General features: G+C 45.3%; 1 long non-coding RNA gene, 1 other non-coding gene and 1 pseudogene across 3 annotated transcripts; 2 read left to right on the plus strand and 1 right to left on the minus strand.

Moving 5' to 3' along the window:
- Window positions 1-17,201: 17,201 nt before the first annotated feature.
- On the plus strand, window positions 17,202-18,438 carry LOC132684640 (eukaryotic translation initiation factor 2A pseudogene; annotated as a pseudogene).
- A 9,059-nt stretch (window positions 18,439-27,497) lies between these two features.
- On the minus strand, window positions 27,498-33,060 carry LOC132685155 (uncharacterized). 2 transcript variants are annotated; one of them, XR_014135369.1, is made up of 4 exons: window positions 31,976-33,060; window positions 29,447-30,121; window positions 28,604-29,366; window positions 27,498-27,860 (listed from the first exon to the last, which is right to left on the minus strand). It is a non-coding gene; the product is annotated as an uncharacterized LOC132685155 (long non-coding RNA). The 2 variants fall into 2 exon arrangements; XR_014135370.1 differs by having other exon boundaries at window positions 29,447-30,170.
- A 31,740-nt stretch (window positions 33,061-64,800) lies between these two features.
- Window positions 64,801-64,910, plus strand: LOC132685668 (U6 spliceosomal RNA). Its single transcript, XR_009613257.1, has one exon. It is a non-coding gene; the product is annotated as a U6 spliceosomal RNA (small nuclear RNA).
- The last annotated feature ends 7,179 nt before the right edge of the window (window positions 64,911-72,089 follow it).

The raw sequence follows: 72,089 nt of genomic DNA on the forward strand, positions 1-72,089 counted from the left end.
TCTGGAAGCAACATATCAAGGCATATGCTAGTTCCTTCTCATCCTTCCTGTGCTCCTCAAAGCCTTGTCTCCAGAACTCAGGTATCAGTTTACCTACATTACCTGGTTAATATGCAAACCAGGTCAAAGCGTGGGTATTGGCCATGGTTGAAAGACCTTCAGGAGTCATCCTTTACATCCTTCCTGCATGTCCCCAGGGTTCCTACATGCCAACCAACCCATGCAGCTCTTAAGGCAATCTCTGGGCAGGGGGAACACTATTTGTGGTTTAACTCTGAGTTTTCTTGAAGGCAGAAAGTGACTTTTCCCACTGTCCCCTCTGAAGTCCCCCCCTGTGCAGTCCTCTTGCTTTTTTCTAGGCTCGATCTTTCCAGCCTCTTAATCATTTCTGGAACTATTCCCAATACTTTCTCTGGCTTCCCTAAATCTCTCCTAAAAGCTTTCCTTTTGTACTAAATGAAAGCACGCTGAAACATTACTTGGACCCAGAAGTCTCTAGCTTTGTACGGCCTGCAATTTTTCAAGAATGAAAAATAATAATAATAATAATAAGACCAAAACACTTCCTTGAGGAATGAGTCAGAGGCATTAAAGTAACTCCCCGTGCAGTGGATTGTCTCCATGGGCTTGATGCCTTGGCCCTCCTCTAGACATTTCACATACTGGGAAGAGGTCTGAAATGTTAGTGCCTTGGGACCCTGCCACAGTTTACAGAAAGCACCTTCGCCTTCAAAAGCTTCTGTGTTAATCAAAGGTGATTAAAACCAGGTCTCCGCCCAAGGCGTTCTTTCACAGTTCTGAACACGTAAGGAAAAGCAGAGATTATCTGGCCTGCTCAGCAGAGATTTGCTCCTTTCTATGAAAATACACATGCTGACAAAACAACAGCTGGAGATTTATGATTTGTCTGATTTGATCACCTTTCAGCACAGGGAAACCTGGCTTGTATACTCCCATTAGAAGACCTGTCATGGGAGGTGTCAGGGGAGATAAGGCCCAGCCAGCCTGGGACCCAGACTAGAGATCAAGCTCAGATGTTACCTTGAACATCACCTTCAAGATCCAGTTTGAACGCTCCAGCCCCCCAGGCAGACCTGGCCCCCATCCTCTGTGCTCCTGCAACTCTTTGGTTGGTTGTCTTACGGCACATTGTGAGGTCTGTTGTGATACATGCATCTGTCCACCCCACCCAAGAGACCGAGAGTTCCTTGTATCTCCAGTGAGGGTTCATTATGCCTTTCCTGAATCACTAAGAAGACCAAGAGAGCTTCTCGTTCTCTTAAAGAGATGTAAAATGGGAAGAATCGGCACCTTCATTTCCATCTAGACACAGAAGGGCTCTCCAGGCTACTGACAAGGCAGTTAACTGTAAAATCCAAAGAGGTGGAATTCAATCAAAGAAGTCCCAGTTCATGGAGATGGAAGGTGCTGGAAGCCAGAGAGGTGAAGAAATGCTCATGCCTGGTGCCTTCAACCATCGAGGAACACCCACCTGCTTTCCCAGAGAGATCTTAGGAAAGGGTGCTTTCAAGCCTGCAGAAATCAGAAATATGAAAATTAAAACAATGAGATGTTATTTTCTCCTTTTAAGTTTATTTATTTATTTTGAGAGAGAAAGAGAGTGAGAGTGTGAGCGGGGAGGGGCAAAGAGAGAGGGAGAGAGAATACCCAGCAGGCCTGTGCTGTCAGCAGGGAGCCCGATGAACCATGAGATCGTGACCTGAGCTGAAACCAAGAGTTGGACGCTTCAATGACTGAGCCACCCAGGCGCCCCCAGGTTTTTAGGTAAAAAACATTTTTCATAAGCAACAGTTCAGAGAAATTCTGACAGTTTTTCTCATACGCAGCTTTGAGTGTTTGTGGGTATTGAGTGCATGTGTGTGGGGGGGGTGTATATTGTCACACGTTTTTCAAAAATCAGAATATATTCAAGGACGGTAGCCAGAGATATAAACAAAAATATATGCCTTAATATATTCATTGAAGGTTTATTTTTTAAATAAGAAATTGAAAACAACATTCAACCGTGCAAGAAATGTGGTGATGTGCCAGTGTATGTTAATAGTATGCAGTAGTAACGAGGAAAGGTCGAAATTTCAGTGGCTTAACACAACAAAGGTTTGTTTCTCATTGAAACTCTAGTGTCCTTTGGGCATCTCCATGGCGTCTTTCCTCCAAGCAGTGACTCTCAGATCCAGGCTGTTTCCATCTGCCTTCTGCCATCCGCCACTACTGTTAAGTCCACTTCTGTCCACATCCCATTGTTCAAACCTCAGCCTGCTGGTCCAATCATACTGCAAAGGACATCTGGAAACACAGAGTGCTCAGCAGAGGAAATGGCACGGAGAACCCTTGGCCAAAGTGCCACAAATCGCTCAGTGCAACATCGCACGTTCAGGAGAGGGAGAATCATGCAGCCAATAAAAGCAAGCTCTCTCCGGGCGCCTGCATGGCTCTCAGTCAGTTGGGTGACTGACTCTCAATTTCAGCTCCGGTCATGATGTCACAGTCGTAAGATCGAGCCCAACGTCGGGCTCCTTGCTGGGCGTGAGCCTGCTTCAGCTTCTGTCTCCCTCTCCCTCTGCCCCTCCCCACCCCCCTCTCTAAAAAACAAATAAATAAGAGAAGCATTTTTAAAAACATATCCTCAAAGAGTGTTTAACGAGATGTCAACGTTTTCACAGCAGGATGGTAAACACAAGGGAAGTCATGACATAAGTATCGTCAGTGCATTATCCCAGTAGCATGCATACGTGCATACGTGTGCATGTAGATGTGTGAACGCACTTAATACCACTGTGTTAACCAGCTTGTTTCTATGTTGATGTAATTTTTTGTCTTCATTCTTTTTTGACTTTTTCCCTGATTTCTTTTTAGGAAGCGCACATCATTCTCAAAAGAAAAAATTAAGTAAAAGTTATTGATTCAAGTGTAATTAATACGAACGCTACATATAACACATGTAACAAATTATCATTGTAAAGTTGCTTTGAGGGAGGTGGGCCTGTAAATACAGTTATGCAAATGCTTAGGCCGGGATTGGGAGACTTTTCAAAGTATTCCTCCAGCCCCCGGAGAACCACTGCTGAAGTGAGTTGTTGCTGATGGGAATATGTATGTTAGCGAAGCAAAAATTTTACGGAATGAACTGATAATACGATATCCTGGCAAAAGAACCAGGTTTGGCGCTGGAAGACGTGGGCTATTTTTCACACTTTCACACATATTCTGGCTCCAGGGAAAAGAAACTTCACCTCTCGAAGACTAAGTGTTTTCTCCAGGATTGTCCTGAGTATACAAAACATTGTTTCCAAAATGTGTTCTTAAAATATTCGGTGATGAAAGCATTCCATAATTTAAGGACTAGCTGGATTAAGTCAGGATAAGCAGACATCTTTACTGCAGGGCTCACTGAGCTCTGAATACACTGATGCGCTTTCTAGGTCTCCAAGTAGCAGATATAATTACTTGGCCAAAGAGCACTTTTTCTAGGAATGTCTTATGGAACTAGATCTCTGATAAGCACTGTGGAAAAATGTTCATTCACTGAGACACTGAAGTTAAGAGTATGTAACTGTAATATATTAGCTCCTGTAAGGATTTGTTATTTTTCCATTGTTAATTTTCCATTGTTTCCATTTGTAGAACAAAAGGTCATAGAGCAGGGTCTCAGCTCGAGCCTGTGCTATGTTTGTTCCATGATTCAGCCTTGGCACATCTGGAGGACTACAGAGAAGGACTGTCAGGGACTGTCTACAAGAAGAACGAGGATGCACCTCATCCTAGGGAAAAAAGACCATGGAAATAGGCCTGGAATGGTTCGGAGCAGACACTTGCGATAAGGCTTTGTCCCAACTGAATGCACAAGGTGTGAAGAACACTGATTTCAGCCAGTCAACACGTTGGGACATATCACAGGCACCGGGAGAGATGTGCAGGCTCATGAGAGGCAGGAAAGAGCAGACACTACATGGTAGTCCAGGAAATGCGTGGGTCTCCCAGAACTGTGAGGAGGGAGATAAAGGGGACTAGAGATTCTTCAAAGTGGGAAGGGCAGAACCTTTACCCCTGCTGGGTGGTCCTAGAAAGACGAGTGAGAGCCAGGGTTCTCAATGGTAAGCAGGTGTATAAGTTCATGTGAAAGTGTCTAATACAGCAGCTGGGATACACAATCTACAAAATCAAATGATGATAGGGATCAGGCAGGCAATTTATAAAATATGACGAGTGAAGCAGATAGATATGACAATAAGGGGTGGTGGGGACTGTGGCAAATTGGAAGGCACTTGCCCCATTCATAAAGAGAACCTCAATCACCTCCAGCAAGTTGTTGCTATGCAAGAATTTGAACCCATTGATGTCGGTCCTCAAGCTGTTCTAGAAAAGCCAGAAATCCAGGTTTTTAAAATAACATGTACCCGTGGCCAGTTGTACCCCGAGTTTTACTACTTGCGAATGGGAATTTCCACTTGCTCAGCTAAGCCTCAGTCACTTTTTACTCCCCTCACCCTCCACATAATCCATCAGCATGACCTCACATTTCTATTTCCAGAAACTGCCACTTGTCCTGACCTCCACCTGGTCCATACACCACCACCTTTCCCTGGATTTCTACAGTAGCCTCCTAACTGGTATCCCTGCTTCTGCCCTTGGCCATCTACTCTACACTCCACACAGTAGCTACAGTGAGCTTGTTAAAAAACCCACATGGTCCTCCTCATTCAATGGCTCCTCATTAGACGCAGGATAAAGGTCGAAGTCCTTACGGTTTCTTGTAAAGCCAGCCCTTACCACTCAGTCCCAAGGCCCATCCCATCACCTCTTTCCTTTCTGTCCTGCTAATCTGCTCCTTTCTCACTTGGCCCCACTCACAACGGTCTCCTTGCTGACATCCTAAGAATGCTCCCAGCTCAAGGAGCCGGAACTTGCTGTTTGCCCTGTATAGTCTTCGCCCCGTTACCCATAAGACTTTCTCTCTCACTTCTTCTCTTTGCTCAAATGCCACCTTCTCAGTGGGCACCTTCGCCAGCTCTCTTTATCCCCTTTCCCTCGTTACTTTTCTCCCTAACACTCACTACCACCTGCCACTCATTACATTTTCCTCATTTATGTCTTCATATTATGTCTTCCAAAATCAGAATGTCAAGTCTTCAGGAGGAAAGGAGTTTGGCCTGTCTTGTTCAGTGCTGCGTTGCCAGCCCTCAAGAGCTTTAAAAAAATTGTGGAAGGAAGAGAGGGAGAAGGAAGAATGAGCAAACAGTCAACAGCAATGTGCTGAATCACTGAATGAGAATCTATAAAATGGCTGCAAGGATAAAGTTCTGGTCCTGGACAAAGAACAGTGTGAATGAGCTCAGAGGGGAAGGACCAGACACAGGAACATGGCATTTTTCTTGGTGTGAAACCGCCTCATTCACATCCCTCCAATGTGAGCATCTCCCATCAAAGCTCTGTAATCAGCCAGCTAGCATCAAAAGGCCAGTGATCTGGGTGTGGAGGAAAGCACCCTGGCCGGGGGCCGGGAGACTCTGGGCCAGTAACAGCCACACTGGACCTGAGATTTTCCTGCTGTGGAATAGGATGGCTGGCCTCTCTCACGTTTCTTAGAGTTCTGCTACCATAAGACATTAAGATTCTAAAACTCTTCAGGAACTTAATATTATGTGCGTACGTGAGATATTTCTATTTGAAATCAGGACTCTGGAGATGAAGATTCACTGCATTTAAGACACTTTGGTAGTACTCTCTTGTGTGTTAGCGTCCAACAATCAGCATGTCAGGCCAACAGGACAGATTCGTGGATCCCTTGTCGTGCATCCCCGGAATACGTTTTCATGTAATTTCTTAGTTAATCAGGGACTGCTGACAACCAGTCCTCCAGGGAGACATTGAGGCATAGAAAGGCGAAGCAAGTGTTCATTCGGATGGGGTACACACCCAGCTAATTCAGCCTCCTGCATCGGACCCAACTTCAGTGACTACTTGGACATGGGAGGCACAGACTTCTGAGAGGTGGTGCAACTTCAGAAAAAAAAAAAAAAAAAAAAAAAAAAAAAAACAGAATTAAAAATTGCCACAACTCCAAAATTTTTAAACTACTAATAAAGAACAAATACATGAACATAAAAATTGCCACAGCTCTTTTCTTTCTTCACCAACTATGGTCTAAATTATAAGGAGCCTTTGGAAGACGGCAGGAGTGACAGACAAGTACCAGGTGGAGACAATTAACGCAATGTCCTATCAGCCCAGGTGGCTCCAGGCCCAGGCGCTCCTTCTCCATCCACCAAACCATCATGATGGATAAGGAAGGCCTGTCCCCAAAAGACAGACACTTGAGATTCCTTGAGATTCTAGGTCATGCCCTCATGTCACCTTTTAAGAAGAACCAGCTTGAGGCCAAAAGGCCTTCTTTGCAATTATGTTCCCTACCCAAAGGGGACTCTCCAGGATCACTCTGGGCTGTGACCAGAGGGTTCACGTAATACGGAACAGAATTAGATGTCAATGGTGCGAGGTCTTAGTGCTGTCATTGTTTTAACTCACGGGGACTGACGTCATGCCCAGAGAAGACAGCTAGCTATATTCAGATGTCCCTACAGTTAACATGCTTCACCCCCTCTGCTTCCTGCCTCCATAACTGAGCTTTCTGATGGATATTCTTTCCGAGAGGCACAAGCATGTGGACCTCTTCCAAAACCCTGATCGGGGAGCCACGGCTTCTGTGTTCCTAGATGAAACAGCCCCAGGATCTCAGACAATTCACAGAGGAACAAAAGAACTCTTCACTTATTAGCTGCGAACCACTTAAGAAGTCATTGCCAGCACAATGGAGATGCATAACAGAACCTCCAATGTAGAGGGACTGGGGCACAGGAAAGAGAAATAAAATTGTGTTTGATTTAATCAAGAAAATAAAGACCAAAAATCGCTACAAAGTACAAAATAGTAAACAAAATGGAAGAAATTAATTGCCCTGTATCAGCGTTTGAAGTCACTTTGAAGAAGCTGAATTCCTTATCTAAATGTAAAGACATTCAGATGGGATAAAACTAAAATTGAGTAGTGAACTGCCTGGAAGAAATACATTAAAAACAAAATGGTAGAGAGCTTCTCTTTCCACTATGACAAAGTAGATATACATACTCCTCTTCCTTCTGCTGAGTGCCCCCTAAAATCCTGGACAGTATAAAACAAACATAAGAAGACTGAAAAGTAAAGAGAGAAAGGAAGGCTGGCCAGGGACCCTGGAACCCAAATTATGATCCGGTGGCGAAGTCCTGGGGTTTTCTTTTGGCCCCCAAATCCCAGACTGGGTCCTGGAGAAGGTAGCAACCTGGAAATGCCAACAGGTACAGACAAAAATTGTCTCCCCCAAGGAAAGCTTGTTTTCTCTAGCCAAGGGACCAGAACTGGGGAAGCCTCACCAGACGAGAAACGTTTGTGACAATAACCATTCTACTCCAGCCAAATACCACCAAGAAAGCTGCGGTCGCCACTCCATCCCCACCAGCAAGGCTGAATGGAGACCCAATACTTCCACTCTCACTGGGGTGTAATAAGATCCGCCCCCCCCCCAGACCTCTCCAGGATGGTGGCAAAGGAGAGAAACCTGGATTTCCATCTTCACTGAGTAGTAATTGGCTCCTCACCACCACCACCACCACACACACACACACACACACACACACTGCCAGTGTCAGTGGACCCATCAGGAGCCTGCACTTCAACGCCCACCCGGCAGTACGAGGCACCCTTCCCACTCATGGCTGGGATGGCATCAGATGAGACTTGCAAAAAACACAGCATTTAACAAATATCTCATAACATAATAACTAAAATTTTCAGGATTCAAATAGACCAAGATCCGAGAAGACCTCAACTTGAGTGAGAACGGGCAATAAACTCCAAAATGAAGATGACACAGAAGTTAGAATATTCTGGCAATGACTTCATACAGCTACCATTAAAAAAAGGCTTCAGGGGCTCCTGGGTGGCGCAGTCGGTTAAGCGTCCAACTTCAGCCAGGTCACGATCTCGCGGTCCATGAGTTCGAGCCCCGCGTCAGGCTCTGGGCTGATGGCTCGGAGCCTGGAGCCTGTTTCCGATTCTGTGTCTCCCTCTCTCTCTGCCCCTCCCCCGTTCATGCTCTGTCTCTCTCTGTCCCAAAAATAAAAAAAAAAAAAAAGGCTTCAACTAGCAATCACAAAGCAAGTTGAAACAAATAATTTTTTTTTAATTTTCAACAAAAAAACCCCAAGAGATATAAAGAACAAAAGGGAAATTTTTAACTAAAAAAAAATACAAGAACAAAAATAAAAATGTAATAGAGGGTTTCAGCAGAATGGAAAAAAGTAGAGGGGAAAAAATCAGTGAACATGAAAATAAAATAGAAATTATCCAATCTGAACAACAAAAAGAAAATACATTGAAAAAAATATATATGAAAAGGGACTCAGGAACATGTGGGATTATAACTAAAGGGCTAATATTTAGGGGAACCTGGGAGGTTCAGTTGGTTGAGCGACTAACTTTGGTTCAGGTTGTGATCTCGCCGTTTGTGAATTCAAGCCCCACATTGGGCTCGCTGCTATCAGCCTGTCAGCACAGAGCCGTCTTGGGATCCTCTGTCCCCCTCTCTCTGCCTCTCCCCCACTTGCATTCTCCAAAAATAAATAAATAGTTATTAAAAAGGAGCTAATATTTATGTTATTAGGGTACCAGAAGGAGAGGAGGAAGGGGGTGGGCCTGAAAAATTATTCTAAGAAAAATGGTAGATTCATTCCACTTGCATTGTCTCCTGGGATCTCATCTGCAGCCTAGAGTGTGGCTGGGAAATGTACTTGAGAAGATTGGCCTGAAGTAGCTCCATAATCATGTGTGATCCCATCCTGAGCTCATTGGAATTTGTGCTGCATGTAAGTCAATCTTTCCTATTGTAAATCTTCCTTTTCTTATGTACATATATTTTGAAAAATATGAATAAACATGAAATTTTAAAGCTGCTGAGAAAAAAAGAAAAGAAAAATGGTAGAAAATTTCCCAAATTTGGAAAAAAAAATATAAACTTCTATATTCAAGAAGCTGAGTAAATCTCAAATATAATAAAACCGAAGAAATCCACAAGATATATCATCATAGTCAAATTTTGGAAAACCAAAAGCGAAGGAAAAGTTTTAAGAGCACCCAGAGAAAAAGGATCAGTTAGCTGTAGAGGAAAAAGCAATTCAAATGAGTAGAGGGTTTTCATCAGAAACCATTAAGGCCAAAAGGAAGTGTCACATTTTCCAAGTGCTGGAAAGAAAGAACTGTCAACTCAGAATTCTATATCCAGTGAAAATATCCTTTAGGAAAAGGGGGAAATCAAGACATTCTCAGATAAAGGAAAACCAAAAGAATATGTCACCAGCAGACCTTCCATAAAAGAATGACTAATAAATAAATTTCACTAAACAGAAAGAAAATGATAGGAAAAGGAATATGGAAACAGCAGGAAGAAAAAACAGAAAGAGCAAATATATATGAGTAAATGAAATACACTTTCCTTCTCTTGAATTTCCTAAATTATGACTGGCAAAGCAAAATGTGTAATGCAACGCTCAATGTATGTAAGGTAAAAGGACATAAAGGGAGAAAACGTTTCTGTACTTCACTCAAACTATTGAAATGTCATCACCTGTAGACTGAAAAGTTATGTGAGTATAATACCCAAGCAATCACTTAAAAAACTATATATAAGAAAATACATAAAAAAAGCAGCACGGAAGGGGCACCTGGGTGGCTCAGTCGGTTAAGTGTCTGACTCTTGATTTCGGCTTAGGTCATGATCTCATAATCATGAGATCCAGCCTTGCATCAGGCTCCACACTGAGCATGGGACCTGCTTGGGATTCTCTCTCTTCCTCTCTCTCTGCACCTCCCCCACTAGCCTGTGTGCATGATCCCTCTCTAAAAATAAATTAATTAATTAAAAAAAAAGAGTCCTGGAAGTCAAACTGGAGTTTTTTTTAAGTATTTGAGTCATCTACAGAAAGTGAATAAAAAGGAAAACAAAAAGTAGAACTATTAGAGAACAAAATATAAAATGGCAGACCTAAGCCCTAATATAGCAATAATTATTATAAATGTGAACAGTCTAAACCCACCACAAATCAGTCAGTCAACTGTAGAATGAGTGAGTTCAGCAAAGTCAAAGATCAACGCACAAAAATCAACTATATTTTTATATACTAGCAATGAAGATGTGGAAACCAAAATCACAAATACAACACACTTTATAATAACTGCCCCCAAAAATGAGACACTTCAGTGTCAATCTAACAGAACGTGTACAGGACTTGTACTCTGAAAACTACAAATCACAAATGAAAGAAATAAAAACTGATCTAAATAAATGGAGAGACACACTGTTCGTGGATTGAAAAAAGATGTCGACTTTCCCCAAATTCTAAACAAGATTAATGAAATCCCTATCAAAATTCCAGCAAGAATTTCTGTAGCTACAGACAAATGTATTTAAAAAAAATGTGTAAGAGGGGCGCCGGGATGGCTCAGTCAGTTAAGCTTGGTTTCAGCTTAGGTCATGGTTTCAGCTTAGGTCATGATCCCATGGTTCAGGAGTTCGAGCCCCACATTGGGCTCTATGCTGTCAGTGTGGAGCCTGCTTGGGATTCTCTCTCTCTCTCTCTCTCTCTCTCTCTCTCTCTCTCAAAATAAACTTTTAAAAAATTTAAGAAAAGGGGAGCCTGTGTGGTTCAGTCGTTAAGCGGCCGACTTCAGCTCAGGTCATGATCTTGTGGTTCATGGGTTCAAGCCCTGTGACAGGTTCTGTGCTGACAGCTCAGACCCTGGAGCCTGCTTTGGATTCTGTGTCTCCCTCTATCTCTTCTCCCCCACTCATTTTCTCTCTCTCTCTCTCTCAAAAATAAACACTAAAAAATTCATTAAAAATTTAAGACAATATACAAGAAATGGAAAGGAGCTAGAATAACTAAAACAATTTTAAAAACGAATAAAGTGGGAGAATTTACAGATGATAGAGCTTTATTACTCAAGGATATATTGTATTTTCAGAGGGATAGACACAGAGATCAGTGGAACAGGATAAAAAGTCAAAACACAGGCTCCCAGAATAGAGCTAACACATTTCCGACAAAACTGAAAAGCGGTTCAGTGGAGGGAGGGTAGCCGACGACATCACTACAGGAGTGGTTGGACAGCGAGAGGCAAACAAACCAACCTCAACTCAAACTTCATCCCTTATACAAATTTCCCTCCAGATGCATCATGGATTTAAATGAGAAGCTAAAACTGTAAAACATTTAGAAAATAACATAGGAAAAAGATCAGTGTCCAGAGCGTGGTGAAGCCTTCTTAGACATGACGCCAAAAGCGTGATCCAAAACAGGAAAAAAAAAAAATCAATAAACTCGAACTCTGAAAACTCCACAGTAATAATGAATTTTAAAGTTCTGGTTAGAAAATGGGCAAGACAAGATTTTTTTTAAATTTATTTCTAGAGAGACAGAGATAGGGTGAGGTGTGAGGAGGGGCAGGGAGAAAGGGAAAGAGAGAATCCCAAGCAGGCTCCGCACTGTCAGCACAGCCCAATGTGGGACTCGAACCCACAAAACCATGAGATCATGACCTAAGCCGAAACCAAGAGTCGGCCACTTAACCCATTGAGCCAGGCAATTGGAAGTTAAGATATTTAAAAAACTAAACACACACTTACCATACGAAACATTCTATTACTCCCAGGCATTCATCCCAGAGAAATGAAAGTTTACGTCCATACAAAACCTATACGTGGTTGTTCATAGCAGCTTTGTCTGGAATAGTCAAAAACTGGCAACAACCCAAATGTCCTTCAACCAGTGAAGGGTCAAACTGTGGAACACCCATTCCATGGAATATTACTCAACAAATAAAAAGAATGAACTATTGCTACACAGACAATGCAGATGGATCGCAAAGACATTGTGAAACAAAATCAACCCCCAGCGTGCATTTGCTGTATGATTCCATTTATACAATATTCTCGAAATAACAAAATTATAAAAATGGAAAATAGTGGTTGTTGGGGGTTAGAAATGGTGGGGCAGAGGGGAGTAGATATGACAACAGAGGTTCAGCATGAGGTTGATGTGTGTGGTGATGAATCAGGCTGTATTTTGAGTGATCTGGTGGCTCCATGAATCATTTTGACACACGGGACAAAATGGCATAGAACGACAAACACATGTGGTACCAATGTCAGTCTCCTGACCTTGAGTAGGTAAGATGTAACCATTACGGGACACTGCATGAAGGGTTCAAAGAACCTAATTATATTATCAACTTCCAGTGAATTTATGATTATTTCAAAATAAAAAGTCAAAAAATGCACAAAATAAAAAACACAACAAAGATGGGTTGAAAATGAGGGAGGGGCAAAAATATAATAAGTAGACTATTACACAAAAGAAACAGGGTTAGTTTATATCAAAACCAGATAAAGTGAAATTCAAGGGAAAAATCTTTAAATTGAGACAGTTAATGATAAAGCACCAATAATAAAAAAATATGCTCCATAATGTATAAGAGTCATTAAACCTTTTGTACCAAACAACCCAGGAGTAAAACTACAAAATGAAATAAAACTTTATGGAAACACTTTTAAGGCCTTTAAAAAGCAGCTCAAGTCAGAGCAGAATATTGTAATATATTTCTTTCAGTTCAGGTGTAGAAGATTTTAGTAATATAATCAGGAAACTTGATTTTGTGACTATACAGAAAGATATCTGCCACAGCCCTACAGGGAATTATTTTTTTCTTATTCCATATTTCCTATTTATTTTTTTAATGTTTACTTGTTTTTGACAGAGAGAGAGACAGGGCATGAGCAGAGGAAGGGCAGAGAGAGAAGGAGACACAGAATTGGAAGCAGGCTCCAGACTTTGAGCTGTCAGCACAGAACCTGATGTGGGACGTGAACCCACAAGCTGTGAGATCATGACCTGAGCCAAAGTCAGACGCTTAACGACTGAGCCACCCAAGTGCCCCCATAGTTCCTATTTATAAAAGCAAACCATGTAATGAATTACAAACAAATATTCAATGAATTTCCAGAAGCAGGGGCTGCACAAGATGTTTATAGTCATTATTCAATAAAGCCAAATACAACCAAAAGATGATAAAAATATCCATTTGAAAATTCAAAAATCATCTCTGAACTATGCCCTGAATCAAAGAGGAAATTACATGCAGGATAGATTACCTATAATCAATGAAAAGGAAACTCTTTCATATCAATATCTGTGTTCTACATCTGAAACCATATTCAAGGACATTGTTTGGCTTTGAATATTTTTGTAGGTTTCAAAAGCCGACTAAAAATAGCTGAACCAACCACAGAATAAAATTCTGTATTGGTATAAAAACATCTGGAAGGGAACACACGAAACTCTAACAATTGTCTCTGTGGAGGAAGCTGAGGTTGAAACTGATAGCCGAGGAAGACTTTAGCTAATCTCTAATGTTTGAAGTTCAACCCTGGCTACATCCATTATTTATACAACTAATCTGTAGTTTTTTTAAATAAGAAAAAAGTGATCGATAAATACATTGAACACCTAATTTGGGAATCTAAAAATAAAAGACTAAACAAAAGCTTACAAAGAATACATAAAGGAAGTCATGGGTGATAGGGGCAGATAGATGAGTATACTTCCCGGTGAGGCCACTTGAGTGACACTCAGAACTGTCCCTGAGAAATGACACATTTTAGTTTCCCACATGGGGGCCATGTCAGAGGCATTCATGCCGCACTTTCTAAGTACCTCGAAGACATGCTGGGACCGCAGCCAAGTCAGGCAAACAGCTGGCTGGGTGCCCGTCTCCCCAGGGTATTCTTAGAACCACTGGCTGAGTCCTCGGGTCCTGGTATCTGTTGTGGCCTAGAACCAGAATGGCTGGACTGCCTTCTCCGTCCTTAGACCAGTACAGTCCAGGGGTTATGCAGAGGCCGAGAGAAAGAGATCAGGCACATGGGCAGCTAAGATCAGGTCTCTTTGACCTTAAAAGAAAATCCAACTGCCTTTCTGCAAGTCCCTAAGAAGTGGGAAAACCCCAGAGGCCTCCACTGACATAATTAATACATTACTTAATAGTCAGTTGTCAATTACAAAAATCACCTGGGTGGCTCAGTGGGTTAAGCGTCTGACTTTGGCTTTGGCTCAGGTCATGATCTCACAGTTTGTGAGTTCGAGCCCCCCACTGGCAGTTCCGAGCTTCCTTGGGATTCTCTCTCTCCTTCTCTCTCGGCCCCTCTTCCACTCGCATTGTCTCTGTCTCCCTCAAATGAATAAACTTTTTTAAAAATCTTAAACTTAAAAAAGTCAGTTGTCAATCAAATGCTTTTGTACCGAACCACGTTCAGTGGAATACAAATCTCTCACAAAGAAGATACCGATTCCTTGAGGAGACTATAGTCAACCTAGCAAGCAGATTGGATGCAGAGCAGAAATGGAAACCCCCTGGAAAGGAAATGGGGATATAGAATGTATGGAGGGGATAGGGGGGTTGGCTTTCCAGAACACAGACCCCTGGGGCCATCAGAATCAGCCAGGACCTGGACTATCACATGGAATGAGGCATAAGATAACACCTGTAGGAAAATGTCCATTTAAAAGCCTGAACCCTGTATTAGTGTGGGGGTGATTATTCCTCAAAGTGTGTATGTGTGTGCACGTGCTTCATACCCACTGTATGCATATATGTATAATATTTACTTATGTTTTCCCACTTAATAGTAGATTTTGATCATCTTTCCCGTCGCAAAGATATAGCTCTAGCTCACCCTGCCTCAACTTCTAGGAGGATTAGGCGTTCATTCCATGGCCGAGTCATCCGGTCTGTATTTCCTGGTTTAGGGTGCAGTCCAGAGTCAGCGAAGATTCCCGGTGCACTGAGCACTCAGGCTCAGGGCCTGAGGGCACGTCTTCCTTCTCCTCCGCACACAGGCTGAACAAAGGGAAGTTCAGCAGGGCATTAGAAGAGCCCCCAAAGTCCTTCTTTCCAACCCTGCCTTCTGCACGGCCCCCAGCACTCCCAGCCCTGCCACTCTAAGCTGGGTGGCCCTTCCTTCCCAGTGCCAAATCCTGGAAAACTGGAAACTGCCGGTTCCAAAGTCCTCGGTTTCTTTTCAACCCAAACTTCTTTTATATCTCGAGACGATGTATGACACATTTTTAGTCCTCCAGTCCCTTTGCAAACTTTTTCAATTTCTTCGTCTCAAGGGTAAACACATGGACCTAACTCACACTGTGAAACAAGAAAAAATGCATTCCTAAAGCCAGATGGGAAGACAGAAGAACTTATTCAGAGACTCCTGCCCATGACAGGCCACGCTACAAGTGGAGAATCTTAAGGACTTGGGTAACAGAAAGAGCAGAGGGTAGAAGCAAGCACATTCATTCAACAAGTATTTGTAGAGCACCTTCTGGGCACCAGGGTTCTGCCAAGTGGCAGGGGACGAAGTGAGAGGGACAGCCAGGTGCCGGAAGGTACAAGAGCCCACGTGGGCCATTCTTTCTGTGGTGCTAGGGTCTTCTGGACAACTGTGTATGAGTGGCCCTAGTCACGTGACAGTCGGTGTCCCTGACCAGAGTTTGCGGCACCGCCAGCAGCAGGAGTCACCCTGGTCCCTCTGTACAGAGCAGGAGGAGTTACCACAGAGGTGAAGCACCTGGCCAGAAGAAAAAGCTCTGACAAGCACGAAATTCCAGTAAAACTCAATTCTTAAATAAAGTTATCAGATCAGAAATCCAAACAGTGAGCACTTAAGAGCAAGGAGGTGCATAAAATGAGAAAGTGCTGTACTCGGCACTCTTTTGGATGGGTAAGAGTTATGGCTGTTGTCCTTTTAGTGCCTGGGAAGGGTTATAAATAGCAATGGAAAAAGGGATTTTCCCATACGCTCTTTCAAATACACGCACGCGCGCGCACACACACACACACACACTCACACTCACACATTTTAACACCGTGCTGTATTTTTCAGATGGTTTCAAAACTTTAAACAAATGAATTACTCAGATGGAGATATTGAATGCGCCAGGTCTGAACTCAGCAATGAGTTACACCAAAGAGCTAAAAGCATGACTGTGTGAAGCAACCTCAAGACACAAACCAGGACTCTGACTCTTGAAGGAAGAGAGGGTTCCCATGGAGAAGCCTTGTTTCACTGGTTGCACAGAGCACCCAGATGCAGGATTATGACTATTGACCCTTCCCGGTGTGCCCGGATGACTCCTTCCCTGGGCGGGGCCGGGTGCCCAGCAAGGGTGAGAAAGGGCTCTGGAAAGGCAGGAGAGCAGTCTTTCATTTAAGTCTAAACCATAGACAAGGAAAATCAGAACTTTCTCTCTGATTCAGGGGCCCACGTCTACAGGCTCTTCTTTTCCAGTAAAAGAACAAAAAACTGAGAGATATTTCAGGATTCCATAGCCATGATGTCTTCTACCTACAAATGATTAATTCTTGTCCTGGCAGTGACCAAAGGGAACCTGCTTCTACGCAATGCTGCCACATGAACAGAACCAAGAGGGAAGATCAGGAAAAGGTGTTTTCTTGCCCCAAGGCTGCTACGCTCGGAGGGCATTTGCAACAGTACAAACAACAGAAATGTGTATTTCTTAGCTACTTACTAAGCACTTTGGGCACTAAGAGCTAGGGAAAGGGCAAAAATTAACGCATTTCGCAAGTATATCTTGAACACTTAGGTTGTGCCAGGCTCTGTACTAGGTTCTGGGGATGGGTGATGAGTAAGGTCAAAGAACTCCCTTCCCTTACAGAGCCTACATTTTGCTGGCAGGCAGACAACTGACAGGCAAACACAGAACGAAGCAAAATAATGACCATGAAGGAAGTGACGACTGAGAAGGGCAATGAGGTAGACATTTTCTGGGAAAGGCTAATTTGAAAGGATGATTTGTTTCACTAAAGTTTGAAGGCTAACAAGGAAGTAATTACATAAAGAGCCAGGATGACTACCTCAGCCCAAGGGACAGCGAAAAGTGGGGAAGATCATGGTGTTCACAGTACTAAAGGGAACCACATACTGATCCCTTCCAAGTCGGTCAGATAACAGACTCAGCAGCAGTAGAATGATTTTTGATATTAAGGCACATTGAAAATGGATATAACTTTCCCAGGAGAAGATGGAGGTGTCCACGCCCCTCCTGGCAGATGAGGGTACAGGTTCGGTGGTGGTGATGGTCCAAGGTGCCACAGTCAGTTCCTCTGGGCTTGATAAGGTGAGGACACTAAGGAATAAAAAGCACTGCTGTGTTGGAGTAGTTAGAACAGACTTAAGAAGAAAAAAATTTCCTGATAGGCAGAACCAATGTTGCATTACCTTGCAACAAATGAAGAAAGCCCTGGAATTTGTTCAATTGCCAAAACATGGCCCCATTTATGATGAAATTTAGAATTCTAGTTCTACTGAGTTTTATGCTATTTATGGTTCTATGGCTGCCAAAGAAATGGTTTTCAACTTGAAATGTGATCCTGTGGTTTCACTTAGAGCTCGTGCTCTAGCATCTAACGTATTTAGTCCTCATGGCCATATATTAATGCTTTAACGTATTTAGTCCTCATGGCCGTATATTAATGCTTTAACGTATTTAGTCCTCATGGCCGTATATTAAGGTTAGCTGGATTTAAAAACCTGACAGACAAATGCAATCATGGAATGTTAAAAAATACAAACCTATTTCTAAACTAGCAGCCTCTGAGCCTACGTATTTTTCTTGGTGCCCAGATGGGGAGCACATTTTAACTGCCATGCATGTTCCCAGGTTGTATGTTAATAATGGGTACAAGCTTTGGCATTATGCCAGCCCTGTCCTGGCAGCCATTTTGGGACAGGCTATTTCCAGCAAAAACAATAGCTTACGAGGCAGTTAAAAGTGATGTACCCAATGAAGAATCTAAATTTGCAGTGGTTGATAGATTTTCGGGTTTAAGAAGCAAACCAGTCACCAATTCCAAGCTCTCTGAGGAGACACCACTGCTGAATTAGAAGTCACAACCAGGAAACGATAAGCCATTATCAAAAGCAGCTCTTAAAAATCAAAGGAAATATGAGGCAAAGAGAGCTGCAAAGCAGAAAGCAAGAAGTGACAAGAACCAAGATTTGGCATCGACCCCTACCCCACAGAGCACACCACGAAATACTGTGTATCTGTTCACATCTGGAGACTCTGAGACAGATGAAAAATTCAAAAACCAAAGACCTGAAGGCAATTGAGCCCTGAAAGAACAGTCAGCAGCTGAACCACCACTAGAAAAACTCTAAGTTGGAGACGTTTAAGGAGATGCCATCTTCTCCAGAAGCAGGAAGATTTGAAATTGGTTACTTTAAAGATCGACAGAGAGAGCAAGTTGTTAGCATAACGGTGGAAATACATCTTCTGCCTTAAACCCTGTAGAGCACGTGAATTTCCCCTACCCATCATGTACCCAAGTTTATTGCTCATCTATAACTCAGCCATTTTCCAGGCTTTGGAATATATGTGAAATTAGTTAATAATGCCCATTAAATTGGCTTTTCCTACCTTTCAATACATGTAGAAAAGAGATGCAAATTTCTTAGCTAAGTTCAACAGACTGTTAGTCAAAAATCATTATTATTCAGCATCACTTACATAAATGAATAAAGGCATTTAAATGAAAAGAAATACAGCCCATTAGACTGGATAAAAGGAGTCAGTGCAAAAGCAGCAAGGTATACCAAAGTTTGTCTCTGTAACTTTAGAATGAATATTTCTTTCTTTTGAACCTGTATTAACTTACTAAGTTATTCAGTATAAACTCAATATAGTAATTTTCTGAAAAACTGAATTGCTTTATAGTCCACTTCCTCCTGGAGTCTTTAATGTTTCCATTATTGTATTTTTAAAATTTTTTTTTTTTAGCGTTTATTTATTTTTGAGACAGAGAGAGACAAAGCATGAACGGGGGAGGGTCAGAGAGAGGGAGACACAGAATCCGAAACAGGCTCCAGGCTCTGAGCTGTCAGCACAGAGCCCGACGCTGGGCTCGAACTCACGGACCGCGAGATCATGACCTGGGCCGAAGTCGGCCGCTTAACCAACTGAGCCACCCAGGCGCCCCTCCATTATTGTATTTTTAAACCAAGACTCAGGCTTTGCTTTGTCCAAGGAGGGACCCCACCCCCCCCCCCCCAAGAGTCTGAACACATGCCTGGGTGTCATTTCTCCTCACAAAGAGGAATTTATGCAACCTCTTTGGTAGCCTGGAGTGGTCAGAAATGGTGCTGGATGCAGAATTCTGCTGTGCTGAGCCTCTCATTTATTTCTGGATGTGTATTTCTTACCTCCCACAAGCTAAGCCGTATCTACACCTAGTCAAGATAAAATAAAAAATCTCATGTGGAGTCTGTCAGGAAGGACAATGATAATTTATGTGAAAGTTTCTAGCAGGTAACAGAACTTTTGAGAACAAGTAAACCTAATTAGAGCAGTAGAACACAGAGAAGAGAATGCGATGTGGCAAGAATAGGATCCAGAGAAACCATTTTGAGAAACCAGAGGGAGGCGGTTCCATTCAGCCCCCTGCCGGTGATGCCATTTGCACAGGAAGACAGGGGAAGTCACATTTCCCCTCGCTGGCCCTGAACCTGTGTCTAGACCCAGTTGCCCAGCAGAAACAGGTCTCTGTGAATCGTCCAGGATGGCTGACATTTGTGGGGAGGGCACCATCCACCCGGGAAGTGTCACGTCTCTTGTGGTTTTTCTCTGTCCTCGGTTTTTACCTCGAATACAAATTTGAGCTGTTTGCATTGTTGTGGGACACAGAATTTCTCTTTTAATTTTTTTTTAGTGTTTATATATTTTTGAGAGAGAGACAGAGTGTGAGCAGGAAAGGGACAGAGAGAGAGGGAGACACAGAATCCGAAGCAGGCCCCGGGCCCCGAGCTGTCAGCACAGAGCCCGACGTGGGGCTCGAACTCACGAACAGTGAGATCATGACCGGAGCCGAAATCGGCCGCTTAACCGACTGAGCCACTCAGGCACCCTCAGAATTTCTCTTTTAAACTTCATGTAGCTGATCCAAGGTACAACCACAATCCACACTCTGCCTCCTTCTGCAGAAGGATGCTACTCCCCACTGCGGGCAGCAGGATGCCATCTCAAACTTGGAAAGCGCGCCGTGCTTTTTAACGCTGCATCAAAGGTGACTAGGGAGGAGGCAAAGAGGTAGGCTGACGCCACAAGATACTTTCAGTCTGAGGTCGTTGGGAAGTAAATGGTTTCTTAGACTAACAGCTGCTTGGAGAGGTGGAGATCTCTTCCAAATAGAAAAAGTGATTCTCATGGAGGAAATAAAGGCTCTGAAGGCAACATATCTCACCATTTCCAAGAAGGGATAATAGAAATAAAGGGCTTCAGGGCACCTGGGTGGCTTAGTCAGTTAAGCTGCTGACTTTGGCTCAGGTCATGATCTTGCACCCCGTGAGTTCGAGCCCCGCGTCGGGCTCTGTGCTGACAGCTCAGAGCCTGGAGCCTGCTTCAGATTCTGCGTCTCCTTCTCTCTCTGCCCCTCTGCCTCTCATGCTCTCTCTCTGTCTCTCTCAAAAATAAATAAACATTAAAAAAAAATTATAAAAATAAAAAAAATAAAGGGCTTGATTTTCTTCCTGTATACCTTTCTTTAGAATAACCCACTTGAGCAAGCAATGCCTCTGGTTTCTCTGCCCAGAGTTTCGGAGGAGGGTAGCCAGGCTCCGTAGGGAAAACGAAGGGTGGTTTCTGCATGAGGAGAAACAGGCCCTCCTATGAGGCTTAGAGAAAGTCTCAGCGTTCTTCCTCACACTGCTGTAGCTCTGTAACCCACATCCTTTCCCTAATTCCTTGGAAAAATGCAGGAAAAGCCTTACTTCCCTCAGCTCCTGGAAAACCATCAGAAGTCTGGCTCCTGCAGCCAGGTCCTTTCCCTGGAAGAACCCGATGAAGAGTGTGACTAGGGATATGTGACGTTTATTCTCAGGGATGACACAAGAGATAAAGGAAACGTAGGGATAATGGGAGCCTTAAAATCAAGCCAAACATCGTGGGTCCCACTCGTGCCTGCATCAGGGAGAGGAGGAGAGAAAAGGCTGTTTCCACCTTTGCTTCTGCTCTGCTCTGCTCCAGCTCTGAAATCACACAATCACCCAACCTGCATGATTCCTCAGGTTTCCTGGGACCCTGGGGAGGGTATGGGGACCCAGGTAGCATATCTGTCACTCATCCCTCTTGGAATCAGTACCCTATAATCACGGGCCTCCTTGGCACCTGCTTTCTATCCATTCTGTCATTAGAAGCCGTCCTTTTGTTCATCTCGATACACAGTTTACAAAGTCTCTTCACAATGTTTACCCAAATCAATTTACTGAGAGACAACATGAGACTCTGCAGACCTAACGAACAGGGCTGGCTCCTGTCTGTCCTCAGGGAACTTGCAGCCTCGTAGGGGCCATGGGCATGGAAAAATGCTCATAGGTCAACGACAGTGACGTAACCGTACGTTGTAAAATATGTTGTGAAGAAAACAGGACCTGAGACACAAAGTATATTAATTAGTATATTAAATGCAAATGGACACAATTCCCATATCAGGAGGCAGGAGGGGAAATGGGTGTGACCGCACGAAGCCCTGAATACCGGGTCTTCTCTGGAGGTGTTGACAACGTGCATGGGAGAGCTTCACCGCAGGTTGGTGGGATGGCCCATCAACAACGACATTAGCGACCTTCACATGTCAGGATGTGTAGGTCTTTCTCCCTGAGTCGTTCTGTTGTTCCAGGGAAAGACCCTACGGCCTCCCACCACCGCAGTGGGAGTCTGGGGATATGTCTAAATCAGTTGTGAGCAACTCACTTTATTCCCCTCTTGTCACCCAATTTTCTTATGTGTCCGATGTCTCCATAGATGCAGCCTCCTTGTCCCAGTTTCCTTAGCAAAAGAAATCTCCAGTCTCCTGTGTGGGTGACAAGGGTGGCTCCAAGTGCAAAATGGAAACGTGAGTGTCCTTGTTCAAAAAGCTGGGAACAATGCCGTTGCTGCTGGAAGGTCTAACGTAACAAACTTTTCTTTTCTTCCATGATCTGAATTATTCTGAGATCATTTAGGGATAATGGATCTGAGTTTTTATTATCGTTCACCATTTCAAAAAGCAAGATTAATTTAATTTTAATAAATGTTAATGTTAATACTCCTGTATTTCTTTGGCTACGTGCTACTCCACATATTCTAAGTCTTCCTCGATTTAATCATTTTATTTATTTTGCTGGAATAGATTTTCCAGAAATTTGATAGAGTTTTTGATTGGTAAGCTTTCTGAGTCCTCAAAGAGCTTTAGCAAAAGCTATTTTCACCTTTGTATTTATTTATTTTTTTTCTTGGAAGAGAGTCGTAATTCAAAATCACATATCAACGACTTTGAAAAGATTGGCTCATGGCTTTCAGAAATCCTCTCCTGCTTCTGAGAAATTGGATTCCAACCTGATGTTCATTTCTTTCTAGAGAAACTATCTTCTCTTTCACTCAGCTTTGTTGGCCTGTAAGACACGGTTTTCATCGTTAGTTTTCTGAAATGTCACCACGACAGTGCATGCATGTGTCATACCTGTTACATTTGTCCTACTTAACTCTCAGTGGGTTATTTCAATTTAAGGACTCATGTTTTCCTTTCTGAAAAACCGCCTTATTTATTTCTTCCCTTCAAGCCTCTGTTTTGTGTTTCTTTCCTTTTGCAAGTTCATTTAGACAGGATTTGAAACTCTTTGATAAACCTACTGTGTCTTAATGCTTCATTAATATGTTGTGGTTCTTTGTCTTTTGGGGCTACATTTTGGAAGAATTCTTTGTTGCCGCCCTCCAGCTTACAAATTCAAATTGCAGCTGTATCAGTTCTGCTCTTTAACATGCTTTTTTATGTCGTTGTTCTTGCTTTGTTCTCCAGATCTCTAAGATTTCTGTTTTAATTTATATATAAATTAAATCTCTTCAACATTATTTCATACGTCAACATTAATTATACTGAATTCTAAAAAATTTCCTGATGCTCTAAACTTTGCTTCCTAAGGCAACATCTCCTTCATATAATTATAATTTCAATGTAATTCTGATGTAATTTCATGGTCCTCCGGTGATGCTGATTTTCCCCCAATGTTTGGGGATCTTTGGTTGTGTGGCCATCTTGATGTTCATTTCCTTGTCTGTGGGGTAAATGGACATATATTTCTGCTGAGTACGATTTGCTGTGTATGTGTGTGTGCTGTTAGGCATTTACCTACATGTATTGAATGAATGGCATCAGTCTTCTCAGGTAGGCAGTGTAAGTATTTAGGTCTTTTTAGTGGTTGGACTAAGCAGGAATGCCAATACTAACTCTGACTTTGAGTAAATTATTTGGCTTGTCCAAGCTTCAACTTTTTTTTTTTTTTTTTGAGGTGAAAGGGCAGAGGAAGATGTTGAGAAAGAATCCTAAGCAGGCTCCATGCCCAGCACGGGGTCTGACATGAGGCTCCATTCCATGACCACGAGGTCATGACCAGAGTTGAAATCAAGAGTCAGACACTTAACCAACTGAGCCACCCAGGCACGCCGCAAGCTTCAACTTTCTAATCAAGAAAATGAGTATAGCGCAATAAGGCAAGGAGTAAGCATGACCTTGCAAATTTATAATACAGTGCCTGGCATATAGAAAATAATAATACAGATATTAACTGCTGTTTCGTTGGTTCAAATCAGAACCCAGAGGTGGAGAAATTGATACCCGAAGAAATGAGTCAGCTGTGGTAAAATTGGTAATGTGATGGGTTTCGATCCAGGAAATTTCATAGTGCCTTTGCTCACTGTCTCCTCACAGAAATCTTCCACTCGACCCATGTCCTCTATCCTGAAAGTTCAGATGGGAGAAACACCACACATCCCCGCAGTATGGAGTTGAGCACACGAGGCCAGGCCTGGGCAGGAGGAGAACCCTGTAACCGTTGAGTATTTGCAGCTTTCTACTGAGGATGGGAACCCACAGTGCCCTTTGGGGTTTCCATCCTCTAGGCCCATCTGTTCTGGGTTTTTTATTTTGATTTCCACTGATAGCTCTTGAGGACAGCTGAACATCTTCTTTCCGCCCAAGAACTGAGGAAAGCAAACTGTAGCCAAAACCAGCAGCTGTTGGTTTGTTTAATAGGGAAAATATCTCCCAGAGCTGCCAAGGATACATGATAGAAAGGGATCGAAGAAGCTTGAGGTTCTTTTCCCAAGACAAAAAGCAGATTTTAGCACACACACAAAAATATTCACATTGCTCACTTCCACCCCCAGATTCTGCATAGGAGACCCCGACTCATTTTTTTAAGGATGTTGCCCAGACATTTGTTGTGGACTGTTAGTCCATAAATACATTTCAAGTTGTGGCTGCTTGTCTGTGCTCTCTCCACATGGTCCAAATCTCCTTGGAGCGGAGGTCCCAGGGTATCTGATAGCTGGAGAAGTCCTGCATCCAACCAGGAATATCTATCTCCCTTGCCAGGCTAGCCAACATTCCTGCCTCTTAGGTCTGCAATCAGGCTGTGAGCACAGACTGGGTGCCAATCTGTGGGCAGTGAGTTTATCCAAGCATGGAGAGGGGACGCAGTGACCTTGAATGTCAATTAATGCCACTTGATAGCATTCAGCTACAGTCCTGGCAGATGAGAAACTGGGGCAGGCCAAGTCGTCCCCCCCCCCCCACTCTTCACATTCCAGTCCTGCTTTTTCCCCTGTTCTTAGTGCCCCCCATAAGGTTTAGTTAAGCCAAATTGCACCCCCACACACCCCCTGCCTAGATTTCCCCCTCCAGCTGAGCCACCGAGAGGCAGGCTGACTGCTGGGGGGAGCACACTTCCCTCTCTCCCAGTGCTGGAAGGAGAGGAAGAGTCCAGCTGAGATTTCTTCTTCTTAAGTGCTTCCAGCCTAGCCTGTCGGGATGGCGCAAGTCTGCAAACCGGGGTGAGTATGGGTCAAAAGGGAAAAGACCGCTTCCATAAGCATCAACAAAACTCCTGGAGATGGTGCCTTGCTGCTTCTAGATCAGCTCTTACTCAAGACTAGCCTTGCAGTGAGTCAAGAACAGATCCTGAATCAAGGATGAGGAGGGAGCATCGGGACTGGGTCTCACACCAGACCCGGCCAGCCTGACTTGTGACTTTTTTGGCTGGGTTCTGCGTGCCAGAGGCCAGCTTGTTCCCCGTGCAATGCTGTGTGACCGTCCTTCCTGCTGTGCCCTCAACTCTATTCCCTGGAATTAGGTCTTGTCCAACTCTTTTCCCTCTTCAGGAGGGATATTCCTGATGATGGCCAAGGCTTTGCATTGTGCCAGTGACTACTTTAGGGTGGCAACAATAAACTTTCTCTTCGCTCCTTCTGTTCAGGCATCCCCCACCTGCCCACACCTAGACAGTTTTGACATTGCTTAAACTGGACCAAGAGTTTCCAATTCATATCAGTGGCATAGAGCAGAGGAAAGAGCTATAGGGTCAGGGTTTTGTCAAAGTTGTGGCTCTACACTTACTATGTGACCTTGAGCAGGTCATTAACCTCACGAAACCCTACCTTCCTCATCAGCAAATGGCAGAACAGAAACTATTGTGGGGGCTTCCATGTACAAAGAGCTCTATGTTGACTAGTTCCCTTGCCCCTCCTGGCCCTTGTCTGACAGGTTGGAGGAAAGGATGTCCCTCCTCCTCTTCCTGGCATTTTCCTAAGTCCTAATATCCCAGCCAATTGCCTGTTCTGGCCTGGATCTTTGCTCCTCTACTCTCAGCAAACCGCTCTGTGGTATTGGGATGGCTCCCGTTATCTATGGTGCTCTCCTAACCCCATCTCGACAGGATCGAACCCAGTCTCTCCTGCTCTCCCAGCTGAATAAGATCACAACAGAAATCACTGCCCAGGTTTGGGCTCCACCTTACTGCAGTGTCTGCCCAATACTGGGGCAGCCGTGGCTGTGGGCTCTCCAGTGATGGGGACCAGGGCATATGAAGTCTGCTTCTCAAGAGCGCCTGTATGTGTATTTCACAATCTCACACCCAGTGGCTTGCTGGATTAACAAGAGTTAGGAGGCGTGCAATAAAGCCAACAGCCTTGGACTGGGACTTCACACAGGTTACCCAAGCACTTCAGCGTGAGAGTCACCCTCGAAACCATTCCTTCCATTGTGTCTTCTACCTTCGAGAAGGTACAAGGCACCAATTTCCACTCATTGCCAAAGCCAGAGCCTGGGCTTCACCTTTGATCACTGCCTCTCCCTCACCCTGTCCACACAGCCAAATCTCTACATCCAACCAATCTCTACATCTCCATCCAACCGACGTCTACATCCTATCAATCCTGCTTCCTCCAAATCTTGGGGTTTTTTATGTGTCTCTACATCCACTGCTTCATCTTGATTCAGGCCAACATCATCTCTTGTAGTCTTTCCAAACACAAACATGGTCACCATCCTCCTGTACAAAACATTATTCAATGTCTGGCCATTGCTCGGTGGTCAAAAATAAGCCCTTCATACAACTTCCAAGCCTTTGCACATTCGACCATTCCCTGCCTCTCCAGCCCCATGCACACCTCTCCCCACATCATGTCTCGTGTCCAGATGCCAGAAAGCATTTCAGCTCAGTGTTCAGAGCAGATTGTCTTATGCTATTGGAATTTCACCAATGCCATTGCCACTGCCTGTAAGATCTCACACCACAATGACCTTCTTCCAGCCTGAGTAACTCCTACTCATCCCATGGGCCTCAACTCCAGTATCATCTTTTCCAGAAATCTCTTCTCACATCTTCCCAATTGGGTTAGGTGTCTCCCCTCCCAACCAGTATGTTCCCTTCATTCCCTTTGATGGTAATTGGTATTCTGCATGGAAACTGCTGGTTTTATTGTCTGTGTTCAACATGAGACTAAGAACCTTCAGATAGCAGGGATGGTGTCTCTCCTTTTCCATGTGGTATCACCTCATCCCGAGCAGGGCACAGCCCAGGCCAAGCAGACACTCGGTAATTCTCTAATGGTTACATTCTCCTTCTCTAGAATTAAATTTGCCGAAGGCGTAGATAAGACTGTTCCATGTGAATAGTCAGATGGTTCAGAATACATCTGAATCCAACATATGAGGCTGATTTGGGACCTGGACCAGAAAAGGGACATTTGTGGGAAAACTGGTAAAATCCACATAAGGCTTATAGATTAGACTAGCATCACATCGAGTTAATCTCCTGACTTTGGTCATTGGTCTCATGTTACGTGAGACTCTAACATCTGAGAAATTTGGGCAAAAGGTACACAGAAAGGCTTTGCACTCTTTTTGCGCCATTCTTTGTACGTAAAAATTATATCAAGATAGAAGTTTTAAAATGTAAGCAAAATAAAAGCGTAGATTAGCGGGAAGAATGAGGACCAACTTCAGGATTCCACTGGAACTTGCTTTTCTTAGTAAATTCAACACCAGTGTTCCTTTCCTTCTGCTTTTCTCTTTCCTGTAGAATCTGCCGGGTAAGGCACGGGGAAGGAGTCTTATTCCTGCGTATCTGCATGAAAAGGCTGTGGGTCCTGAAGATGCTGTGGTGTGAACGTCAGCCTCCAAAGCCCTGCTCGGTGCCATCAGTCTAGTCTGCCAGTTTACTGCCAAGCTTCCCATCCGCAGAGTGGAAAAGTGCCGACTCAAGCTCACTGCACGGAGGCAGGGCAAATGACTCCACCAGACTTGGCTAAACACTGGAACTGCTTCCTACAGAGCCGGCTTAGCTTTTAACCTTCCGAGAAGGGCAGCGCCTGAAACGTTCATGGGAATGGATTTCACAAACAGGGAAGAACACCCGGAAAGAGAGAGCCCCGCGCAGCATGTCTACAGCCCAGCCCCAACCCAGAGCTCCAGCCCCTGCCTTTCATCCTCAGGCCAACATGGGTCACCCTCCGCCTTGTCTTCAGGGCGCAGATGGGGCTGTCTGAGCCCGGGTTGCAGGCTTTCTTTCAGATGTTAGGAGTGGGGAGGGGTGGCAGGTGAAACTCCAGGCCCGGTTCATCAGCTCGAGACTTAAAGCTGAGAAAACATCCCCTGCAGGCCTCAGTCAGGCCCGGCGCCCTCCACGAGCACAGCGAGGTCCCGCTGCTCTCCCCCATGAGAGGAGCCACAGAAGAGACGCGATCGCCTTTGCTCCGATAACCATAAAGCCACTTGTGCTCAGAGGCAAGAGACCCAGAGCTTACCCACCCAGGTCCCGGAGAAGGGGAGCCAGCCCTGGCTTGGGCATCCGGGTCACATGGTGACCGCTTGCCCCTATGGCTGCCCCGAGGCTGTTAAAATAGAATCAAATGAAATCTGTCCCCTCCAACTTCCACCTAAAGATCAAAGTTCTACCCTATGGTGATTACACAGAACTGGTTTGTTTTCTCTACTATGTTGTACTTCTTTACACATCTGGAGACAGCAATCTTTTTCCACCCAAGTCTTCTTTTCCTTCCCCCCCCCCGCCCAGATAAGCAGCCTGTTTGCATTAGACAGTTTTTCCACTCACCTCCGTACAGCATGGTTTCTAGATTCCTCAAAATGTTCATCACTGTCTCTTGGATTCGTTTTCAAGGTTCTTTCTATAATGCAATGGACAGGTGAATTATGAGGTTCCGGACCAAGAAGCCAGCACAGAGGACAGCAGAGTTAGCTCCTCTGATCCACACTCCATCTCTCCATTCTTGTAGGCCAAGATGGACTTTGTAGCAATGTATGGGGACACTGGCTCTCACTGAAGTTACCAGGCACCCGAACTCCAAAACATTCACTGATATTTACACAATTAACTTCCGAATGAAGACGATTACACCTTCATCACTGTTAATTTCATTGCTGAAGTTAACACCGATGTAACTCTTGCTGCCAGGCCTCCCAAAGACATTGGAAGGCCCTCCTAAAGAAGAGTGCCATGGTGAGCCCAGGCATTTTGCCTTAGATGGGAGAACACACAAGAAGGCAGTACATCAGCATGGCCCGGCTCACCAGATGAGGCCTCACTCATTCCTAGTGAAGTGGAACAGAGAAGACCCCCAAGCATTGGAACGTGGAGATAAGGCAAGAGGAAGCCAGTCTGTTCCAGAAAGGATGTGAGGGCATGGGAGGGATTCTGGAGGGGAGTGAAGGGCAGCTCTGGATACTTGGGCACTTGTAAGCCAAATGGAAGCCAGCAGGCCTGTGGGTCTGGAGGAGGGGACTTGGTGACTCGGGCATCCTTCCCCACCTTCATTCCAAGGAGCGAAGACAGAAGCATCACTCTGGCTTGGCCACTCCTCAAAGAAAGAAAGAGAAAGAGATTGAGTGCACAACTCACAAAGGATCTGATTTACTGCTTCTGGAAGAAACACTGAACCTTTTTCATCTTGACAGCATCCAGACTCCCGGAGGGGCATCAATTCACTTCCATGGAGAACAACAACATCTCTGCTCTGGAACTGCAAGCCACAGTCTGTGAGAAGAAACTCCACTTAGGAAAGCGGCACCAAGAAACCGCTTGGTGCAAAGACAAAGAAATGCACTAAATTGATCCCTTACAGACACATCTCAACCGGGGAGAGTTCTGCTGCAGTGAAGTGTCAAAAAGAAAGTCAACGTGCCAGATTTTCTTTCATCCCAAAAGGGAAGTCAGTGAAATGGAGCCCTAGGATTTCACTAGCAGATGCATCAGCAGCAAATGAACACGAGGTAACCTTGACCTCTCACAGGAGTCTGCAGATTTCAAAGTGTCTGTGCAGATGAGTCAGGTCAGCGATGGCCAGGTGGTTCCATAGTTAAACCATCCACGGATTAGACCGTGGCTGGTCTAAGGTGCCCTGAAGGCAACTTCTGGGCGGTAACAACAATTGGGAGGTCTCGTGTGTGGCCTGTGGTCCCAGGAGGTGTGCGTAGCTTCTTGGCCTGCACGGTCTCATCTCACGTTGGCCCAAAGGCAGGGTGTGTGGCAGATGATCCCCGTCGCTTCTGGTTGAAGTTGTGGCAATTCGTTGTTTTGTTGTTTCACTTAAGTCGCTCATCTTCTCTCCTTTCCCTGTTAGGTTTTGTTTTCAGTAGTATTCGAAGCATCTCGAAATATAAATCTCAAAGAATTGAGATGAATTATTCTTTGTTTAATGTTTATTGAATTTTGAGAAAGAGAGATAGAGAGAGAGAGAGCACATGCAAGCAGGGGAGGGACAGAGAGAGAGGTAGGGGACAGAAGATCCGAAGCAGGCTCTGGGCTGATAGCAGACAGCCCGATGCGGGGCTCAGATTCAGGAACCATGAGATCATGACCCGAGCCAAGGCTGGATGCTCAACCGACTGAGCCACCCAGATGCCCCTAATTATTTTTTAATCAACAGGAAAATTCACAGTATACTTAATATAAAACAGATGTATATTAATTGAAAACAGGGAGCCTTAAAAAAAAGGTAGAACTTTCAAACCAAACCATTCTGAGATGGAAAAAAAAAACAGCTAAAGTTTAAGAGATGTTACAAAATTTGAGCAGAGAGTAAAACAACCCTAATAGCTCATGGAGGATTTACGCTGTGCCAGTGACTCCTCTAAACGCTTCATCATATGAAATCATTTCACCTGTTTACATTTCTGTGAGTTACGAATTTTTAAAAAGAAAAACTTTAGATCCCAAAAGAGTTGTTTTCTCATGGTTACTTTTCCAGTAACCTTAAGAGATAGGATTTGAACCCAGAACCCGCACCCTTAACTATGATACTGCTTCTCCCCCGATATACAGGTACACCTTGGAGGTACCTCAGATTTGGTTCCAGACCGCCACAATAAAGGTGGTCAAATGAGCGTTTTAGTTGCCCAGTGCCTGTAAAGGTTATGTTCATGCTATACTACGCTGTCGTCTATTAAGTATGCAGTAGCATCGTGTCTAAAACACAATGTACATATCTTAATATAAAAATACCCCATTGCTGGAGCACCTGGGTGGCTCAGTCTGTTGAGTATCTGACTCTTGATTTTAGCCCAGGACATGATCTCAGGGTCGTGGGCTCAACCCCAGTGTCAGGCTCCACTAAATGCAGAGACTGCTTAAGATTCTCTCTTTCTCTCCCTCATCCGCTCTCCCTTGCTCGCCTTCCCTCTTTCTCCAAAAAAGAAATAAATACTTTATTGCCGAAAAAAAAAAATTGCTTAGCATCATCGGAGCTTTCGGGGAGTCATAATCTTTTTGCTGGCCTGGGGCCTTGCCTTGATGTTGACAGTTGCTGACTGATCAAGGTAGTAATTGCTGAAGGTTGGGTAGCTAGAGCAATTTCTTAGAATAAGACAATGAAGGTTGCTATAGCAACTGATTCGTCCTGTCACTTGAATGCTTAGGGCCATTGTATGGTGATTAATCGGCCTAATTTCAAGATTTTTGTGTGTCAGGGAAGAGGGAGGCCTGAGGACAGAGAGAGAGAGAGATGGGAGGACAGTCGGTGGAACAGTCAGAGCACACCCAACATTTATCGATGACGTTTGCCATCTTATGTTGATGCGGCTCATGGTTCTCCCAAACAATTACAGTGGAAACAACAGAGATCACCATATCACTGTAACAAATGTAATAACTATGAAAAAGTTTGTCATGTTGTGAGCATTACCAAGACGTGACCCAGGGACATGAAGCGAGCAGATGCTGTTGGGAAAATGGCGCCAGTAGGCTTGTTTAGCGCAAGGTTGTCACAAACCTTCAATTTGTAAACAACGAGGTACGCTTACAATCTATTAAATTTCCCTTTTGGAAGAAAAAAAAACCTCTCAAATTATGTCAGATCAAATATATTGTTTCCTTAATACAAAATTTCTCTCTCTCTCTCTCTCTCTCTCACACACACACGATTAAAATTAAGACAGAGGATAGACAAAGTTGTTACCGAGGCATGCTTACCTCCTTGTTTCTCATGTTTACAGAGAAGTAAGGGAGCTGATCCCGCCCCTGGCTGGTTTCTCCTTCCCCTCCTTCATGTGCAGTTTTCTATCTGAGAGAGAATAATCTGACCAATGGAAAGTGGAGAAAGTGACATCCGGATACCCCACCCCCATTCAAGCAGAAAGAGCATGTTCTCATTTACTTTGCTGTTTTTAAAACATGTCTGTGCCTTATCATTGTGGGACTTGGCACATTTCTACCTCTGGCACTCTACTCTTTTGTTCCTAAGTGTCTAGCTTTCAGCTGAGTATGTAACTTGGTCATCCTAGGCTGCAGGACCAAGTTTCCTCAATTCAATGAAGAAGGAAAGGGCAATTCCATTTGCCCTTAGGCACAAAACTAGTTCTCCATAATAAAGCCATCCCTGCTCTTGGCACTCATCTGGCTCTGTTCTCAGTTTATTAGGAACCCAGAGAAGATATAAAAGTGCAGTATTTACCTTGGTCTAATTGTCAAAAACACAGTGGCACCTCAACAACTTATTTTAAAAATTGAAAGAATGAAAACATAAAAAAGCAAGGATGTAAATAATAAAATTAACAATTGTGATTGTACAGCAAGAGATATAAAATATAAAGATATGAACATACCGTTTCAATCCAAAACAATGCACATTTTCAAAAATGTGCAGAAATTTTATAAAAATCAACTGTATCCTTTTCTCCCAATAACATCTTAATTTGAAAGTATACAAATCATAACAAGCTCATATATAGACGAAATCCAGATACAAAGAATAAAAGGGTAGCTTCTTTCCCCAAAAGTAAAGTTAACATGTTAAAATAAAAAACAGTGTCAAAAGAAATCTAAGGTAAAATTGAAAGCTATTCAAAGTGAATGTAATTGAGAACGTTATACACCAAAACCCGTAAAATATAGCCAAAGAAGCACTCTGAGGAAAATGTATAGCTTTAAATGCATTTCCTTTCAAAAAGATTTAAAAAATACTGAAACGTTTAATTTCAGTAGTTCATCAAAGTAAAAAAGGAGTTCATGACAATAATACAGAAGTTAATGAAATAAGAAGAAATATAATAAGATAATTAAATAATGAGACCTCTCTGAAGCTAGTGGTCTCACCTACCTGATGCCTCAGTCAGTCTTCTCTGAGTGGAGCCCTCAGACCTACCTCTCAGGTCACAATGCCTGGGCGGGACCCCCTGACCCAGTGTCAGTGACCTCACTCCTTCAGAAGCAGCTCGCTCCCTCTTTGCCTAGCTCTCCTTAAAAATAGCTTTGTCTAATAAGCGAAACTCTACAGTTCTTGTGCTTAGACAAGTGAGGAGAGAAGACGTAAGTGTGGAGGCAGAAGTTAGCTCTCTCTCATATGCCATGGGGACCTCGCTCTGCACCCACTACAGGACAATTGGAGGATGGAAGGCAGGTCCTGAGACTTCCCCAGGATTCTATTCATGCCTGATCTCCTCCCCTGGCACAGATGTATGACAGCCATCCCCTAGCCAAGCTACTAATACACCACTCCCCTGCCTGCCCCTGCTGGAGGAAAGCACCTGTGCTGAGTGTTAAGTTCCAGAACATCCAGTCCCCTCCCCTGAGAGAAGAAAGGAGATGTGCAGAAATGGACAAAGACCCAACCTTGCATCTCCACGAGACCAGATCCTCAGAAGAAAGAGGAAACCGGCCAGACTTGGATCGTTAGGGAGAATAAGCTCAGTGGATCCATACCCTTCCAAAGGCAGCAAAATCATACATATAAATGTTGACTGCTTTGTTGTAACTGTCATGTAGCAAGTTTAAATCACAAAATTCCAGAGGCAAAAAGAATGGTTTACCATTGTGTGCACCCTTTCATTGATACCTGAAGCCTGAGTGGGAGAGGAGAAGGTCAGACCCAAGGTGATGCCTCAGAGGTGAGCAGCAGGCACCAAACCTCAGCCACCTAGAGCTGCTTGTGCAAACATGGTATGCTCTCCTTTCCAGGCAGAGTCGCGTCCTTCCAGGCAGAGTCGTATCCTCCCATGCCTGTCCCGGGGCAGAGCCCACTGAGTCCGGGTGGAAGTCCTCTCCAGAGGCTGTGCTTTGTGAGAGCGATGGCATCTCCCTCATTCTCCCTTAGGTCCACAAGCCCGACAGGGCACCGCTCTCTGGCCAATGGCTACCAGGGCCAGGGAAGGCTGCCTAAGAAATGCCCCATCAGCACAACGAGGAAGCAGTCCATTAGCAGAAGAACAAGATAAGGCAAGTGGAAAACCAGAGGGAGTCCCCATCTTGTTCAGACAGCATCAGCTCAGACTTGGGGGATCCTCCAGGCACGAGGAACAGAGGAACATGATGCCATCTCCCGCCAGCGCTCAGGCTCTCTCTCTGCTGCCTGCCCAAGTGCCAGCCTCTTTGGTGCCGGTCAAATGATTCTTTTACAACGCAAGTAGAACCTTCTAGGTACGGTCAAATGAGTTTTCAATTCCATCCCTTACCAGCCTGGGCAAGTCACGTCATCTGTTGAACTTCTGTTTCTCATCCCATTTAGCAAACGACACTATTACTAAATGAGCAACTATTTAATGGCAGGTGTTGCCGAACACACTGATGATAAAACCTGAAACAGTGCTCCTCTGCAACTGTACTACATCTTACATGTATGTACATGTAAAAAATATCTCAGCTAGCGGGTGAGGGTTAATATTCAAAAGTCTGCAGATACACACACGCTAAACTGTTGACAGTGGTTCTGGGAGGAAAGTCCGATTAAGCGGATGGGTGGAAATTGGCTTTCCCCCCAGTTCCAGGGAGATGGTCCTGCAGAGTCCCCCAGCCACCGGGCTTACCATCCAGCTCTTCCAGATCCCCAGTGCACACACACTGAGTCACTGCCCCCCTTCAAGAGAAGCAAATTAAGAGAATGGCAAGAAACAGTAGAAGCACATGGGGAAAACATGTAACCTGTATGTGTCTGTGCAAGTGTGTGCACCTGTGGAGTATTCCGGGGGTAAATGGTCGCATTCGGGGACATAGACTAATTTTGTACTTTTCCCTGTAAGGTGTGAATACAGTGGTTAACACAGTTGGATACAAATTAAGATTGGATTCTGTATCAATCAGGCATTGCTCAAAAGTTTTAAAATCTCAAGTCAAAAACTCTCAAAGACTCTCCAACTCTAAAAGAGTCTAAAACTCTAAAAAAACTCTCCACCCACTTTTATATTTTTAATGACATTCTTAACCTCTGTTTCAGGGACTGCTGTTATTTATGATTTTGGGTAGCTTTGTAAATTGATTCCAATTTGTCTTTATCTCAGTGACTTTTTAGAAGGGAGATCACAGCATTTTTTTTAAATTGGGACAAGATACTTCCTAAAGCATATGAAAAAAATATTGTTCGCCTTGGCTTCATTGACCCAGGAGCTCTGAGTGCCAAAGATATATGGATTCAGATATGCCTGCATAGATGTAAATTTTAGTTTTCTGTGCCTATGTATCTATACAAGTTTACTGTGGTTTACAATACTGTTTCTTTTCTTTGGTTTTCAACTGGCTCACACTTCCTTATAGTGTTTTCTAGCACATAACCTATTTGTACATCATTAAAATAGGGTAGTAGCTGCGACCATAGTGTTCATTGTCTTCTGCACAGTGATTCAATGAGCCACATTCAAAACCAGCATTTCACAAGTTTCTTCATTAGAAGCAGTGGAATTCTAGTTGACATGATTTGAGAGTTTCCGGAGAAAGGTTTACGTGTTCTGAAAGTGTATTGGTTGTAACTCTATGTGGCATTTCAGCCTCATTAATCACATGATGAAAGTTTGCAAGCCTTTATTGCCAAATGAATTTTGACCAGAGTGTACTGAGAAGAGCTAATATAAAGGGGACGCTCTCAAAGTATCTTGGTTGTTCATTTTACTTAGAGTATATTGTTCAATTCATTTTAAACCTGTGTAAAAGTTGGTGAGGCTTCAAAAAATCCCCAAGAAAGCATGGAAAAATAGAGATTCGCCAATAAAAATGCCTTCATGCAAAATTAATAGAGAATCAAACGTTTTCTATAACTCTTTAAAAGTTTTTGCTATAAATATAAGAGTTCAGAAAACAGCGTATCTTCAGTTAAGGTCTAAATTCTCAAAGCTACATGTTGATGCTTCTAATCATTTCCATCACTGTTTTTCTTTTGAAATGCAAACTAGCGCTTTTTAACAAAAGAAAAAAGGAAGAAAAAGAATCAATTCTTGGAATAAGAGACTGTGCCTCTGTGTAAAGTGATTGGGATTTTATTATAACCATGTTTCCACTCCTGAACCCTGCAAGGATCCCCCCTCACCCCCCCCCACAACACACCTGGATAAAAAGAATGAAAGGAACCTACCATCTAATGCAGATGCAGTTCTGAACCAACTAATTTTCATCCTCATAATTTAGAACTTTGAGTAAAAAATACTTTTAATACCACTGATTGATTACTCAGGGCTTTGACCACACTTTTAAGTAGAATCCAAAGTAATCAAAGTAGAGTAAGCAAATGTATCCAAAGTAAACTTTGTTTCAGGAATGTTACCACCCCAAATAGATTTTAGGGCAGAAATGGGAAACACTTTTGAGTGATTTCATCCAGAATTATTTTTGGAAAAGCTGGACTGGAGTAGATGAATTCTTGTTCGGCACGCACTTTAAAGGGGAGAGAGAAGATTTGATTTCAGTTTTAAATATTTTGGGGGGAGGGGGAGGAGGTTGATAGTTCTACAACTTTTGGTATAGAAGTTGCCTTGGGAATTGTTTTCATTATCAAGTTTAAAGATTCATTTCAGAATGGCCAGCTTCCCGTGGGTTTCTCTATTCCCTGGAGTTTCTCCTAACCTGAACTCATAATCAGTTGCCATACTGAGGCGAGAGCACTCAGGGTGAAGGTAGTCCCTTTAAATGTAGCTACTTCAAAAGTGATCAGAGGCTGGGGCACCTGGGTGGCTCAGTCAGTTAGTTGAGCATCCAGCTTCAGCTCAGGGCTCAGGTCATGATCTCCCGGTTCGTGAGTTCGAGCCCCACATCAGCCTCGCTGCTGTCAGCACAGAGCCCACTTTGGATCCTCTGTCCCCCTCTCTCTCTGCTCCGCTCACACTCTCTCTCAAAAGTAAAAATTAAAAGTGATAATAATAAACATAAAAGTGATCAGGGCTCCTGGGTGGCTCAGTTGGTTGAGCATCAGACTCTTGATTTTGGCTCAGGTCATGATCTTACATTCGTGAGATTGGGCCCTGAGTCAGGCTCCACGCTCAGCGTGGATTCTCTCTCTCCCTCTCCCTTTGCCCCTTTCCCCTGCTCGAACTCTCTATCTCTGTAAAATAATAATAGTAGTAGGAAGAAGAGGAAGAAGAAGAAGAAGAAGAAAGAGGAGGAGGAGGAGGAGGAGGAGGAGGAGAAAATTAAAAAAAAATAAAAGTGATCAGAGCATTTTCCGTGGCGAGACCATCAGTATTTGAACGCAAAGTGCGCTGAAGAGTTACGTTGGTGGTTGTTTCTCATCACTAACCTTGCTTGCATTTTCGTACCCCACTGCTTACGCTAGTATCTTAGTGTGAATTTTAACAATGCTTTCACAGTGTATACAGAGTGTTAAGCCTACTTTATGTAAAAATGTTTCTGTATACCTTTATGTATTTTGCCAAGAACAGCTACGACAAATGGTTAAATGTTCTTGAGTAGTGTTTGTGTTTACTTTGACTATGTTCTATTATCATTCGCCACCCATGAATTCGAGTGTCAGGAATAGAAAAATAAAATGCTAACATGGTCTCTGAAAAACATTAAAAGATGGATGGAAATCAGAGCTCAGTTTCCATCATCAGAGTAACAAAGGCCATGGTCCCTCTGGAAGAAGAGGGAGCGGACTGCCATGACCTTGAGGCCCCCCGACCTATGATTCTGTGGTTCCTGACTCTGACCCTGTAGCCCCACCTGCTCCACAGCCTTGCAGACAACACCCAGAGGAGTTCGAGCCTCAGTGAATATCCGTTCTTTCTCTGCTCACTGTCTCCACAGGGGGGACAGACTAACTTTAGCTGCAAAATCCTCTTCCTCCCTGAGTTGAATACTGAGAGATGGAGTCCAGCTAGATAAATAAAGCAAGTCCCTGCGGCAGAGACCCTTGCCACCTTCCGGAGCCAAGAGAAACTTCCCACCAATGGACAGACCGACTGAGCAGCTGAGGGGCCACCTCACGTTTCAGGGTTTGGGGGAGGAGGGCCACGGGGGACAAAGGAGGCTCAGCCCTGTAACATATCCCAAATCACCAGTCCTCACTGTGCTAAAACCGCGGGAGGCCTGGGGATTCTCTGACGCGGAGGAGAAGAAGCTTTGTTCACGGATGCTGGCCGGATCCTGGAGAACAGCGGAGTGGGAGGCACAGGACCCGTGTGGAGACCCGAAGCGGCTCTCAGGAGGGGCCGCTGGGAGGCCAGCGCCTGGCTCTGTTATTAATGTGCACACAGAGCCGTGGGGGCCAGACAGGCCCGTCTCAGAGGAGAGCGATGGCTCAGCAGAGGAGGCAGCACACGTTTCTCTCGGCTCCTGGCTGTCTGCTGAGGCAGAGGAACTGTGAAGGGAAGGTCAGGGTGCTGTTTTGAAATAGAGAGATGGCCAAGCAGCTTTGCCAAGGTGCTACATCATTGTCTCCTAAGACATCTGTCCTATGGGGACAGGTGGTAAGACAGTCTTGCTGTGGTCTGCAAAGGAAACGTGCCCTCAGTCCAGGGGCCAAACAGGATGGTGATCTCCAGGCTTTGCGAGGAGCAAGAGAAACCGAAAACATCAGTCCCTCCCACTGCCCCCAGAACCCCGAGTGGTACTACTCATCCGAAAATATTATTAAGAAGAGGAGTGCAAGGGTGAACCTGGGTGGCTCAGGCAGTTAAGCGTCCGACTTCAGCTCAGGTCATGATCTCACAGTTCGTGGGTTCAAGCCCCGCGTCAGGCTCTGTGTTGACAGCTCGGAGCCTGGAGCCTGCTTCAGATTCTGTGTCTCCCTCGCTCTCTGCCCCTCCCCCGCTCATGCTCTGTCTCTGTTTCTCAAAAATAAATCAACATGAAAACAAAATTAAAAAAAAAAAAAAGAAGAAGAGGGGGCTCAAGAAAAAAGGGAGTCTTAGGGGCAGCAAGACAGTAAGGATGTGACCAGAGCAAGGAGAGCAGCTTAGAAACGTCTCTGGTGTCACCGCCGTGACACTACTGCTCCCAGCCACCAGCCACCGTGCCTGGTCCCCATGGAGACCTCCAGGTTTTCTCCTGAGCTGCGCTCCCTCCCCCCACTGGGTGTTCATCCCCCCCAGGTCCTTGTTCATGTGCCACACTACAGTGGGAGCTCCCCAAGTGGCCGCCCGTTCACAGATGCCCATGTGAGGACAGAGGGCCGCAGCTGCCCATGTGAGGACAGAGATTCTAGGCATCTTCAATGGCACAACGCCTGGAACACCGGAAGCCCCCAGGGAACAGGTTGATGGGATTCATCCAAATAAGCATCCTACAGGACAAAATAACGTTCCCATTTCTGGAAAAATAAACTGAGGCTGCAGGTTTGTTTGTTTGTTTGTTTGTCCCCCTCCCCCAACCCCAGTCTTACGTGTCAGCTTCTGCTTCCAAGTCCGCCTCACATGCTACCTGCACAAAGTTAGGACACGTCCTAAGTTGACAAGAGCTGGCGTGGCCCACAGTGAGAGTTCCCAGGAAGGGGTCTTCTGGTGCCGCAAGGGAAGGAAGAGAGCAAAAGGCATCGATACCAGGCTGTGAGCCCTTCAGAGGGGGTGTCTGAGGCTACCTTATAAAAGGTATTGCAGCTTCCTCCTTTCTTTCGGGTTTCCGCCCTGGGGGAGCATCTGCGATTCTGGACCCTCAGGCAGCCCACAGAGAGAACCCTAAACAACTTGCCAGCCGTGTGCAGGAGCCACCGTGGAAGAAGACCCCTCAGTCATGCCTTCGGATGATTGCGGGCTGCGTGAGACATACCGAGAAGAACCACACGCCCAAGTCTTGCTCAAACTTCTGACCAAGAGAAACCAAAAGGATCACGAATTATTCTTGATCTTTTTAAACCTTAAATTTGGGGTGATTCGTTATACAGCAATAAATAAGTAACACACATTAATAACTGATTTAGTCACTGCAAAAAAAAAAAAATAAGGGGTAAGTATACTATTATCTTTATTTAATAAATGTGGAAATAGGGGCAGGCAGCCAGTGTACATTTGCCAGAACCATATGGTTTTGAGTCCATACAGTTTGTGTCTCACTGCACTATCCAACACAGTAGCCAAATTGAATTTAAAAATTTTTTAAAGAAAAGTTTTGTTCCTCAGTCGCATTAGTCATATTTCAAGTGGTCCGGGTGGCGAATGGCTACCATATTGGAAAGAACGGGTAAAGAACAGTGATGTCCTTGCAGAAAGTTTGATTGGGCAGCACCAGCATAGAGCATGTGCTACTAATCACTAAATATCTGCCAGCTACAAATAAATTGGGAGATCCCTGTTTGAATTCACTGAGGGATTTATCACCTCATTAGCAGGTCCCAGAGTATAAGTGATTGAATGGTACAGACTGAGGGCTCTGGGCTTTAAGGATTCATTCCCTAGTCTGGATACACCAGGTTCGAAGAGATGCACATCTCTTAGAGCACCCCCACCTCCTTCCCATCTTCCTCGGGTTTCCCTGGCATTCTCCTTGTCACTTGGTATACCCACATTCGGTATGCCAAGGCATATGGCCCTGGGATCCTCTGCTCTCCAGCCCATCACTGCTTGGTTTTTTGTCCATTGACCACTAATCCACTACATGGACCACTCACCCTGCACCCCATGCTGGGTCACAGACACACCAAGGAAAATAAGATTCAGCCTCTTTCTTCATGGACCTCACAGTCCATGGTTCCCTGCAAGGTGGTGCTGGGACCTATAATAGAAGAACCTCTGGGGAGCTATGGAAAGACAGAGAATGGAACAGGAAACATGTTTCTGCCTGGAGGGGTTTGGGAAGGACACACAAAAAGACAGCATTTAAACTGGTCTAGGCTGGCAAAGAGACCCTGGAAAACAGTGAAGAAAGGCAGAAGCATGCCAGACACGGGCAGTGACTTCAAGGAGCACAGTTTACTCCAGGAACAGTGAAGCCTGAAGAAGCCAAATAATATGGTAAAAAAGGAGACTCATGCCAGGCTATATGGGGCCTCCAATGCACGCTAAGAAATGTGGTCTTTGTATAGGAAATGGAGAAATTGCCTTAGCATTAGCACTTAGTTTGGGGGCTGCATTCCAGATGTAAAGTCACCCGGTAATGGATGTACATTGGAGGGTGATTGGGGTGGCTGCCGCCATTTTGGATGTGGTTCCTCCAACTCCCCACTGACTCTCTGGGCTCAGGTGAATGGTGAATAGTATGTAGGAATATAGCAAGAGACTGACAGCCCAGGTGTAGAGAGATTCTAGCCTATAGAAGGGCTATAGGTCAATCCACTGAAAATGAACTTGCCGACAGCCAATTCACAATGCACATCAGAGGAACACCGAACACATGGCGAGGCAGGTTATTGCAGCTGCTTTGCCAACAGAAGCAGAAACAGGACTAACCAGAAGCCTAGGCCAAAGCAGTGCCAAAGATGGGGTCAGGACACAGAGCAACAAAGGGGGCATGGCAGTAAACTGTATTTAAAGGAAAGCCCACCCATTCACACATGCCAATGGAAGAAGGAACTAAACCCGGGAGCCAAATCCTCACTACCTCGCAGAGCAAGTCACTCTGCGATTTGGAATTTGGTCACTTGATTGTCAATGAACCAGCCTCTGGCCAATTGCTTCCCAGTGAAGTACTCTGCCTCCCAGGAAAAGGCCCCAAGCAGTCTACACGTCTGGCTTTCAGGCCATTCACTCTGGTCACCCACCCGGGCATAAGTAAAAAGTTTAAAGAACAATGAGTTTCCTCAACTCTCCGCAATCCGTCTTTCCTCACCTCGGAGCTCAAATCCTCAGAACAGAAGGCTGACGTCATTTTCCACAGGTTGTTTCGGTCCTTTCCCTGGTCCTTTTCCATCTTCACTAAAATGTCCTTTCTCTCGGTCTCTTTCTCTCTCGTTCTCTGGCTCTTGCCCTCACTCTCCTGCTTGCTCTTGCTCTTTCTTCCTATAAACAATAATATAAATTACCACTTAGCTTGAGCTGTTCAGTGTATTCTTGGTCTTTATGGAGACAGCGTGCTCCATAATGGATCACCTTTGTGGAAAAGCACAGTCCCTGTAATTAGGGGCACTTTGATGGAGAGCCCAAGCTCCATAACTCAGGAGATCATAAGCATTTCTACTCTGGTGAAGTCCAGTTTAATGCAAAAGAAACATGTGTTTCCTGTCCCTTATTCTAAATCGATTGGGCTATTTGTCTAATTTAAACACTCTATAAATTACATATATCCTCCAAAGATAGGGACGAGGTCGAGATACTTGATATATGCTTTTTCCTATGGCTTGAATCCATCACTGTCTTCCACAAGGCCCCTTCGCTTTTTCCTGAGTGGATGGAGGCCCCACAACTCTCTGATCTACTTCATTTTCTCTGACACCCTTTAGGATCCCTGTTCAGATAGTTTGGCCAAAGAAGTATGGCTGACTTTCAGAAGGCATAGAATAAGGGTTAAACTAGCGTTGCATCTCTGACCATCGTATGTTCAGTTAGCACAACCATCAAATTCTCTCCAGTTTCTCTTCCCACTTTGTCCGTTAAAATAATATGAGACTTGAACAAGGGGAAAATTCAAGGAAGGTAGACTGGGTCTGGATACTTGTGGTGTGAGATTACGCACGACACTTGGCTGAGTTAGCACAGCTGAATTTTAGGAAAAGAATTGTTCCAATCATTCAGTTTCTCTGATATGTGAGCCTTCAAGACGAGTGAAGATCTCTCTTTGGGATTTAGCATCTCCGACTTCAGGTACCCTTGACTTTTCAAATCTTGTTAAGAAAATGGTAGTCTAGCTATCAATTAAAATCATTATAAATCAATAAGATATCATTTTGTTTTCAAAAGCTGCCCTTTGTTCTCATGCCCATCCATTAAATCACATATTAAGAGAATATATAACTGGAAGGGAAATAAAAGCTCAGTGAATTCAAGCCTGTCACTCTATAAATAGGCTGAAATCAAGCAAGGGATAACAACCGGACATGAGACTCATAGAAAAAGATACTCATGGCTAATAAACATATGAAAGATGTATCACTTGAGTAAACTTTTTTTTAATTTTTAAATTTATTTTTGAGAGAGAGAGAGAGAGAGAGAGCATGCACACAAGTGGGGGAGGAGCAGAGAGAGAGATACAGGATCGAAAGTAGGCTCCAGGCTCTTAGCTGTCAGCACAGAGCCCAATGCGGGGCTCGAACTCACTACAGTGAGATCGTGACCTGAGCCGAAGTCAGACCGTTAACCGACTGAGCCACCCAGGCGCCCCTACATGAGTAAATTTTAATACAAATTATGATGTGGAGGAAGAAACCAAAAGAAGAACTGATTACCATTGAGACAAAGAAGCATGCACTGATTTGAGGAAAATTGGTGTCTTCTGTATTAAGTCTTCCCACTTAGAGACGTGATTGACTTCTCCATTTATTTGGGTCGTGTTATATCCTTCAGTGCATGTAATTGCTTCATTTATGTCGATGTATATTTTTTGTTAAATTTGGTTTTTTTACTTCCCTTTCAGAGTTTTCTCATTTCCAGGTCATGCCCCTGTTCCTTAGTCTTTTATAACACATTCTGTTATTGTGTCACATTAAATAAGAAATAAACAAGAAGTTTAGCAAAGGTTCAAGCAACATTCTCTGAGGAAAGTGGGGGAATGTGAAAACCTCATCGAAGGGAGGGTTGAAATCGGTCTTTAAAGAGTGGGACAGTTTTTGACACGTGCTATATAAAAAAGTGCAGATGGGAAAGGAGATGATGGTGATTAATGAAATGGATGAAGGGATTTGATGGGTCCTGGTGCAAAAGTCACTGGGATATGGACAGCAGAGCACAGAGGTGTCCTCACCCCAGTGACGGAACATTCCAGAATGGTTCAGAGCTCTGAGTACTTTCAGGACACACTGCCTCTCTCTTTCTTTTCAGTCTCCTGCACCCTAAGCCCAGAGCCCTTGGGTTTCTCCCTTTTTCACACACTCCTCCTTCCCCCAGGTTGACACAGGAGATCTCTGGGCCTCCTAACTGGAATAAAAGCCTTGAACAAAACAGTCCTATGCAGAAAGACCCACTGTTGCCTCATTTCTGTCTTTGGGCCCCACTGGCTTTACCCAGGCGGGTGTGGGCTCTACCTTTAACCTTTGGTCTCCTTGACTTGGACATCTCTTGTCACTGCACTTGGGTAACTAAATTTTACCTCTGTTTCTTCCAGTTCACTCTAACCACTGGATATGGCTTTGGACTCCACCACCTAACTCTCCAGCCTGTCCATGGTTCTCCTGGCTGTCCCATCTAATGCTGATTGAGAGGCCTTGCCCAGGTCTTCCTACCTGTGAAGACAGACGATGCTTCTACAGATGTATATTAACACTCCTGTCCTCCAGAAAGAGATCGGACATTCACATCCACGTGCAAAAATTCCATTTAAACCTGTAATGAGCACCATGATGTGGCACCTGGGTGGCTCAGTCGGTAAAGCACCTGACTTCAGCTCAGGTCATGATCTCACAGCTTGTGAGTTCGAGCCCCACGTCGGGCTCTGTGCTGACAGCTCAGAGCCTGGAGCCTGCTTCAGATTCAGTGTCTCCCTCTCTCTCTGCCTCTCCCCTGCTCACACTCTGTCTCTCTCTCTCTCCTAAGGAAAAAAAAAACAAAAACAAAAAACCTGTCATTAGCACCATGAGGCCAAACTTTCTCAGAACTTTGTAGCATTCAATGTGACCTGATGGGTACTTCCTGTTTCTTTTCCTTTACCTCAGGGAGAAGTGTCCTTAACCAATTGGGAACTTTAAGAAGGCCCACCAATCTATACCTATGGACCCTCTGGACAGAATAACTCTAATGGCTCAACCAGAAGCGAAGTTCAGTAAAAGATTCCAATAAGGAAAGCCACCGAAAAATAAGGAGGCTCATCTTGAATTCACCACACCCTGCTGATTCTCAAGAGGTGGGTTGTGACTAGCAAATGAGAATGAGAACAACAGTTCCAGGAATTGGTCCAATCCAGGGGTCCCTCAGCAGACGGTGGGCCATCTCTGAGAAATCAGAAGACACCTCACCCAGCTTCTTTTTAAAAAAATTTTTTTAACATTTATTTATTATTAAGAGACAGAGAGAGACAGAGCATGAGCATGCGAGGGGCAGAAAGAGGGGGAGACACAGAATCAGAAGCAGGGTCCAGGCTTCAAGCTGTCAGCACAGAGCCTGACGCTGGGCTCAAACCCACAAACCGCGAGATCATGACCTGAGCCGAAGTTGGATGCCCAACCAGCTGAGCCATTCAGGCACTCCCACCTCACCCAGCTTCTATTTTGATTTCTCGTGTGTCTATCTGGAAAGTTAAAGGCAACTTTCCTAACCTCCCTAGTAGCTAAGATTCTGGGCGATTTAGTTTCTGCCAATTGGATGAGTTTCTCAACTTTAATTCAGGATAGAATTAACTAAATTTTGTAAATGGAACAGATACACCAATTGAAAGACAGAGATTGTCAGAGTACATTTAAAAACATGACCCAAATATATGTTGTCTACAAGAAATTCACTTCAAGTGTAATAATACAGGCAGATTGAAAGTAAAAGAATAGAAAAAGATAAACTATGCAAACATTAATCAAATAAGGCAGGAAGGACTATATTAAAATCAAATAAAGTAGATTTCAGAGCCACAATTATTACCAGAGACAGAGATATTATTAATGATAAAAGTCAATCTACTACGAAAATAGTAACGCTGATTGTGTACGTACACATCAAACGACAGAGCTGCGAAATATGTAAAGCAAAAAGTGATAGAACTGAAGTGAGAAGTAGACAAATCACCAATTATCACTGGAAACTTCAAAATCCCTGTTAAAAATTGATAAAATGACTAGACAGAAAAAGGGCAAGAATGCCATCACAGGCAACAGAAACTTATCAACATTCATAGAATGCTCCACTCAACAGAATGCACATTCTTTGCAAGTGCCCACAAAATATATGTCAAGATAGACACTCTTAGGCTCTAAGATGAGCCTCACCAAATGTAAAAGAATTGAAATCACAGAGAGCGTATTCTCTGGCCACAATAAAATCAAACTAGCAATCCATAACAGATGGATAACAGGAAAATCTCCAAACATTTGGAAACTAAACATCATACTTCTAAATAATGCATGAGTCAAAGAGGACATCTCAGAGGAGATCAAACCTACATTGAACTAAATTAAAATGGAAATATAACATCAGAATTTCTGTGACACAGCTAAAAGCAGGGCTGAGAGGGAAACTTACAGCATTCAATGCACACATTAGAAGAGGAAAACTCTCAATAATTTAAGCACTTTCCACAAAAGAATCTGGAAAAAGAAGAGAGAAACAAATCCAGAGAAAGTTCCTGGAAATAATAAAGAGAAGAGAAGAAATCAGTGAAGCTTAAAACAGAAAAAAATGGGGAAATCAATGAAACAAAGAGCTTTGGGAAGTGTGATGAACTGACAAACCTGTAGCAAGATGGACAAATTTTTAAAAAGTCAAAATTATCAAAATCAGAAATATAACAGGGGATATCACTACAGGTCCTTCAGACATCAAAAGGATAATAAGGGAATATTATAAACAACTCAACACACATAAATTTGAAAACTTAGATTAAATGGACCTATCCTTGAAAAGGACAAGTTACCACAGTGTATCCAAAAGAATTAATAGTTTGAATAGCTTATAACTACTAAGAAAATGGAATTTGTCATTTAAAAATCCCTAGATACAAATCTTCAGGCCCAGATGGTTTCACCAAGAATTCTACAAAACGTTTAAAGTAACACAAAGTCCATACATCTTTTCCGGAAAATAGAGGAAAAGGAAACACTTCATCAAAATTAAAAGCTTCTGTTAATAAAATGGTAAGAAAAGCTACAGAAAGGTGAGAAAATATTCACATATCCAACACAGGACTAATATCTAGAATATATAAAGGAGTCTCAAAATGCAGCAGTAAAAATAAAAATAATAACTGAGTTAAGAAATGCGCAGACACAAAGGAATTTTAACAAAGAGGATATAAAGATGGCAAATAAGCACCTAAAATGATACTCAGCATCATTAGCCTTTAAGCAAATGCAAATTAAAACCACAATGAGCTCTCACTATGCACCTATCAGAATGGCTAAAATAAAAAGACATAGGGGCACCTGGGTGGCTCAGTCGGTTGAGCCTCCGACTTTGAGGGCATGATCTCGCCGTCCGTGAGTTCAAGCCCCACGTCGGGCTCTGTGCTGACAGCTTGGAGCCTGGAGTCTATTTCAGATTCTGTGTCTCTCTCTCTCTCTGACACCGCCCCCCCCCCCCATTCATGCTCTGTCTCTGTCTCAAAAGTAAATAAATGTTAAAAAAAATTTATTTATTTTTGAGACAGAGAGAGACAGAGCATGAATGGGGGAGGGGCAGAGAGAGAGGGAGACACAGAATCGGAAGCAGGCTCCAGGCTCCGAGCCATCAGCCCAGAGCCCGACGCAGGGCTTGAACTCACGGACCGCGAGATCGTGACCTGAGTCCAAGTCGGGCGCTTAACTGACTGAGCCACCCAGGCGCCCCCCACGCCCCAAAAAAAATTTTTTTAAAGAGGTAATACCATCGAATGCTCGCATGGATGTAGAAAAACTGGGTCACTCATACACTGCTGATGAGAATGTAAAATTGGAGAGCCACTTTGGAAAACAGTTTGTCAATTTCTTTAAAAAGTAAGCATGGAACTACCACAGGACCCGGGAATTATGGACATGAAACTCGGAGTTGAATTGGTTAATTAGGGGCTGAAGCATGAAGCCATGAAGGCTTATGTTCACATAAAAACTTGTTTACAAATATTTATAGCAGCTTCATTCACAACAGTTAAAAACTAGAAACTACCCAGGTGTTTTCCAACGGGTTGAATAAGCGAAGGATATCCATACCATGGAATACTACTCATCAATAAAAAGAAACCATGGATACAGGCAACAACCTGAATGAAGCCCCAGAGAATTATTCTGAGTGAAACTGCCCATCCCATAAGATAACGTACTTGATGATTCCATTTACATAACATTCTTAAAATGAAAAAAATTATAGACATGGTGAACAGAAGCATGGCTTCCAGGGTTTATGGAAGGGTGGGAGGTGGGCATGGCTATTAAAGGGGAACTTGAGGGATCCTTGTGGGGATGGAAATGCTCTGTCTCTTGACTGTCAATATCACCATCAATATCCTGGTTGTGATATTTAGAGTTTCACGGTATGGCTGTACCACAATTTGTTTATCTATTGGAGGAAACTAAGCAAACTGTGCATGGTGTATTATTCCTTACAACTTCATGTGAACCTATAATTATCTAAAAATAAAAAGTTTATTGAAAAAAAAGGAAAAAAAACTAATCCCATCAGCAAATGGAAACAGAAGAATTAAGAATTAATGAAAACTCTGTCAATTCTTTTGACTACAAACTGTCTTTCATGAACGCCTCACAGAGTCTATCCTGAATAGAAATTTCTAACTCTAACCAATCTACTCCTTCTCCTAAAGATGGGATCAAGGTGAAGGTATCAGCATCCATCTCAATAAACTACATATTTCGTCCAATTACCCTCTTCTTTTGCCAAGGTTCAGATAATCCGTTACCTAAAAAATCCTGAACCAGCGTAAGGCCTGAAGCAAAGAGGCACCAGACATGATTATTTCATTATTGATCTCTAAAATAATCTAATTAAACTCCATAAAAACTCAATTATAAGCAAGATTGATTGTTCAGAAAATGCTTGTGGAAAACCTCTACCACGGTATTATTGCCAAAATGAAACAGGGAAGGAAAAGTGTCTCAACAGCTCAGTTTCCAAACCTAAACTCAGTGATAGTGCCTTTTGCTTTCACTGACGTCTGAACACCTTGATTCGGGTCTTAGACAAACTGTAGGCATGCCCACGTGGCCCAGCAAACGGGAAAATGAGCCCCTCCCACTGTTCTCTGCTAATGACAAGATTTACTACCATGAGCCAGGAGTGACCTTCAGAAACAGCTGACCCTGTGGACTAATTATGCTTCGAAAGAAAAGTAAAACATTAACTTGGCTGAAGGGTCACTGTTGCTTTTGACATACATTACACACCATTCCATTCAATGAATTGGTGGACTCCATCCCGTCTCTTAGGGTGCATTTTGTAGTCCATATGCCCTGTCAATCCCAGGCAGAGACAAACTCGGAAATCCTGCTAGGGCTCGCCAGTGGATGAAAGCAATGCTTAAAATCTTCCTAAGAGATTGATATCGTACCGTATATGCTTTGTGGATCTAAAGCCTTGATCCCCAACCGAGGCTTTTTCCAGCCACTTGAGTTAACTTTAAAGTTCTTTCTTCAAGGACCATCTATAATCCACCGGGGGCACCCTGCTGGCCTGCTTTCATGCAGAGGTGGGATGCCTCTCCATTTGGAGATGAATGCATCAAGTTTCATAATTTCCATAACTGAATATTAGACCGAGCTAAGCCCACGGAGTTCTAAGTCTATAAAAACGTGGCACAGTAAGTATTAGGGTGCCATCCCTAACAGGTGATAGGATGTTACCCTAAGTCTCAGCATTGTAGGCCCCGGCCCTGGTACCCCACCCAGTCACTGCCTTGCTCCCAGTCGCTATTGAATATGTCCAATCTCTAAGGCTGGGTTTCTACTCTGTCTCTAATTTTGTATTCTAGTTCCCATTTGGCTGCGACCCAAGTTTTTCCGGCCATCCGGGCCTCCCTTTCTTCAAGGGCTAAAACCTGATTCCTTTACCACCCAGCTACTGACAACTCAAGATGTTATCACTCACCTGACTTTGAGTTTTGCCAGCTCTCAAAGATTCAAGCTCATGTTTCCAGAGTGCTATGAAACAGAAATTCTTGGTGATTTTTCTGCACTCACATAACCAGATCCACCCCAAAAAGAAAGAACAATCCCGGTTCAGACTCATCCTGGACAAGCCTAGACAACTGGGATACTCCATTTAATTCAATGAAAGTGTTTTGAGTTCTCTTATATGTCTGGCACTTTGCCAGCTGTTGGAATTATAAAGATTAATATGACACAGCTCCTGCCCTCCCAAAGCTTGTTGCTAATTGGGAAAACATACATATAAACACAGATCTTCCAGCTAATATGGGAAATGATTTCCCTTCCCAGAGTAGGAGGGAAGGTGAGCACAAAAGAGAGAAAGAGATTTCCCAACCCTGGAAAAAGTGCCTCAGGTGGGATTTTGTAAGCAGCAGGCACCTGTACTAGCCCACCTGGAGCACCCTAGGGAGGTGGGGAGACTTTAGAGGGGACAGCCTGTATGGTAGGTAGCCTCACAGAGACTGGCCTCAAACCCTACAGTTCTCAGCCTCAGCCAAAAGTCGCACACCCAAGCCTGGGATGGAAACCTAGTACTGTCTGCCCTCAGAGAGGCAGGTAGGCGCTCATGGGGGCTTGGACAAGGAATGAATGAATCCAAGGTGGCCAGTGCAGGTCACGAATAAGAGTCCTCTCAGATGTTCCGGTGGAAATAAGACCCCCCAGGCCCTCATAGAATTTTGGGGGTGGGTGGAAAAACCTGAGTTGCGGAGATAATGGATTTTTCTGCCAGCCCTAGCAGAAGTGTGGTTCAAAGCCATCTATAATTAACTTTATAAAAATTGAACACTATGACCATTGTGTGTGTGTGTGTGTGTGTGTGTGTGTGTGTGTACATATGTAAAATAAATGTGTACATGCTTACAGGGATAAGAACAAAGCCCAGAATAAATATAGAGAAGGGCACCTGACATAGACATGGAGTCCAGCGAAATCTTCACGGAGAAGCAGATAGGTAAACTGAGTCTTAAAGAGTGGATTGATGGTTATCAGGTAAAGATTGAGCATAAAAGGGATCCAAGTGAAGTGAACCACGTGGGAGGCGGGGGTTGGAGGGAAAGACAGCAGCAGCAGATTTACCTCTAGGTTCAAGCCCACAGTCTTCTTAGGTTTTGCCTGCTCCTGTTTTCTAGTTTCTATTTGTGAACAGCCCGATACGTTGCACATGTTTGTGGGGCCCACTCTGGCCCTCTGTCTCCTTTTTAAGAACTAATCCAGAGCCATAACCAAAAGAGTGTCTCATTTACGTTGTCATTGACTGGGCATTCATGATCTTTCACCACAGCTAGGATGATAAGACATTCAAACTGAAGGTGGCTTAGCAATAACCTAGTCCAATATTATCTGTGTGCAGACAGAGGAACTGAAGGCCAGAGAGGAGAAATGACCTGTCATCTGTCATGCATCTTGATGGAGGAAAATCTGCATCCAGGACCTCTAATAGCTAACCCTGGGTTCACAGTTTAGCAGCTTTTTTGTGTAACTTGCTCACCTTGTTCTGTGTGGATGGGTTCCCAAATGCTCCTCAGGGTTGTGTGGCCACAGACACTGGCCCTGGGCTCACAGTGACTTCTGTCAGTGCCTGCCGCATTGGGAGTTTATGATGATGTGTAGAAATGGCTGAAAATGGCACTAGAGCTCTCTCACCTCAGAGGATGACAGGGCTCAGGGTCCGGGTTAGGAAACAGTGTCTTCCTAAGCAACAGAAAGGAGCTCAGCAGCGACAGGAGTCAGAACTGACCCTGCTGTTCCCCTTCGTGTTCTGACAGCCACCTCCGATTTCCACTGCACCCGCCCTCCACCCTCCGGTTCTCTGCTACTGTCATCTGGAGGCCAAGGGGCAGGAAAAGCATGTGAAGGAGGGCTTCCCGAGATACAAACCCAGGACAGAAAATGTGGCTCTTGTCACCCAAGCAGTCTGGGCGGAATGAGGCCCTTTCGCTGACCCTGTCCAGGCACGGCAGGCAGTCACGGACCCCTGGACACCAGACCCCATCCCCAGGTGGCATCCATCATGACTGCAATGGTTGACTGAAACCCACCTCGAGAAATGCACTTTTCCTCAGAAGAGGGAACTTGAGAAGCTCAGGCCATTGGAAAGCAATGAAACTTCTCGATGGAGAAGCTGATAAAAAGGGGAAGAGAGACACATGAACAGCATGGAGTGTCCAGCCCCAGAGCCCAGGCCAGGCGAGAGCTCTCAGCCAAGGATGGCTGCTGGCTGAGCGAGAGACGCCAGCTGGGGCACAACTGGGGGAGGTACCTTGCAGTTGGGCTACAGCCACTCTGGGGAGTCTTCAAAGAAAAGCACTAAGTAGGCCAGTCGGCACTCAGCCAGCTGGAGATTTCCAGAAATGGGCCTTTCAGATACTCCCCAGTTCAGATCTTTATGCACTGAACAGGCTTCATGCAAAAATCACCCAGTAAAAGAGATACTAGACCGTGCTGCCATCCCCAGACAGTGAAGACCTCCTGTTCCATCTCGGGTGCAGATTCAGTTGGGAGGGGCAGTGAAATTTGGGATGAAAGACGGGCAGAGTGGCGCTGCGTGGGGAAGCCCGGTCCTCACCAAGCTGTCACATGTCGTGACACACCACGGCCTCTTCAGTGATGGAAAGGGTGGTGGTATCCAAGCACGTCCAGAAATCCACAAATTCTTTGACACTCCTCCTGTCAAAAGGTGGAATCTGTTCTCCCTCCTCTGGAATATGTGCCAGTCCTAGTCACCTGCTCCTAACAAATAGAATACCCTGGAAGTAACTTGCATGGCTAGATCACAAAAGGTCATGGTGCAGCTTCCGCTTTCTCTCTCTCGGTCTCTCTGTCCCTATCTCTCTCCCTCTCCTTCTCTCCCTCTCTATCAGGATGCTGGCACTTGGCACCCGGCCACCACCGGGCAGCCACATGGCAAAGCCACACGTGGGTGTGAGGGAGTGAATCCTCTGCCCATTGAGGCCCCAGGCTGTCAGGCTGCCCCAGAAGGTGCGAAGTGGAGCAGAGATGAGCTGAACTCACCGAGTCAAGCCCAAACTGCAGATTCATGAGCAAATTTAACATTGTCGTTAGCTTAAGCTGCTAAACGTTGAGGTGCTTGATCACACATCAACAGATATCCAGAGCAGAAAGCTTGTCATTCAGACTTACCATTTTTGCAGTACTTGGAAACTGAGGCCTCAGTGGGGCAATGCTTGGCCATAAGAGTAAACCTGCTGCTCAGACACTGGCGTCTGGCCTCCCGGACCAATGCCACGTCCTTTACCCCACATGAGGATACATGTTCTGTGTTTACTGGCATAGCACTCCCAGGAAGAGTGGGAAGTGGCCACCAAGTGGCCTCACCTGAGCAACCTCTATCTTCTTGTACTGATGTCACACAGTGGGATGGGCACCTGGGGTCCTGGGAATAGGTTCTCCTTGCATGCCACCCAGTGCTGTTTGTATAAAGAGCCCTGGGCACCTAGCAGTTGCTGGGGAGACAATGGTGGTGCTTTACCAGATCTCGGTACCCTGGGAGACAACCCCGCATAGATATGAGAAGGTAAAACTCTTCCCAGCCCCGGAGTGGCTTCCTGGATTCTTCAGAGGGTCTCCTCTGAGGTGCAGGGAGCCAAGGGGCAGAAGCTCTGTCCAGTTGGAGCCCAGAGCTGGAAATTAATAGGGGAGAAACGGCAGTGAGCCTCATGCATGTGCTCTCTGCCCGGGCATGAGGCTAGCATCTAGAGAGGATAAGCCGTCTTACAGAGAACTAATCATCGAAAGAAAAAAGTACTGTGCCCCTAGGTGAATGCAGATGGAATTTACAGGCTTCAAGGGACAGGGTGAAGTCCATGGGGTGGCATTGTCACAAAGCAAAGAGGTGGGACCACTGGGAACCAGAGAAGGGCCCCAGACCAGGTGACGGCTCTCGTTTTTCATGCATGTACTTTAACGTGCATCTGGAAGTTCTGCAATCAGCCAATCGGTCAGCAAAAGTATGACGAATTGATTATTGGGAGCCCAGGATACCCCTGAGCTTTCTAGAGTAGCCAAAGTGATGGGCAGGGCCCTATTTTAAGGATCCACAACCCTGTTCCTGCAAGACTCCCCAAAGGAAAGCTAAAGGCACAGGTAATGTGGGGAGTGCATGCTGCCCACACAGGGCAGGGATCTGGGATCAGAGCTCACAGAGGGACCTGAACTTCGTAGAGTTGGACAGGAGGGAAAGGCCTGTGGGTGAACGCCCACAGGAGCCCAGAGAGAAGTTACCAAGCACCCTCTGAGCATGTGGCTGGAGCCTGCACTGGACCCACTACTGCCCCACAGACCCAGCACCCTTCACCTGAGAAGGAGACTCCTGGACCTGAGCCCCACCTCTCCAGCCCATGCTCTGTACACCCCACTGCCCTGCCTGCCCCCCACCTGCCTCTCCATCACCCTTGCTTGTTGATAAAACTCTGGGTCTGTTCTTACCCTCTGCGCTGGACTTCATCCCATCACTTTGCAACTGCTGGGCTTGTTCAGGTCTGGCAGGAAAAGGCTCAGAGGTTCAGAGGGGGCTTCTGGCCTGATGAAGTAAGACACATCCACAGTCCAGAGCAATGCAGGGTTCAGCATAATCAGGCCATAAACTAAGGCCACAGGCGAATGCTGTTTAAGCCCAACAAAGGGAGAGACCAGCTTGTAGGAGGCTCCAGGAAAACCTCCTGCAGGAAGGAACACGTGACACCTACCATCAAGAATCTGTTGGAGCTAGGGTTGAACCGTGAGAGCAAAGAGAAGAGGAAGATAAAAATCTAGACAAAAGACGAGTCCTAAACAAGGCTCAGTGATAAGAAACACTGTAACTAAATCAGGGAAGACTCCGCTTCCTCACTGGGCGGGAAGAGGACCACACCGTCATGTTGCCCCACACAGTGGGCTGGGGTGGATCGTCGGGACCCGGAGAAGAGGCCATCCAGAGCAGGGAGAATGAAGCTGGGCCCCGCCTGATACACACACAAGGCAAGGGTGGGAATGTCAGTCCATGTCCCTCAGGAGGGCACCCTTGAGCACCAGGTCCCCAGGCAGAGACGGCAACAGGGGGGAAGTTCTGGGAGAGCATTGCCCTGGGCCAACCCTGCTTCCCACCTATGCTGTGAGGGCCACGGTTTACAGTGCAGGACACCCTGCTTCTCCGTGTCCACACACGATTATCAAGCACATGTTCAACCTCATTGCCCCAACCCTGCACCCTGTGTCATTACCTTCCCCAGAGCCAGGGGCTGGGATGGGTCTGGAACCTCCCGCAGCCGACCACTGCTCCTCATGACTGCTTACCATGCATGAGTGCTTGGCACGTGGGCCTCAGCCACCCAGCCCTTTCACTGGAGCTCATAAAGAGTGCGGACAGAGGGGCGGGAAGGCCTCCCAGTGGATTCTCCTTTGGTAGCGCAAAAGTCTAAAGGACTCCTGTCAGAGGATGGACTGGGATGAGGTCCTTTCCTCAGATGGGGTTTCCAATTCACAGGACTGAGCGGGCTCACTGACTCCAGTAGGACCCTGAAACCAGAAACACTGGGGATCAGTATGGTCTCTGAGAATTAGGTTTTCTTCACAGGGAGCAGAGACTACCCCCAACCACAGAGAGTGAGGGTACCACCTGGTTCTCCAGGGGGCAAGCATCCCTAATGCCTCCGGGTAATAATTAAATCAAGGTGGTGCCTTCCCAGGGAGGTATATCTCTCGTAAGAAAGCGCACAGTAACGAAATGGTGACGGGTGGCCTCATGGAATGGGGCAGTGCAAGAGCCGGACTTGGCCAACACAGGCTCCCACTCTAGGCCTCTCCAAGAGCTCATCTCCATGCCCAATGGGAGGAGCCTTGGGGGAGCCCAACCTTCTTCAGGTGTGTGCTGTGGCCTGGGGCTCTAAACTCCCCAGCAAGGCTCCCAGCCTTCCTCTACATGCACACTGGCTCCAGGAGTTTGCTGGCAGCTTAGAGCACGGGACAAAAAGCAAACTCTCTTTCCAGCATGTTGAACTTTGCACTGGTTTAGCCTACTTGGGTGGCCAGCTGGTTGGCCATACATGGCTGCCATGACTTGAGGCAACCTCCCTCATCCCAGCTCAAAGGCCCAGTTCTTCATGAATCTTCACTTTGTTTTAAAAAAAGGGTGGGAGGGCACCTGGGTGGCTCAGTCGGTTAAGCGTCCAACTTCAGCTCAGGTCATGATCTCGCAGTTTGTGAGTTTGAGCCCTGCATCAAGCTCTGTGCTGACAGCTCGGAGCCTGGAGCCTGCTTTGGATTCTGTGTCTCCTTCTCTCTCTGCCCCTCCCCAACTTGTGCTCTGTCTCTCTATGTGTCTCAAAAAATAAATAAATGTAAAAAATTTGGGGGCGCCTGGGTGGCTCAGTCAGTTAAGCGTCCGACTTCGGCTCAGGTCATGATCTCACGGTTTGTGAGTTCAAGCCCCGTGTCGAGCTCTGTACTGACGGCTCAGAGCCTGGAGCCTCCTTCGGATTCTGTGTCTCCCTCTCTCTCTGCCCCTTCCCCACTCATGCTCTTTCTCTCTCTCAAAAATAAATAAACATTAAAAAAATTATTTTAAAAAAACATTTAAAAAAGCAATCCTGCTTTATCCCTTATCACATGAATTTAAACTTAATGACACTGTAATGAAAGGCATGGAGTGTGGGGTGGGGAGGCCTGAACTGAGTATCTCCTGCATGTCCCCAGTCATTCATTTGGGCATTTGCTCCCTGATCTCCTGGAATTCCACCACCCGCAGAAATGTTAGAGGTATGAGACCCTGTTAACAGAGAAGAAAATCAAGGCCAGAGAAGACAGGAATTTGTATGAGTCTCACACCGAAGTGAATGACTTCTCCATTCAAACCATATGACTCCAAAGTTCTATTTTATCAGGATTAGTGTCACCCACCTGGACAATAAAAGAATAAAGAGAGAAATTCTCTCTCTCTCTTTCTCTCTTTCCATCTCTGTCTTTGATTAGAAAACCTGTAACCAAAACCACAGCACTGTTTTTCAGGTTCCACCATCTTCCCTCCAATGTGGATCCCACAAGAAAGGATCTGTATGGGCCAGAAGCTTCTGTGGAGGGTAGAAGCTGGATCCTGGTGGCTTTGAGTGTCCACCTGCTGGGGAAGCAGCTTTCCTGCCTGGCTCCCAGCTTCCACTCAGAAAAAGTGGGAGAGGGAACAGGCCACAGGTAGCTACAGGCCCAGAATGGAGATCATAGATAAGCTGGAAACCATGCAGTCAGGGTTTGGGGGTCCAGACCACAGGAAGAAGACTCTCTCCACAGGGAGGGCCCAGCTCTCCACTCACGGGGCCCAGCTTCCAAGGGGCCTGCGGGAACAGAGGAAGAGGGAGACGGAGTGAGTCAGAGCTTCAAGTGCCACAGCTGTTGCCACAATGGAAGCATTGAAGCTGGTGTGGGCAGAAGCAGGCAGGGGCAGGGGAGAAGAGCGTGGAGGGATGGGGCCACCAGGAGAGCCCCACATGAGAGGGCCCGACGTCTAAGGAGCCACAGGGAAGGAACTGCACTTTGAGGGAAGGGGCCTCCTGACCTTTAAGTCTGCCCTCGGTGCCACAAGGGGGGCAGGCCGGACCTCAAACAGCCCCCCTGGGCTCATGCCTGCATCTCATTATCTGCCCTGCCCCCAGATGCATCAAATGCCCGTTGTTCTCAGCTTCCCCACCCTGCCGCCACTCAAGTCCTTGGCCAAAGAATGCATTGTGGGCACAGGGACAGTAGAAGAGGAAGAGACTGAGTGCGGTCTGTGCCCTCCTCTGCTCTTCCCCACCAGCCCTCAGTGCCCCAGGTCTTCAGTGCCTCTGGAGGCTGGGGACAGCCCCCCCCCCCCCACCACAGCCTGCCCCTGAGGAGGTGCCTGGCCCACGGACGGGCATCGTCTCCAGGCCCCAGTGCGGCTCCCGTGAGTTGGCATCAGCCTCTGCATCTAATCCGCTGCAAATCTGGGTTCTCACACCAGTGCCCTCACCCTCAGACCTGCGGGTCTAGCCTTGTCCACTGAGGGCTGGCATTCGCTCCTTTTTGGTGATTATCAACAGTTGAACGGATCCTCTGGCAGGGGCAGGTTTGTGTTTTTAACCTCCCAGCATCCTTCAAATGTTTCCTTCAATCCTTTCCTCTCCACCATCAGCACCTTACTCCCAGCTGCCCTCCTCCCTGCCTTGGACACCCTGGAATATTCTCCAGGCCTCTTGTCCTGACTCTCCAATTCATTCACTTGAAAAAAAAAAAAAAAAAGTAAACCCGATTGTATCACTCACACCCTAAAATCCCTTCAAAATTTCCCCATTGCTTTTGACCTAGAGACCCAACTCCTTCCTGTGGCCCGGAAGGCCTGGCGTGCTCTAGCACGTCCTCCCAGCTTCTATTATTTTCTTCACTTCCCTATTCTCCCATCAGACAGTAAAGCTCCCAAGTTCAGGGACCACGTCTGGTTTGCCCTTTAGACTATTTCCAGTTTGTGACTTCATCCTGGGCTCAAGCAGTAGTAACAGGTGAACAAATGAATGAATGAATGAATGAGTGAATGAATGAATGATCAAAGGAGGCAGCTGTCTCTCTGGAAGGTAAAGAGGACTGCTCCCCTTGCCCAAAACATATCCCATTAGTCTGATGTCCGAAGTGCTGTGGAAGTTGGATTAGATCCCTCCCAGGTGTCTTTTAATTCTGCAGAGGGGCACAGTTTGCTCTCTTCAGACAGAACCGTTGGACTAGAGCTATGTCCGGGCCCTTTTATTCTGCTGCTTTATGTGTCTGTGAGAAAGACCCTGGGTCGGGCCAGGACCACGTGTGAAGAGGGAGCCTGACTCTGGGCCACATGGGCACAGAAGAGCCTTTATTCTGGCGGACTCTTGATCCCTCACTCTGACTAAGCCCATTGGTGCACTGCGGGGGGAGGGGGATAAAAAGAAAAGTCTTGAGGAATGCCGGGGAAGGAAGAGAAGCCGAGTGTCTGGATGGTATGACCCCAGGCTACAACGCTACAGTGACTCTCAAAACATTCTCCCGTATCAGGAAGATACACGCGCTCCCCCAGCGGGAGTGGGACTACAAATTGTTCAACTAATTGGGCTGCATTCTGAACTCAGCCTTAGTCCAGAGCAGGCTTCCTGCACAGGGATCCCCCAGGACAGACCTGTGGGGACTCTTGCCCCCTGTGGTCAGGAGAGTGAGCTGCTGGGCTGGGGCAGGTGCCAAGGTGAGGAAGGGGAGCTCCCAGTCACCAGCGGGGGGCTAGGAGATGATGAATAAAAGGACAACTGGTCCGACATTGCTCAGTTCACAAAGAATTTACCATCTACAATGGTTAGATCCTTAAGCAAGATTGCCTTCTCATTGCTTTGCATGTAAAGACAATTAAGCTGAAACAGTGCCTGCGATGTTCATGGTTGCAGAGTGTGGGGCAAAGGGGGAGAGCGGAGTCAGACCGGCAGCGTCCCAGGGGGGTGATGTGATATCCCGCTACATGACACTGCTCTCTGGGGACTTATGAACTCCGCAGTAGAGGTTATGGGTAGATTGTGGGAATTCTTCATGAGGCTCTTAAAAAGCTATCATTGGTGTAAGTTGCTTTTACAGACATCCCTGGAAACCATGGGGAGAGTTGGCTAAGTCGTGGGGTAGTGGTAATTGCACTGAGTTCACACCAAAGGCCAAAGAGGAGCCAGAGAGATTAAGAGACAGAAGACAGGATCCTCAGACCTCTCAACCTACTGCCTGGGCCTCTGTGGGTTGCTGGGCAGCGACTATAAACCCACATCCCTCAAGGCATTGGCCAGCCCAGCTAACAAACACGGACATCTTTGGTCTAAAAGGAAAAATAAGGTGACAGACAGAAATGCTATTTTTGTTGGGGCGCCTGGGTGGCTCAGTCGGTTAAGCAGCCGACTCGGGCTCGGGTCATGATCTCGCAGTCCGTGAGTTCGAGCCCCGCGTCGGGCTCTGTGCTGACAGCTCAGATCCTGGATCCTGCTTCAGATTCTGTGTCTCCCTCTGTCTGCCCCTGCCCCGCTCACGCTCTGTCCCTCTCTGTCTCTCAAAAGTGAATAAACATTAAAACGTCTTTTAAAAACAACAAGAGCCCTGCTGATATGAGATAGGGGAAGGTGTGAACCAGTCTTAACTAGTGGAAAAACATCAAGGTGCCTGTACATACACTGGACTGGGTTATCCATGGGGAAGGACACCTGGAAAGAAGTACTGGAATCTGGGAGTCCAGGGCAAGAGATGCTGAGGGAGGAAAGGGATAGCGAGCCCTGCCTGCCACACCTTGGCAGCCTCTGAATAGACACTCATCACCCCAATCTGTTCTTCCCTTCCCATCGGTGGAACCCTGGCCATGTCAGGATGGGAGACCAGGCTGGAGTCTGGGATAGAAGGGAAAGAAGGAAGAGAACCAATAATTGTCCTGATGACTGGGCATCCACCATAACCCCTTCTGAGCAGACAGGGCCAGCACAGAGATGGCGAGGGGACCGGGAAAATGATGTTGAAAGGAAGAGCCTGGTGGTCACGCTGGGTCTCTCTCCTAAAGCCTCGGGGCACCTGTCACCTCTGTAAGAAGAGTAACACCCTGTGTTTGTCGGGCTTCTTGTAGGGTCCTGGAGAGTAACAGGCACACCGTCTGGAGCTGGGATGCGGAACCGAGGACGGTGAAGTGAGCTGACATCTGTGGCCTGCCAAGGACACGCACCCCTGACTGATGCCCTCCACGTATGCTCCTTCGCTAAACCCTCAGATGCCCTCAGAAGGACTAGGTTTCCACATGAGGAAAGAAAGCCGTCGAGTCAGGAGCCAGGAGGACAATTCAGGAAGGCACATCCGAGCTCCTTAAGATGCAAGGTCATCCGGGTCCTTTACAAGTTTGAGATTCCTTGATTCTATTGGTCTGTTGTTGTGAGTCCAAGAGCGAGGTGTGCCTGCCTGGGGACGTAGATGCGAACAGTAGTTTCCTTCAGGCTAGTAAAATCACAAAACACAGAGGCTTAATTTCTAAAAGTTCCCTCAGAGGTAGCATTGCCTTTATGAAAATGGTAAAGGATACATGAATAGACAGAAAGAACTAGTTTTGTCAGAAGGGATTCCGTAGTTTGTTTGCACGTCTAGCCTCTAGGGTTTGACATAATTAAGGAGCTTGCCTTTTCCTTGAGCGTGCACACAATGCGCACACGCGCAACATACATGTGTACACACACAACACTCTGGGTACTGTGCTAAGCTACCTCTGGCCCCGCATTAGTCACATTCTTTCCTACAGCACAATGCCCTCCTCTCTCTGGGCTGATTGTCTTTTATGATTAATGAACATTTTAAATACCCACAAATTCTGCCGACTGGCTTTGAAAAGCACTAAACAATCTCCCAGCTGTCGTCAGGACGGGCTTTGGAGTCCGCGATGAGAAAGTACCCAGGGGCATCTGTGGAGGAGGGGCCCGGTGTTGGACACAGGCTACTGAGGTCCAAGCCGTCCAACTTGCTAGCTGTGGGACCCGAAGCAGGTGCCTTATCCTCTCTGAACCTCCGTTTCTCCATTTGTAGCCGGAAATACGATAGCATCTGCTTCTGAGAGTTGGTGTGGGGATTAAATAGTTAGCCCAGAACACTGTTTAGAATAGCACCTTTGGTGTCATAAGGCAGGAACTCCAGATCCTCCTTCTGTGGGCTCAGACACCCAGGATCTGCAAACTGTCAGGAGGTTTGGAGCTTCGTGCCCACAGAAGCCACACACCAGATTGAGTCTGGGGACTCTAGTGGTCTGAGCCTTTAGTTTCTGGGCCCCTGGGTGCTGGTTCCTTTTTCAATTTCTCCAGTGAAAGTAACCTGTTGGGCCTGTGAAACTTGCTCTTGGACCCTGGCTTGTCTGGCTCAGCATTGACTCCATATCGGCCCAGTTCAAGTGTCTGTCTCATTCCCACCCTTGTTCGGGAGCTGTTTCCACAATACAGATCCTTCCAGAATTGCATTGCTACCATCTCCCAGACTAAGAGCGCTCCTGCGGCCCCAAGATGAGAAGCAGGAAGTCAGAGGAATGGTTCAAAGACTAAGCAAAGTACACCATTTGAACTCCACTGGACAGAGTTTCAGAAACAGTGGCCCCTGGAGAATGGCAAATTCTCACTGGGCCGAACGCAGGGAAATGATCCCGCCCGCCCCACAGGCATCCTGCATGTGGCCCATTTGAATGTGTTGAGATGCACAGTAACCTTGACAAAGATGCGGGAGCGTAATGGCCCAGGGGGATGTGCTCTGACTAGCGTTGCCACCCGCAGTCACTGGTGATGACTGCCCTTTGATTGCTGCCCTGGAAGTCCTGAGGGAATCTTCCTGACCTCCACTCCCCAGGCTCTCCCATGGTGGAAAAAGCCCCCAGATCCCCTATATTAAATCTCTCTGCTTCCCTACATAACCCTGAGCAAAGCCCCTCAGTGACAGCTCTGAGGGTCCAAGGCACCGCCAGCTGGAAAGACCATCCACACTCCTTCCCACACACCCTCTGCAGGAGAATTCTTGCTCACACCAGGTCTCTCCCTGATGCCAAGCCTTTTCTATCTGCAGACCGGGAGCTCATTTCTCCAGGAAGTCTTTCTTGACCCAAGGACCCAGTTAGGTCTCCTTTCTTCATGCTTGCTACACCATATGCATCGAACATCCTGCTCGATGTCAAGATCCGTGAACAAGCAATTATGTCTGTTTTGCACCCCATTGTACCAGCACAGGGCCTATATACATAGACTTTGTATTCATGAATAAAATAGATGAAAAATGTCGAAGGCTTTGAGATCATGATGCCTGGGATAGGGAAAGAGAATATATGCAGCTCAAATCCCCGAAGTCTGATAAGGAATGCATATTGGCACAGACTCTGAGCTGGGTGGGCTCCACGAGGTACAAAGGTGAGCCCACTAGGAGACCACATCCAGGAGGTGTGAACATGTATAAGCGTCTGGTGGTCTCTGTGCAGCTGCATTCTGTTAAGGTTTCTGGTGACTTCTGCCTCCCTTTGTCCCTCTAGGAGCCATATTTGTGCCTGGAGGAAAAGCAGTGCCAGGAAGGAGACCATTCCCAGATGTCAGGAAAGCCACCTCTGCACTCCGTGGATGGCTTATTTTAGTTCCTGAACTTTCTTTTTCTTTTTCTTTTTTTTATTTTTTTTAATGTTTATTTCTGAGACAGAGAGAGACAGAGCATGAGTGGGGGAGGGGCAGAGAAAGAGGGAGGCACAGAATCCAAAGCAGGCTCCAGGCTCTGAGCTGTCAGCACAGAGCCTGATGCAGGGCTTGAACTCATGAACCGTGAGATTGTGACCTGAGCAGAAGTCGGACACTTAACCGACTGAGCCACCCAGGCGCCCCAATGTTTATTTATTTTTGAGAGAGATAGAGACAGACTGAGTGCAAGCAAGGGAGGGGCAGAGAGAGAGGGAGACACAGAATCTGAAGCAGGCTCCAGGCTCCGAGCTGTCAGCACAGAGCCCGACAAGGGGCTCGAACTCACAGACTGTGAGATCATGACCTGAGCCGAAGTCAGTCGTTCAACCGACTGAGCCATCCAGGCGCCCCTAGTTCCAGAACTTTCAACAAGAGGAACCAGTTGGTATCAGTTCCTTGAACAGCGTACTTAAAGGATGAGTTTACCTCATTTAACCATTTTTATATATTTCATTAAGGTCTAGGAAAGAAATTTTTTTTTTTTTTTTTTTTTTTTTTTTACTAAACAGAGTAACAGTCCTACCTGTTGTCACCATGAGTGGGGAGAGGGGGAGCTGGAACACCACTGGACGGCCAAGCCCTGTTGAAGCTGTGACCAGGTTTTAGCTTGTGAAAGTTCTGCAAACGTGCTTTTAAAACCCTACACGATTTTGTATAGACTGCACTGGAGAGCGGCAGAGTCCAGCTTTTCCACACCATGTGTCATCTGCGTCTGGCTTACTACCGCTGCCCCTTGGCCCCCCTGGCCCAGGGCTCCTCACCCTCTGCCCCCAGGGTATGTCTGGGGCTACATCTCACCCACCTTCCGAGAAGCAGAGCTGTGGGCAACAAAGCTTAAAGCGGAGACATCACCAGGAGTATACACACAAAAGCAGGAGACAGGAGAGGAGCCAAGAACAAGGATCAAGTGGAAGAAGCCATAGGGAGGAAAAAAAAAAAAAAAGCCACCAGGTCTATCAGAACAATACTGGACCTCTGCCGCCCTCTAGCAGACGCTGGCCGCACCACCTCCTCTGCCGTGGGAGCCCAGGAACAGACAGCAGGTTCAGAAGCTGGGTTCCACCTCAGACACCGCCACTTTCTAGCAGGTGACGTGGGGAAGTTATTGAAAACAGCTGGGCAGTTATCTCATTTGTAAGGAGGGGGTAATACTAGTCTTCACCTCCTGTAAGACTGTTAGGAGGTTTAAATGGCCAAGATGGGGAAACAGGGACCAGATTTAACCTCCCCCAGCAAGAACCCTTGGGAGGTGGGGGGCAGGTCTGACCAAATAGCTGAAATAACAGCTTTCAACACACAGCAGATCAGACACGAAGTACGGGGAGCCCTGAGAGAGAGGAAACAAATGATCTCTCTCATTGCCCATCTCACTGACCAGTTTCCACGGCCCAGGGAGGGGGCCCGGGCATGGCTTGCCGACTCCATGAGTTGAGGAGACAAAGCTGAGAGTCTGAAGCAACCAAGGCAGATACTGAGGAACTGGAACAAGAGAAAGCTGCAAAGAGACACAACCCTAGAGCACTCCAGTGCTCGCTCGGGCAGCACAGATACTCACACTGGAACGACACAGAGAAGTAACATTAGCATGGCCCCTGCACAAGGAGACGCGCAAATTCGTGAAACTCCGGAGAACTCCAGAGAAAGGGTCCCCTTTAAGTATGTAGCAGAGTACCGATCGGCACACGCGTGTGCAGAAACTACCCGAGCCCAGGAGAGGACCACCTGACTCACCGCAGGGCAGGGTACCCAGCACTCACACAGGACCGGAATAGCGTCTCTTCCCTCAAGGCAGACCGAAAACTTCACAAACCACGAGGCATTTACCTGGAGTCTTGCTTGAGGACTAGGGAATGATTACCCCCAGAGTAAACACAGTTTCAGCCCCCCTAAGAAACTTAAAGGCATGACCCGAAAGGGTCAAACTCTCTCTAAGTAACTTAACGGTACCCCAGGACTGAGCTCCAAAAAACATGCAGTAAAACAAAAATATCCAGCACACAACATAAAAAGTAACAATGTTCAGCATTCCATAAAAAAAGAAAATAAAATGGCCACACATGCAAAGGGGCAGGGAACATAACCCATAATGAGAAGAAAACTCCATCAATGGACTGAGTGCCAAAACAGGGCACCTCAAAACTGGTGGGAGAGGGATCAAGCAACACGTTGAGGGGAATTCACAGCACCAAACCAGGTTTGGAAGCAAGAAAACTTTCAAATCCCTGTTTATCAGCTTCCATCTTTAAAAAAAAAAAAATAGAAAAGGAGAGCAAGTTATACTGAATGTAAGCGGGAGAAAGGAAATAATAAAGCTCAGGGCATACATAATGGAACAGAAAATAGAAGAACAACAGAGAAAAATCAGTGACATTAAAAGCTAGAAGGTTTGTTTTTTTTTTTAAGAAGACCAATAAAATTGATAAACCCCTGGTCAGATTGATCACAAAATAAGAGAAAAGATTCAAACTACTAATGTCAGGAATGGTAGTTGTGATATAATTATAGGTTCTACAGCTGTTATAAATAAATAAAGGAGAATATTGTGAAAAACTTGAGGCCAACATATTCAAGAAATAAAATGAAACAGACAAATTCCCAGAGAGCCGTTATCAATGCTCGCTAAACAGTAACAGATAACCAGACAGTGCCCTGTATCTATTTTTAAAAGTCAATGTATACCTTAAAAATCTTCTCACAAAGAAAAATTCCAGGTTTCATTACCTAACATTAAGGAAGAACTAATACCAATTCTACATAACTCTTCCAGAAAATTGTATAGGAGGAAGTATTTCTCAAGCCATTCTAGGAGGCAAGTATTGCCCTGATACCAAAACCAGACAGACTTTATAAGAAAACTACCGACCAATATCCTTAAGAAAATGAATACCAAAACAAAAACAAAAAAAAAGCTAAATTTTAGCAAATTAAATCCAATGATATAAAAAGATAATACATCATGACCAAGTGAGATATATTCCCGGAATGCAAGGTCAATTTATGATTTGAAAATCAATCAGTGTAATTCACCGTATTTATCAATTAAAAAAGAAAAACCATATAGGCATCTCAACACAGTAAAAACATTTTCAAAAACTCCAACCTTCAGGGCACCTGCGTGACTCAGTCTTTAAGTGTCTGACTTCAGCTCAGGTCATGATCTTATGGTTCGTGGGTTTGAGCCCCATGTCAGGCCCTGTGCTGACAGCTCAGAGCCTGGAGCCTGCTTCGGATTCTGTGTCACTCTGTCTCTGCCCCTCCTCTGCTCATGCTCTCTCTGGAATCCAACCCCTTCTCACGATACTGCTGCTAGCCTGGCCCCAACATCTGATCTCCTAGCTTCCACCCTACCCTTCAATGAACTGTCCCCAGAGCAACCAGAATATCCATTCCATGTCAAATCTCACATCTCTCTTTTCTTTCCTCGCAGCATTGGCCAGAACCCCAAACACCACATCAAACAAACAGTGATAGCAGGCATCCTGATCTGGTTCCTTAAATTGGAAGAATAGGAGTCTAATGTTTCTCCATTAAATATTAGGTTTCTGGGGGATTTTTGAATATAACTTTGGCCAAGTTAAGAAAAATTTCTCCCATTCCTAGTTTGATATTTTTTAATCATAAAAGTTGAACTTTGTAAAATACTTTCCTACGTTAATTTAAATTGTTCTGTGATTTTTTTTCTCTAGAATGTTAATACAGTTAACATTTTTTTACCAAAAGTTTTAAGATAACTTCAGATGATGAGCTACCTTTGTAGGTTACACCCTATGTGAGCATGATATATTTTTTAACATGTTATTTCATTCACTTAGCTAAGATTTGAGATTTTCCTTCTACCGTAATAAGTGAAATTGGAGTACTATTTTCTTTACCTTTATTGTTCTTATCTGAATTTTGAATTAAACATTACATTAGACTCACAAAACAAGCCAGAAAGCTTTCTCTTTTTCTATTGATGGAATCACTTATAAAAATTAGGGATTAATGATTCCTTGAACGTATTCTAAAACTCGCTTAAAACTCATCTGGACCTGGGGCTTTGAAGATAGGAAATCTTTAAATACCACTTTAATTTCCTTAATAACTATTGGTTTAGGTAACTTTTGTAATTTCTTCATGAACTAATTTTGGCCCTTATTCTTCTTAAACTTCATTCTTTGCATTTGTTTTTTTTTTAAGTTATTAGCACAATTACGCATAATTTAATGTTCAGGCTATGCTGAGTTCACTTACCAACCTGTAATTATATGTACAGGCCAGTCTTCTTCCCAGGTGGAAAGAGAGAATTGGGGCCCCTGGGTAGCTCAGTCGGTTAAGCATCTGACTTCTGCTCAGGTCATAATGTCGTGGTTAATGGTTTCGAGCCCCGCGTCAGGCTCTGTGCTGACAGCTCAGATCCTGGAGCCTGCTTTCGATTCTGTGTCTCCCTCTCTCTCTCTGCCCCTCGTCTGCTGACGCGCTCTCTCTCTCTCTCTCTCTCTCTCTCTCTCTCTCAAAAATAAATAAACATTTTAAAAATTAAGTATAAAAAAAACAGAGATCATTTTCTTTGATAATGTTCATACGTATCTCTAGAACTGTGCACAACTGATAATGTCTCCAGGAGATTGTGCGCCCCATGTCCTCCTCAGAGAGTCTGTGCTGTTTTAATAGCCATTTCAAGAAGCTCTGTCCTGCCTGGGTTCTTTCTACAATAAAATATAGATGGATCCTTCACACTCTTCTTCCTTGCCTTGCAGTTTCATGCCACCAGGGATTGCTACTGTGTCTTCCACATTCTTAAGATTTATCTCTTCCCATTCAGTGCCCAGTGCATTGCCCAAACAACCATGTCGATGGACTGATTACAACTGGAAGTGTTCTCTCTGCTGCATTACAATAAATCCAGGATTAACCAGAGAATCGTTACCTAGAACTTCCAGTTGTTGGAAATATCTCTCTAGTATACCTTTACTTTTAGAAGTAACCAGCTAAGGAGTGCCTGGGTAGCTCAGCCAGCTAAGCCCCTCACTTTGGCTCAGGTCATGCGTTCATGAGTTCGAGCTCCGCATCATTGGGCTCTGTGCTGAGAGCTCAGAGCCTAGAGCCTTCTTTGGATTCTGTGTCTCCTTCTTTCTCTGCCCCTCCCCTGCACGCTCGCTCTCTCTCTCAAAAACTGAATAAATATTTTTTAAAAACTTTGCAAGTAACCAGCTAAAATAATAACTACCATTCATTCAATGCCTACTATAAACCTGACATAAATCAGCACTTTGGGTATGCTAGAAGCTTTATTAAAGCCACAGAAGGAAAAAAATCTTAGTTACTTTCTTCCACTGATTGGGAAAACATGCCTTACTTGTGTTAAGTGACTTGCCTGAAGTCATTTAGTGAGTAAATAACAATGGGGACTCAAATTGAGATCCATCTGGTTTTAAACTGCTAACTGAAAGCTGGAATTTTTCTCAATAAAGAAGCTTCCAAGGAATGACCCAAATCAAATAGTTTCTGCCAAATCAGGTATACCTACAAAATTTTAAGCTCCTGGCTAATATTTTAATTCTTGGATAGCTATTAAGTTTCATGCTTGTACTAACTCCTGCCTACTGGAAGTTAACTGTCTGCAGTCTTATACTGAGGAAGACTGTGCAACTGAGTTTGCGCTAAGAGACGAAGATTGCAAAGAGTGAATCTAATGTTTGTATTAGTCAAGACTGTCCAGAGAAATAGAGACAGTGGGATGGATAGATTAAGAGAGAAGAGGAGAAAGAAAGAGAGAGAGGCAGGCTGGGGGTGGCTGGCTGGCAGACAGGAAATTCTAGCAGGAGTTGATGTTGGGGTCTTGAGTGCAAGGCAATTTAAAGGCAGAATTTCTTCCTCCCCATTGGACCTCAGTCTTTTCTCTTAAGCCCTTCAACTGATTGGATGAGGACCACCCATATTATGAAGGGTACTCTCTTTACCCAAAGTCTACTGATTTAAATCTAAAAACTACCTTCACAACAACATCTAAACATGTGTTTGACCAATCAACTCAGTACCATGGCCTAGGATAGTTGACACATAAAATTAACCATCACACAGTCACAGACCAGGAAGAGCATATTCTGGACAATAATGGATCTCAAATTTTAGCATGTATGGGAATCCCCTGGAAGGCTTACGAAAACACAGGTGTGGAGCCCCAGCCTCTGACTTTCCGATTCAGTCGAGGGGGGCTGTCTTATAACAAGTGCCTTGATGCTGATGATGCTGGCCCAGGGACCACACTGCAAACCCCTGCTACATAGTTGCTACTTTGCTCTAAGTGATGACATTGAACCATCATGAGCCATCATCACAGAAATGTATGCTTCTGATCTGTATTGTATAACAACAATTTTGAGTTTTTCCAACACTTAAAGTTCTCAACAAGAAGGACTTCCTTAACCCCCAGAATAATGTCCATCCAGCCCTGAGCCCCCCTCATACGATTATATAAAGAAAGTTATGTGACTACTCACGTACCAGTAATCAGTTAATTCATAATTTAATTAACTTAAATTTAATTTATTGCGAAGCTATAGAGACACGACCCTGCGGGTCAGCCTGGACGTGGCTGAAGTGCGATGGAAGGGTACCACGAGTCAGGACACCTGGGTTGGGCGAGATCACGAGGCTCACAGTTCGTACCACTGCTCAAAGCCAGAACTCCCAGTTCCTAGTGCTTCCCTCCCTCAGGCCTCGGTTTTCACATCCATGAAATGAGTGGGTTGGCTCAGGTCTCTCCAGACCTAATTAGTCTTCCACCCAGGTCTTAACACATCTTGATTCAGTTCAATACAGACACTCAGAGAGTTCGTGCTGGCCAAGGGGGATGGGCTGCTCTGTAAGGTAGGAGGTTCCTATCAGTGGAGGAATCCAAGAGGGAGGACACTTGGTGGGAACTTCATAGAGAGAATTCAGAGGGCAGACTGGACACGTCTGTCTCCTCTCACACTGTAAAGTTCTCCGAATCCCTGAATTCCAGCCCAAATTCCTGGGATGGAGCTTAAAAGGAAGAAACAAACCTTAAAGCAATACAGGAAGGTGCCATTGTTGCTAGAATCATGACGGATGCCCATTATAAAAATATTCACGGTACTCATGCATCTTATGTGCAGAAATCCAAAATCATGTTGTTAAAGCAGGTTCGGGGTTTCAGAAAATAAATAAGTAAATAAATAAGTGTCGGGTCTCTACACCTCCGGGAAAACTGTTCCCACTTGGATTAATCTGGAACTGAATGTCACATTTAATCCTTCCAAGGCTTGGCAGGGCCTCAGGCAGGGAATGGTTTGCATTCCATCCGGAAAAGCGGCTTGGGTGCTGAGGAACCGGTAGTCTGAGCAGGGCCCCATCAGGGTGGCCAGACCACAGTGTTCCTCTGGGCGGACTCATGCAGCACAAGTAAACTGAGGGTCACCCAGCCTGAATCCCGAAGGCAGTTCCCCACCCCCACTCTCAACCTGGCCCCGCTCATCCCTCTGCCAGTGTTACTGCTGGAAACACCACCGTGCGGGGTAAAAAAGCTACATTTATTCACAGCTGTGAATTCCCACCGAACCACACACAATGCTAAGACTCAGCGCCTGCGTTCTAAGACTCAATGGACACAGCCTCAAACTCGGAGCCCGAAGACCTCCAGAACACCAGGCTCCACCCTTCAAGGACCATGTGATTTAGGCAAGTCAAATCACCCCTCTGAACTTTGGTTTCCTCGTCGGTAACCAGGGGTTATTAAGACGTTTGACCAGGGGCACCTAGGTGGCTCAGTTGGTTAAGCATGTGACTTCGGCTCATAATCTCATGGTTCGAGGTTTCGAACCCCACGACAGGCTCTGTGCTGAGCTCAGAGCCTGGAGCCTGCTTCAGATTCTGTGTCTCCCTCTCTGTCTGCCCTTCCCCCACTTGCACATGCATGCACTCTCTCTCTCTCTCTCTCTCTCTCTCTCTCAAAATTAAATAAACATTAAAAAAATGAAAAATAAAATTAAAAAAGGTGTTTGACCAATAAACTCAATACCATGGCTTAAAGTTGACACATAATGCTGGATCTTCCCACCTACATGAGAAAAAGATAAAGTCTGACATCAGAGCCTGTGCTGTGGTCATGCCTGCATGGCGACATGGTCCCATATGGACATCAATGTACGTTTATCTTTGCACATAGGTATACACACGCACACATTTCAATTAAGTAGATACAGCCCCATCTTGCTAGAGAGAGTGATTTTTGTCTCTGATAAGCTCCACTCTCCCAGTATGCAGGAACGATCGATAAATGTCAATCAATGCATAGAATGGCACCGAGAAGAATGGTGGGCTTCTCCTGTGTTCCTAGAGTGTGAGATGAGGGGCTCCTGGATGGCTCAGTCGGTGAAACGGCGGACTTTGGCTCAGGTCATGATCTCACGCTTTGTGAGTTCCAACCCTGCTTCGGGCTCTGTGCTGACAGCTCAGAGCCTGGAGCCTGCTTCAGATTCTGCATCTCCCTCTCTCTCTGTCCCTTCCCTGCTCTCACTCTGTCTCTCTCTGTCTCTCTCTCTCTCTCTCTCTCTCTCTCTCAAAAGTAAATAAAGGTTAAAGAAAAAAAATTTAGACTGTGAGATGAAACCAAAAGCCATCATCAGATTAGCTGTTATCTTCACAATGAGGTGGATGAGTTGGGGGAGGGACAGGGACCAGTGTTGCAGAAAACCAGACCTTTTATCCAGCTTTGCAGACAAGACCTGATCCCACCCCGGTCCTCTGGGTCTGGGCCTCGATGACTGGACTCTGGCCACACCTGCCTCCCCACTCCCCAGGGAATGAAGGT

Source organism: Panthera onca, chromosome D2, assembly GCF_046562875.1.
Source record: "Panthera onca isolate mPanOnc1 chromosome D2, mPanOnc1 haplotype 2, whole genome shotgun sequence".
In the NCBI taxonomy this organism is placed as follows: domain Eukaryota; kingdom Metazoa; phylum Chordata; class Mammalia; order Carnivora; family Felidae; genus Panthera; species Panthera onca.